Raw genomic sequence first — 71,426 nt, forward strand, 5'->3', positions numbered from 1 at the left:
GAGAAATATTTATGTTTGCAAAAAAACCACATGAATGTTCATAGCAGCTTTATTTGTTATAACCATAAAATGGAGACAATCCAGATGTCCTTAAATGAAGAATAGTTAAACAAGCTGTATATCCATATCATGGAATACTACTCATCAACATATAGAAATTAACTACCGAGGGGCGCCTGGGTGGCTCAGCTGTTGAGCGTCTGCCTTTGGCTCAGGTCATGATCCCAGGGTCCTGGGATGGAGTCCCACATCGGGCTCCCTGATCGGCGGGAAGCCTGCTTCTCCCTCTCCCACTCCCACTGCTTATGTTCCCTCTCCCGCTGTGTCTCTCTCTGTCAAATAAATAAATAAAATCTTAAAAAAAGAAACTATCAATATATGCAACATGGATCTAAAGAGCATTAGGCCGAATGAGAAAAAACAATCTCCAAAGGGAATATACTATAGGATTCCATTTATACAGCATTCTTGAAAGGATGAAATTATACAATGGGGGAACAGATGAGTGCTTGCCTAGGATTAAGGAGGGAGTGAGGGTAAGAGGGGAGTGGCATGGCTGTAAAAAAGCAAGATGAAGGATGGGACTGTTCTGTATCTTGACTCTATCCTGGTTTTGACATTGTACTGTAGCGTTGCAAGATGTTACCATTGGGGGAACCTCGGTATAGAGTAAACTTGGTCTCGGTATTATTTCAACTGCATGTGAATCAGCAATTATCAGGGGGAAAAAAAGTTTCAGAAAAATGATTTGTGAATTTTTACTTGCCCTTTTTATTTTCCTTTTGAATTAATTTGCATATCATAGATATGATACCTTTTATTATTATATTCTACATTCAGTCTCATTTTTTTTTTAAAAAAGGTTCCTTTAAAGCTGGGCATCTTTGTTTCATTTAGAGGAATACAAATATATAAAAATATAAACACAGAGTGATTTCCCCTGATTGTTTTGACCTACCTTTTCAGCTCAATGTTCCTCTATCTTTACTCATATTTTTAACTTTTTTGTCATCTATTTTAGTATTTGCAAAATCATAAAATGAGGAAGGGGCAAAGTTGGTTTCATACAAAGTGCCTGTCGGGATATATTAAAAGCAACGTGTTTGGGAATGGTGGCAGAAACCTCTCACTAGAGAGCTTGGAATCTCTGCGTTGACCTTGAACTCCGACAGTCAACAGCGCTGGTGGTCCTGAGCTACGGTCAGGGCCCGCCCACACCGGCGTGGTGTCCCTGAGAGCCCTGCCTCTGCGCTCCAGCTGGATGCTGCGGGATCCACCGCCTTCGTGCTTTAATAGCGGCCCCACGCGGCAGCGGAGGGAACTGCAGGTGTCCAGCGGCAAACTTGGCCACTGGGCTGAGCACGGGCGCAGCAGGTCAGAGTCACACTCAGTCCCGATTCTGCCCTGGGAAGTGGGTGGGCAGGGGGCTGGGTGACCGGCCACTCCTGCTCGCATGCGCTGGACCACCCTCTGGAGTGCTCACAACAAAGGCACTTGGAGAGAGGAGGGCAATGAAGAGTTCATGGGATTTGTGAAGGCTCAATTCTGGTAATTAATGCCAAACAGTTTTCCAAAACGGGTGTGTTGCTATCCATCATCCCCATCTCCATCATCTTTTTAATTTTTTTCGTTTTGGTGGTGTGAAAGGGCATCCCATCTTGGGTTATTTTGCCCCTTTAGGATTTGTTTTACTCCTATTCTTCCCCATCTCACTAAGAGGAACCATCAACCCACCCACACCCTCAAGCCAAAACCTCCAGTCACCCTAAATTCCTCTCTCCCCTGCCGTCACACGAGCAGGTCCTGTTGGTTCCACTTCCAACCACATCTTTTTCACTTCCTCTCCACCACTACCTTCATGGTCCAAACTACTCTCTCTCTCAAAGCTCCCATAGATCTCCCTCCATCCCTGCTAATCTACATCCCCACTCAAGTGCACAAGCAGAGACAATGACCTTCCTGAAACATAAATCAAATTCTGGCATTCCCTGTTGAAAAGCTGGCTCCTCCCTACCTCTGCAACATCCTCTGTTTAATAGATTTCAGCCATATGGGCCTTGGTGTCATCTCTGACCATGTCAAGACTTTTTGCATACACTAGGGAAGACTCTCCCTCAGGATGACTGCCTCATTCTCATCCTTCAGGTCTCAGTTCAAAAGTCTCCTCTCCGTGGAGAGGCCTTATCTAAATTAGGACCCCACACCGAATTCCTCAGTCACTTACTCTTTCGTATCACCATGTTTTTCCCTTCATGACAACTCTGGAGGATAATGGGAGATTCTGGTATTTATTTATAGTTTGTCCATTCCACCGGAATATAAGTTCCGTAAAAGCAGAGATTGTGTTTATTTTGATCACACCTAAATTCTTAGCATCTCGCAGTGTGTCAGTTCAGAGAAGTCACTCAATAAATCTTTTTGAATTAATACACAGATAAAACCATTACTTTTATTTAAAAAAAGTGTAAATGTGGCTACTACTGCATGAAAACACATCAGGAGGTATGAGAATGACACAAGAGGGATTCACTCATATCAAGCAACAGCATGGATTGCACTTGAAATCAGATGAATCCATTCCCTAGAATACAATAAGCATTCCTGTGAGCTCACTTGCTCTGGGAATGGGATACATCTACCAGAAATATGTTTAAAAAAAAAAACAAGAACAACAGGTGGTAGAACTGAAATAGGGACAATAAGGGAAATGGATAATGTTCACTAAGCATTGTTTATAAATCCATATCCTAATTCAAAGTATGTTACAAAAAGGGAAGTCTGAAGTCATGTTATTCTTATACCTCTCACAAAAACAATACTTCTAGAAAAGCTGAGGGCCTGGGAATTTTATAGAGTTTTTGCATGGGAGGCAGGAATTTTGCCTTTTGAACAAGAACAAAAATCTTAGGACACAGAGAAAGCATGCCTTTTAAAAACTGATTTCACAGTAATTACTCTATACATTTTGAGTAATCTTTATATTACTTTTAAGCATATCAAACTAATTCATTTATTTCCCTGTTAATAAAGAAAAGGTACATTCACAGAATTAGTGCACTTAAAAAGTAAACAGAGGAAACAGGAGATCGAGAGTCAATAACCTCTTCAATGGCAAATCTGATCACCTCAAAACACAAACTTTTGCTGATTTTCAACTGCTCTTCTCATACTTAATGTTGCAAATATGGCTGGTTTAGCAGGCCAGCTTTTCAGGACAGCCCAACACAGGACAATCCAAAAATGCATTGAGACTTGTATAGAGTCCATGGGGTTTTGTGTATAATATTAAGAACACCCTTTTAACTTTGATGTTCAAGGCCAGGAGCATCCTTCTCCCAATGCGTATGGATCCAGAATTCTTAAGGCTAGATTTCATCAGGTAAGAGGGCAGTCCGTTCCTCCTCTGTACCCAGGATATTTTGGAGTTTAGATCTGCATTGAAAGAAAAAAAAGAAGAGAACCTCAATATTTCCCATCTTAAAAAAAAACCTAGTACCCACATCTCTACCTTTCCCCCTAAATGCATCTACCAAGTAATGAGGCTTTGAGTGCCCAGAAATCTGCTGACTGGAAAAATAGATATAGAATGGTTATTTCTTTTCCATTCCCACAGGTTGATTTTTAAAGGGGAAAAAAGCTCAAGAGTTGACCATACCTTCTTCTCCGTGAGTGCTCCCACAGATAAAACAAGCCCATCGTTAGTCCCTTGAAAACAATTAAAGGGACTGGTTAATGCCAATTCTTCAGGTCACATTTTTCCACAAATGTAAGGACGATGAAAACAAAAGACTGATTACTCACACTTGTTAGAGCCCAAAGGCCTTGGACAGCAGCTGCCCATTCAAAACCAATTTTCTCATACAGAAATCCACCCAGTGTTGGTCCTATAAAAGCACTAACAATAAAAAGAAGAGTCTTAAATAATGTTAACAACAACAAAAAGAATTACTTCCTAAAGGCTGCACAATTCCTCGATCATAAATCTTCATTAAATTGGAACTGTAAGCACTAAAGACAAAAGCCAGTTCCTGGACAGAGCACTGGGTGTGAGAAAACAATTGTACTTGATAATGACGATGTTCGAATTTTTTAAACAGTTCTAAAATTATAACTGTTTCTGAAAAGTTGGTGCCTTACAGAAAAGTTTTAAAAAGGTGACACGCCCCCCAAAAGAATCTTTATATTATTCTCTCTATTCCTCTCAGTATTTGTATTTATTTATTTTTTTAAGATTTTATTTATTTATTTGTGAGAGAGAGAGAGAGAGAGCACAAGCAGGGGGAGCGGCAAGCAGAGGGAGAAGCAGGCTCCCCGCTGAGCAGGGAGCCCGATGTGGGGCTCGATCCCAGGACCCTGGGATCATGACCTGAGCCGAAGGTAGACGCTTAGCCAACTGAGCCACCCAGGCGTCCCTCAGTATTTGTATTTAAAATAATTTAATTTGGTACATATTTATTGGGATATACTACAATGACAGCACATGGTTACCCCCCAGGTATAGCAAAGAGTAAAAAATGAACAAATGAATGAAGAAATGAATACATTTTTAAAACTTGAGATACGCCCATTAAAGGAACTTAGAAAGATCACTTAAAAATGACAAAACATAGGGGACCATTTTGATGAGGTTTTAAAGCTGCTGGTATAACCACTGATCTTAGAGGCAGAGGGGGTGGGTTAGGACTCCAGCTCTGCTCCAAACAGATTAGGTGCCTTTCGGCAATTCATTGGACTTCTCGGTGTCAATTTCTTCACGGAAATGAAGACAGCATTTTCCATCTGGCGGGTGTGAATGAAATGGCTACTCACCCAACTGACCACATTGCACTGAAGAGACCTGACACGAGTCCCAAGGTGCTTAATCCCTCTTCAAAGCCATTTTCGCTGCAGACACACAAGAGTAGATGTTATGAAAAGGGAAACCTACATGAAAGCAAATAGTGTGTGACAGGTAAGTTAAAATAGACCGGAAATGATCTGAACAAAACCAACAGCCAGAACACTCCATTTCTAAGATGAAAAGCTAATCTAATTTGAAGGAATTTTCATAGTTATGTTGACTCTGTGGTTTTCTAAAAATAATTTTATTGCATACATAAAGCATGACATTGAGTCATGACCCATTTGCATGAAATCTCATAAAAAACACATAATTAACGAAAAAAATCTTAAAATGAGATGAACATGCAAGGAGAATAACGGGAAACTTTTAGAAAACCCAGAGGCAGCTCCTTATTGCTCGGAGAATTGTTGACTTGAGCCAGCAGAGCTCGTGCTATTCTCCCTGCTCCAGATCCCTTGGTGTTCTTCGTCATCATGCCTCCTAAACAAAAGACTGGTGGCCAAGTGACAAATACCTGCTGTGATACTGGGATTTATAATAAGAAATATATATTTCTTACTATATAACAGGAAGACCTCCTGTTTCTGGCATAGAGCCCCCAATACCTTTGCAATTTCCTGGGGAAAGCAATTTCAAGTGCCTTTGGTCATGTTAATGAGTTGAGTCTTAGGGGCTGGATGCCAGGAGAGCCAAGCATGTGATTAGAGGGTTAGAACCTTCAGTTCATTCCTGGAACCCCCCACCTCTGAGGAGGGGACAGGGGCTGAAGGTTGAATCCATGGCCAATGGTCACTGATTTAATCAACCGTGGGTATGTAATGAAGTGTCCCTAGTAAACCAAAAGGACAGGATGAGAGAGCTTCCAGGTTGGTGAAGCAGAACCCTTCCATATGCCAGTGTGCGGGGCCCCAAACCCCACAAGGACAGAAGCTCCTTTTATCAGGACTTCACCCTGTGGATCTTTTCATCTGCATGTTGATTTATATCCTTTAATCTCTTTTGTAATAAACCAGTAAATCCAATGAGTACACTGGTTTCCTGAGCTCTGTGAATCACTCTGGCAAATTAATTGAACTTAAGGACGTTGTCATGGGAACCTCTGATTTACAGGCCAGTCAGTCAAGTACACGTAACAACCTGGACTTGCAATGAGCACCTGCAGCACAGGGCAGTCTGTGGGACGGAGCCCTTCACCTGCGGGATGTGATGTTCTCTCCAGGTAGATAGTGTCAGAATTGAGTTGCGTTGTAGGACACCTAGCTGGTTCTGGAGAGTTGTTTGGTGGTGTAGGAACCACCCCCACTTCCTAAACCCCCCAACACACTGGAAATGGTACTAGAATCATTTTACCTGGTGATTGTATGCCCTTGTTGTGGACCTTCTCCACGAGAAGGAAACAATGCTGAGACCTTCCCATTGTGCTTTGGCTTTTCAAAAGTATATGTGTTCCTAGACATAAACCAAGCCAAGCCTCGATCCACAACTCATTTTACCTATCGCTGTATTAATATTACCATATATTGTCCTCTATACTATAGTATTATTGCATATACTATCTATATCACAATATTGTGTGACATAAAATCATGAAGATTTGGTCTTGTGAAAAAAACTCCAACATCCTACAAAACTGAGAAATTCAAGAAAGTGTGTGATGCTCCCTGCTATTCACAACACAGCTCCTCAAGCACAGAAGTAACTTACTACGCACAACTGAGGATCTCCGGGATAGTTGGGATTATACTCATTCCTGCAGAGATACCGTTCAGGACTAATATTAGCACCAGCAGCCAGAGCTGACTGCAAAAGAGTTTTGGAGAAAGAAACAAATCAAAACAACATTAGCATGTTGACAGACACAAAACCTCACATTAAGGAGGGCAGGCTGAATCCCAGAGATCTTGTTTCACAGATTACATGACTAGTCTGCCTCATTCCCATCTGATCCCACTTCATTCAGTGATAGCACCCTTACATTTTGGTGGGGGGGGTGGGGGAAATCAATTCATCATGATATCTCAATTTCTTTGGTCACACATGTTGCCTGGAGTCAACATAAGAGGTTATCACCATACAAAATCTTTTCAAAACTGGCTAAATGTTAATGTTGCTACTTCAGTCACTTAGCTTTGAAGTTCAATTGACTGAAAAAAATGGTGTAGAAGGGAAGTGGTAAAGGAAGTGACAGGAAACTAATTTTGTTCCACTTCCTGCACTGTGCCATTTACTTAATATCCATTTCCCCATTAAATCCTTGCAGCAATATCCTGCCAAGTAAGCACTATGATCAGATAAGAAAACTGAGGCTCTTGAAAGCTAAATGATTTGCCGGAGTTCCCATATCTAGTAAGTGGCAAGGGCAGGATGCAAACCCAAATCTGAAGGACCCTGAGATCCTTGCTCTTCCATGTCACACTTTATCCCAGGATTACCTGAAAAGCTCTAAGCTCCCTTTATTTCAGCAAACAAATTACATTTAACAAGCTCCAATGAGCAGCTACTACATGCTAAGAATGAGACAGAAACAAAAGAAAATTTGATCCCAGTCTCAAGGATCAAGAAAGAACAGAAAAAACAAAAACATACTGTAAGAACTATCAGCTAAAAGTAGGTAGCAACAAATGCTATTTTTAAAATAAAGTACAAACAAGCGTGCAGTTGAAATGCAAAGGGAAAAGAAGCATTTTTCCTCATTTGAGATAGATTTTAGGCATTTCTATTTCTATTGGCTTGTACTACCGTTAGCTCCGAATAAGGTAAAATACTGCCAGTCTAACAAACAATTCACTATAGTCCTAAATCAAGGTAATTATTGAAGTAATAAGGTTCAAAATATGAAGCCATGCCCTCGTCCCACCAAAAATTTCTTTAATAATTCTTAACGCTATTCTGCCAAAAATGCAGAAAGAGGAAAAACATTACCTTTTAATGTGCAAGACTGGGATAGGTCCTAAGAGCATGTAGCATCCTGCCGTAATTATGTTTCCCCAAACCAGAAACCATTTCCTCAGATGCTGGTAAAGAGAAGGAGAGTCCAAAAAAACCCTGAGAGGTAAAGCTCCTCCATAAACAAAGCATATGCAAAAAAAATCATTGAAGAACACAAGCCAGGACATGAAAAAAATCCAAATACATTGAAGACAACAAAACTTTACATTTAAGAGAAAATAGGTAGATGGTAAACAGAAAAGCAAAGACAATATACCCCGAGCTACGGAGTTTCTAAGGACAGGGATTCCTTGGGAAGGGAGTGTATTATAGATTTTGCACACGATGAACAATTCCAAAAATAACAATTTAAAAAGCAGGCACCACAAGGAACTACCTGGTAGATGCAATCCACAGTCACATTATTTAAAAAGTACCCAATAAAATTATTCCTTTTAAACTACTTGAGTGCAGGCTGAAAATTCTTGGGGCAAAATATCTGCTCAGTTATAGAAGATGGTCTTAATATGTATCATATGATCTCACTAATATGAGGAATTCTTTTTTTTTTTTTTTAAGATTTTATTTATTTATTTGACAGAGAAAGACACAGCGAGAGAGGGAACACAAACGGGGAGTGGGAGAGGGAGAAGCAGACTCCCCGCCAAGCAGGGAGCCCGATGCGGGACTCAATCCCAGGACTCCAGGATCATGACCTGAGCCAAAGGCAGTCGCTTAACCAACTGAACCACCCAGGCGCCCAATATGAGGAATTCTTAATCTCAGGAAACAAACTGAGGGTCGCTGGAGTGGTGGGGGGTGGGAGAGATGGAGTGGCTGGGTGACAGACACTGGGGAGAGTATGTGCTATGGTGAGTGCTGTGAATTGTGTAAGACTGATGAATCACAGACCTGTACCTCTGAAACAAATAATACATTATATGTTAATAAAAAAAAAAAAGAGAGAGAGAAGATAGTAGGAAGGGAAAAATGAAGGGGGTGAAATCGGAGGGGGAGACGAACCATGAGAGACTATGGACTCTGAGAAACAAACTGAGGGTTCTAGAGGGGAGGGGGATGGGTTAGCCTGGTGATGGGTATTAAAGAGGGCACGTACTGCATGGAGCACTGGGTGTTATATGCAAACAATGAATCATGGAACACTACATCAAATGATGTAATGTATGGTGATTAACATAATAAAATAAAATTTAAAAAAAGAAGTGGGGATCAAAAAAAAAAAAAAAAAAAAAGACAGTCTTATAAAACCAAGCTCCAAATGCTGTTTAAGACACTTGCTTTTTGTCACCCAGATTACGAAGCAATCACCATGTAATTTAGGTCTTGATAAATACTTATGTAAGTTTAATGAAGAGGAGAAACGCAAAATAAATAAACCCACTAAAGCCACAGAAGCTGGAGATTTGGTGATCAGTACTGTATACCAATCATCTGGACTGAATGGTTTAGACCTAGGCAAAGGAGAATAGAAGGGATTTTCTATCAGGATGGCCACAGGATAGCCAATGTATATTTATGTAGCCAATCCTTTCATGCCCACAGAAAATCTAAATTATCTCCACTCAATGTGCCCAAGTCCTAACTACTTCTGGGACTCCGCCCTAATTTTTAAGGCCAATCCCAATGTTCTTTTGCATCAGGGGACTTTTTTCCTTTAGAAAATCCAATAGTTTGTCAACAGCTTCAGTACAGACTCCTTTTTCCCCAGAAGAAGCAATTAATAGTGAATTTTCTCAGAGTGATGGCAGGTTGGAAGACACTGGAACCTCTCCATCGACTCCAAAAATTGAATATAGAATTTAAATGTTCTTGGCCCCTCAAAAAAAAAAAATTAAAAGATGATATAGAGGTGATGGATGTGTTAATTAACTAGATGGAAGGCACTCTTGTATTTGGATCCCAAATCACCATGGTGTATGCTTTAAATATCTTACTATTTTATTTCTCAATTATATATTAATAAGCTGAATTTTTTTTTAAAAGATTGAATATCAATTCTAATTAGTGGACCTCTAGAGTTCCAGAAGTACAGTCGGAAAACCACTGGCCTAAATAAACAAAAGTGATTCTTAAATGTAGATTCAGTGTACGTACTGGTATTTTATCACTCAGTAGTCCAAACAATGGTGAAGAAATGGCATAGGATAGTGCCAAACCCAGGAATACCAGTCCCACATATCCAGTTGGTAAATTAAACTGTAAAAGAAATTTTATATTAGAGTTATGTCTTTAAGTCATTTTTAAAATAAACATAAATCTTTTCTAGCCACTTCTTCAGTTCTTGTCACCTTGAACTGCTACCACTCAGCATCCTTCCTAATTGTGATCTTACTTTTGTAAACGGATTCCTTTTTCTCTATGAGGGGAAGAAAAACCTAACCAGAGGTCAAAAGTCCTAGATGTCTTGCTTTGTAGCATTTGATTTTGAACATATAATTTTGCTTCTATGACTCATAGCATTTTTTACATGTAAACCAGCGTTTCATAAACGTTAGTGTGCATTAGAATTACTCGGAGAGCTTCAAAGACGTTCTTAGTTGGAAACAAGGTGCTAACGTGCCTTGGTTCAAGGGATGAAAAAAAAAAAGAGGTTCTTAGACTTCAGCCCTAAGATTTCTGATTCAGAAGGTATGGGATGGGACCAGAGAATTTGCATTTTTTTTTTTTTTTTTTTTTTTTGAGTAGGCTCCATGCCCAGCATGGAGCCCAACATGGGGCTTGAACTCACGACCCTGAGATCAAGACCTTAGCTGAGATCAAGAGTGGGACACCTAACCTACTGAGTCACCCAAGCACCCCAAGAATATGCATTTCTAATAAGCAACCAGGTGATGCTGACTGCTCATAGACTGAAATGCACTGGTGTAAAAAACACTGAGGATGATATCTATCCTAACCATTTCAAAGGGATGTTAATATCTAATTAAAGAATTAGATGGTAGGATACATTACAAAAGGCTTTTAAAACAGTAAGCTACCACACAACTTTGACATTGTAACTATTACCACCTTTCTTTGGTTAACTAAGTTGTTCTCATTTTCCTTAATTTCCTTAACTAATTCTTTTAAGTAAGCCCATGAAATTTATATATCAGTCCATATGTGTTTTAAAATTTTTTATGACAAACTAGTCCTTTAAAGATACTAGTAGGGAGAAAAAAAGTCAGAGGTGTCTTCTTCTGATTTTATAACTGGGGGAGACAGGGTGGAACCCTCCTACCCTAAAAGGCTAGGTGACAAATGACGGGACAGTAAGCTGCCAATTCAAACAACTGGTGAGAAGTCAGAAGAATGGCAACAGGTTTTTGATAGAAAAACAGGAAAATACAAAGCTACATCTCTAAGTGTATTTAGAAAATGTATTTAGAAAATAATATTTGTAAAGATTTCTGATAAAATAGTTATGAGCAACTTGCATTTACCAAAGATTGGTTATGATATTTTTTCCTTGGTTAGGCAGAAATTCTTCAGAGGATAGAAAAATGACATTGTTGATGATGGGAAGGGCATGTGTCATCATAAACACAAAATATGTTTCTTGTTACCTCATGGATGCTCACGCAAGATATTATATTATTTTCTAAATGTTGGGCCAGGCACTAAAATCACAGTCTCCACAGTCTCCACAAATCTTTTTGGGTATCTCACACACCCAAAACCGTCTCTAGTGATTTCGAGGAGCCGTGTTTCTGGTAACTGTGCTTTTTGAATTCCCATACCTCACATACAGTGTGGGCTGCAGTTAGAGTTCTGCCTTTATAAACACATATTAATTCTTTCAGCATAATTAACTATCAGACTTAGTAATGCACTTTATCACATTATTAATCTTTTTTTCAGAAATATCTAAGAGCAAATTTCTACAACAACCAACTTTTAAATTCAACATTTATTTTCCAGCACTCAAAAAAAAAAAAAAAATTGAGAGAGACTCTTGATTCCTTTCTACCATCCCAGATTAATATATTCCATAGCCATTTCGTCGTATGTAATAGCCTAAAAAGTAAGTGAACCCAGAGGGGATCTGTTAGAGAAGAACATTAAATGAGCTACTGAGTACCCCAAATGTCTCACTGGAATTCAAACAAGTAGAGGAAAGTGTCCTTGTCGAGCAGCCAGACCTGTGATGACTCAAGCAAGACCTTGAAAAGGAGACAAGTATTCAGGCCACTTAGTGAAAAGCTTCTTTCGTTTACCCTGAATCAGACCCCTAGTCAAAGGGATGTCACAGAGGGAAGGTACAGGCTACACTGGGGTGCAATTCTCACCCTGTCTCCCTCTCACAGTTATCCAGAGCTCTTTCCACAAGCAGGACCCAAGAGCAAGCAATCATACCTACCTTCTACAGTGCAGAGCTCTTTGACAATCAGGTTACCTACCTTCTCCAGAACAAAGAGAGACAGAGTAGGATCAAGGAAGCCAAAACATGAGCTGAGCGAGTTGATGACGAAGGCTATGAGAGCGACCTTGGGTAAAGTGATGAGTTTCCAGAATGAGTGTTCGCCTGGATCAGAGTCTTTGGGTAAAAATTTAAAAAAGAAAAAAAACAAAACAAAACAGAGTAATTAAAATTTTGAACTATTTTGAAAAGTAAAATTGGTAAGGCCATCTTTATTTGGTAATCAAAATAACTGCACCTCTGAGTTTGCCTAAAATTGCCTATTATCTATATTTGCATATAAATTATTCAAACCTAGAAGCCCGATTGAGTTTTCTTAAAAACAATTTCTCAAATTCATAAAGAATCAAGTGGAAGCAGAGTGTGAGGAGAAGAGAGGTCTTAGGTTACAGGTTATAAACGAGAAGCAAGTGAGGCCTTTCCCAGATGGGACAGAGAATATGTAAATTTAGATTTGGTGCATGGGAAAAGCCAGAAGCTTTATCGAGGAACAATGTGTGTATAGTGAGAAGGAATCTAAGTTCATCAAAGAGCACAAAACAAATTTTTTTTTTTTTCTGATGGCAAAGAAAACACCAGATTGAGAGGGGTGCTACTGAATCATGCGTAAACTACACTGGCATTCAAGGTCAACTGCGCGGACCTCACTTCTAGCATTCCCCTTGCAGGAACCCAGCTTCTTCACTGTTCCCAGCAATAGGAATGGTTGTTTCCAAGCCTCGAGTCACATGCCATGACTCCTTTCTTTTCCTCCTGCTATTTTTTCAAATTCTATCCACTCTGTAAGGTCTGGCTGTGGCCCACAAATTTTACCTTCCTCTGTTTCCTACCTCACTTCTGGTCTCTACCATACCTTTCAGCACCTAAACTACATTTCATTTTACATTGTTGACTATTGTTGGGTGATTTTCCTATCTTCCCGTTAATTTACTGAGCAAAATCTTTGCTGAGTCAGATACCATGCAAAACGCTAGGCAGACAAAGGCAAAGAAGACAGACCCAGGCCCTGTCCTCACAAAGAAGTTACAGGAAGGAATGGAGAGAGCTAGGAGGGAAACTTTCAGAGCATATGAGAGGACTGCCTTAACCAACCAAACAAACAAACAAAATCAGGGAAAGCCATATAAAGAAGGCTTCCCTAAAGTAGTGATATCTAAGTTGATGCCCAAAGCATGAGCTTAAGATGAGCAAGCAAAGAAAGAGGAAAGAATAAGCCAGGCACATTATTCCAGGAATGGTACCTTCCAAGACTCAGAAGTCAGGAAAACTATTCTGTGTTTGAGGAAATGAAAGGAGAGAAGCAAAGCTGGAGGATGGAGATTGGCGTAGGGGTCACCAGCAACGTGGAAAGAGATCATACTGCAGAAGCATGTTTATGCAAGACTCTGTAAAACATGCTTAGAAGCCTGAGAAGTCCCTAGGGAATCCAAACAAGGGGGTAGGAATCAGATCTGTGGTTTAAAAAGACCTCTCTGTGGCCTTGGGGAGAATGAAGACAAGGGGACCAGTCAGGACTTGCTCCAGTGCTGGACCAGAGATGATACTGGCCAGGTGTGGACATGGAAGTTCTTCGAGGGCGAGGATCAGCACTTGTAGATTCTCATTTCTCCAAAAACACTTGTCATGGTTCATTACTTAATTCTTGGTGAATAAGGATCCAGTATGGAGCAAAATACAAAAAAAAAGTACAAAGAATGGTTCAAGAATTTTGAGTGTTACATTTAGACTTGGTCAGGATCCAAGGGATAAAGTTAAACCATGATGTTAGTTTCTTATTTATCAGCCAAATAGTCAATGGTGAACCAAATGTGAGCACAGTCCAGGATGCTCAACTACAGGAGGTGTGCAGTTAGACTTAGAAAGAGGACAAACACCACCATATGGCTTGGTGCAAAAGGGCCAGCAGGGAGAAACTTCATTTGGTGTGGATTTTGAATGGTTTATTAAAGATGTTCATTAGTCACCTTTGAGATATAAATTATAGAAGATCAATTTTAATCGGTTATATTTATTTGCATATAAAAGGCATTATGGATTTAGGGTATAAGATAAACTATTATGGCGGAAATGGTCACCTTCTCTAAATCCAAAGTGGGAAAAATGAGAAATCACAATGAGAATACCTAAGAACGCCCAAAGCAGCAAACACATACATGAGTTTAATTAAACTGTGGAAGAAACTCAAGTAATGAAAACCCCTTAGGATGAGATATCTGCTGCAAGAGACACATGGCTGAATCACCTGGGGAGCTTTTCTAAGCTACTCGGGTACTGTCTCTGCTCCCCACAATTCTGCCCTATTCTTTTAGGGGGATGGGACCCCTGGTTGACAATGCTGCCACAGGAAGCTATTGTTAGAGGTGGGGAAGCAGGGAGGGAAGTGGGGTACCCCTTAGGTGTGAGGGGGCAGGAAAAATGCTGACCACCGCGGCATTTAGTTGGATGATTGAGAAGGTTCAGAAAGACTTCCCAGAAGAGGTAACACCAAGTAAGTTTTGAAGGATGAGAAGGGGTCAGAGCAGATGGGAAGGGGAGAGATTTCAGATCATGTGATTCCTCTACTAAAATCTCACAACAGTTCCTCATGGCTTTCAAGACAAAGTTCCCATTTCACAGATTTAGGGATTTTTAATAAGAGGACTGGCACATCACATCGTGACCATTTTAGAAATACTTCATTAGAGCAGTACAGAAGAGGGGACTTGGTGAGCAGATACAAAGGATGAGAGAGAGGGAGAGACTAAAGTTGACTCTTAAAACCCCAAAGCTAGAACCACGCTGTCTTATGAGTCTAGAAGGAGGTAAAGGAGTGGGGTAGAACTTGTAGGACACAAAATTCTGCCAATCTCATCAAAATAAAAGAAAATTTCATTTTCTAGCTTCTATCCATAAGCTCTCCAAAAACATTAATTTTAGTAAGTACTCCTTCACAGGAACACCTAAATCTGTATTTACAGTCTTACATTATCAATCTCAGAGTTTTTTTAATGCCAGTTTTTTCCATTCAATCTAAATAGAAGATCCTTCCATAGATGAACAGCAACTCTGCCAAACCATTTTGTTCATGAAAATATAGCTAACTGGGCCTTGTTAAGTTCAATGAAAATGCTGGGAGGTTTTAATTGAGGAGTAACAGAAATGAGGAGAAATAAGTGCCAAGTAACTAGGCTGGTGGCAGTCAGGAGGGGCTGCAAAAGATACCATATGGTGGGGGGAGGAAGGAGATAAGGAGAGCAGGCCAAGACTCTAGAGGTAAAGATGAGGGGGCAGTCCAGGGCCTCATCACAGAAGTTCTAAATACCCTGTCCTACCATGAATTAATAAGCAAAGTCTTTTTTCCCTACACAGTGTGGTAAAGCGTTGACAGAACTCTTTTCCCCACTGCATGAGACTCTGACCTGGTGTCAGTTTCTTGATTATCAGCCCAGTGTTCATCTGTGAACCAAGCAACCAGGATGCTCGACCACAGAAACCACTCTTATAAGCAGAAAGACTGACAGCACCACCTTGCGTTTCAGGGGGGTAGTGCTTCTCTAGAAACTTTCTCTAGCTCTCTCCTCTCCAGCCTTCAAGTTAACTCTCCAGCTCTGTTCCCTTCATCACCTGATAAGGGTCAAATGCCAACGATGTTACTAGGCAATCTCGCTGGTAATAAAAATAACCTTTTTGTGGTAAATGTCATCTGTAGAGAAGGAACTAGAAATGAAACACCATGCTTGGTGTCTCCCTGAGTGTGCTGACTCGGGCGTGTCCCTCATGGCGACCCTAGCAGCTATGTCCGTGCAGCTGTTACAGGATAGGTTGACTCTTATGTGGCATGAAGGTTTGAAGCCAGGGTGACCACCATTACTGCCCGATGCTGCTCTGTGTTCTCCCACTGGCAGCTGGGAGGACCACTGGGGAGAAGGTCTGAGCCCGCCCTCTTGCCTGCAGGCCTTCCAAGAAGGCAGTGCCATTTCTGGCCTTTGATAACTTGTCATTCTGAATATTGAATTAAGTCCAAGAAGACCTCTGATGGGCACTTCACAGGGGGATGTTTTATGATGAGAAATTAAATATTTGTTAGTTCTAAAGGTTAGAAAGAATTTGCAATATATAGAAATTCATATAACTGCCTACAGCAACATTTCTGAAAAGAGAATCAGTTCTTTCAGGGTGTTCCATAAATCTATTACCGATTATATAAAATAAAGTATTTGTTAAATTGGTCTCCTATAAAGGCATAAAAATTCTTAAATTTCAGATTCTTAAAATGAGTAATAAATGTGGTCTTACCATAATTAGGTAAAATGTACACGTTGAGTGGTACCATCAGCAGAACTATGCATCCCAGAAAAATAAAAGGCACCTCATAGCCAAAGGATTGATACAAGAAGCCACCTAAAGGAGGCCCTAACACTAGTCCCAGTCCAGAAAAAATCTCAAGACTTCCCTAAAAATGGGGGAGGGGGGGAAAGAAAATTGAGTCATTATAGTTTGTTTGAAGAATTAACAAATAAAGATTTAATGGACACTATCTGAAAAAATTCTATCCACTTCACAATTTATACACACAAACCCACACAAACCCAAGATGAGCCAAAAACTTAAACATACATATTGAAATCATAGAAATACTAGAAAAATAAAATATGGCAGGGTTTTTTTTTTTAAAGATTTTATTTATTTATTTGACAGAGAGAGACACAGCGAGAGAGGTGGAACACAAGCAGGGGGAGTGGGAGAGGGAGAAGCAGGCCTCCCGCAGAGCAGGGAGCCCGATGCGGGGCTCGATCCCAGGACCCTGGGATCACGACCTGAGCTGAAGGCAGACGCCCAACGACTGAGCCACCCAGGCACCCGACAGGCTTTTTTTTTTTTTTTTTTTTTGGTAATACTTATGGTGGGGAAGTTTTTCTAATTGCAACATAAAACTCACAAGACACAGAAGAAAAAAATTCATAAATCTGATTACATGAAAATATGAAAAACAATGAATGGGTTAAGTACATCAAAAGACAAATGAAGAACAGGGAAAAAATACTGACAAAGGACTAATTTCCCCAATTATATCAAGAGAGCTAATACTAATCAATGGGGGGGAAAAATGAACAACCCAATAGGAAAATGAGCAAATGCTCTAAGTAGACTATTGACACATAAAACAAAATCCAAATAGCTCTTAGTATATGCCTAAGAGCTATTTGGATTTTGTTTTATGTGTCGCATGTAAAACAAAACTCATCCTCACTTTCAAAAGAAGCGAACGGTTAAACCGCAAGATACAAGTTTTAACCAATCAGCCATCAAACGCTCTGCTGCCAAGAAAGTGAGGAAAGCAACCCACACATACAGTGCCAGTGAATGAACACAGGAGGGCGATTTGGCAAATGTATCAATATTACAAACGCACACACTCTCTGACGCAGAATGCCATTCTGGAAATTTAATTTGTGGGCACAGCCGTAAAGATGTGATGTGGTATCTACACAAGCTTAGGTGTTGCAGCACTGCTCACAGCAGCAAAAGATGTAGACAATCTAAATATTCATCAACACTTTGAGTAAACTATGGCTGTACGTTACCTCCATGTAATGGAGAACTATAAAGTGCCACTAAAGGGAAAGAAAGAGTAAGAAACTCTTCGTATGTAGGCGAGAAAGAACTCCCAAGATGATTTCACTGTTAGTATAAGAGCAAGGCTCTGACGAGTGTAGAGTATGCTACCACCAGTGTAAAGGGAGCAAAGGGGGAAGGAATCATGTCCTGTGTGTGAGCATGTTCACACCTGTTCATACATACATGGACTCACTCTAGAAGGAAACTATAATCTCTGTGGCCTCCTGCGAGAACGATGCTGGACTGCGTGCCTGGACAACAGGTGTGCCCATGAAGGTGAGAAAAAGTAATATATAAAATACACTCACTACATTCTATATTTCCTTTGGCAACTTTTGAATTTTGTACCGTATAAAATTCTTTTTGGTTAAAATTAAAATCAACAAAACAGTGCTATGGAAGATATTGTACTACTAAAAACTCGTATAGAAATTGTGCCATTTTAAACCAATCTAGTCTTTAGGGGTGCTAAGCAGAGACTGTGGCCGGCAACCTAGCATCCTCAGACCTCACAGAGGACACAAAAGTAGTCCATTGGTAACTTTCAATTTCATAAAGAATATAGGAATTCTGCATTTAGTCACAAGGAAACCATCCAGATCAACTACCATGTTAGGTGTGTCAGCTTTTGGCTGCAATTTTTATACAGAAATGGGGTATGGCAACATGAATCTCCCCTATCGATCAGAAAATCGAAGGGACTATTGCCATCATCACAGGAATTTCTTGGGCAGCACCTTCCAGAGTGTTCCACAGAACAGCAGTTCTTGAAGAGTCAAAAAGTGGTTCCATAGTCAAATTGAGTTGTGGAAAATTAAATAAAATATCTTTACTACAGGATTTCTCAGAGCCTTAATACAGTCACGTGAAAGTTGGAGGACCGCAGGTACACTCCAAACATTTTACCCACAAAACCTTGTTTCACAGAGCATGTCAATGGCCTCGTGTTCTTCTGAACCATTTCTGAGAAATGTATTTCTGGGAAATGTAAATAGCACACCTGTTACGGTGGCCACCACTGCATGCCACACGGCCCCAGAACCTCAAATGAGCCTGAGCAGCCAGCTAGCTAACTACAGATACAGATATTTAACAGAAAGTGGGAAGAAATAATTACCTACACAGCAAAAATACTAATGGCCAAAACTACAGTATTAATATGGATAATTAAGGGCATTCTTGGCACTAAGCTGATGAGGTCCTAAAGTCTAAAGGACAATTATTCCTTCTGAGGGCTGCATTTGGTCTGATATGCAAACCACAGGTCCTTCAGGAGTGCATGGGTCCAGAGGAGAGAGCCATAAGAGAGCCTGCTTGGGGTCTGAGAGAGTAGCCAAGAGCTGAGACAGAAATCTGGTATGTCACTAATATTAGATGTCCAGGCAATATATGGGAATGCATGTCAATCAAGTTCTGCATTTGGGGGAAAGTAAGAGAGCACGCAAGGACTTCAAGCTCTCTCAGATTCCTACCATGAATGTGGGAAAAGTAGAGGAAGGATTCGAGCATGAATCAAGTGTCTGGCCACCAGGGAATTGTCCACTGTTGCTCAGTCACAGTCTGGGTACAGAGAGACAACAAAATACTACTGGGGAGCTCGTTTTGTTCGGTTTTGTTTTTAATGGTAAAAAGAATATTTAGTGTGAACCACACTTACCTGTCAAACTGCTCACTGAGGGAATCCTAAGCCTAGGAAGAGACCTAAATAAGACTAATGGTACATTTGCTGACAGCCTGCTGCTGGAAGTAGTAATTGGGGTAAAAGGTAACCAAAACACCGAAAATAGGAAAAAGCAGATCTCAAAGAAAGTGTCAACTTGGAAAGGGCAAATATTTTAGCCTACATGAAGAGGAACATAGGAAACATGTACGAAATACATACCAACACCGTAGCCACATTATTTGGAAAAGCCTTTACAAGAATGGAAAAAGAAGCAGTTATTGCCGCCGCAAAGCTGACTGCATCTGCCACTCTCACTAGAAAACACATAGCAATAAATATTGGTCCTTCTGGAACTTGATCCAATACACTAAAAAAGAACAAGACAATTCACAGATGCCAGGCTGGTTTCTATTGTATCTCGACTCACTGAAAATAGTATCTCACCCACAGCTCTCACAATAAATCTCTTTAGAATATGATTTTTTTTTTTTCAGTTGCTTTGTTATACTTTCAGTAGAAGGGAATTATCTCTTTTTTGGGTGACAGTCTGAGTCATAGTGACAGTTTCATTGCCCTTTTGTGCTGACATAACTGGGCCTCTACATGATAATCCTAAATCGGCTTTCTGAAGTATGTAGAATCACTCCAACAAGAACATACACAAAAAAAAGACTCCTTGGTCTCAGGTACCCCTCAGTGGTAGAACTCAAATCTTTAAGGGGGAAAAAAAAAAAAAAAGAATAAAGAAAATAGAAGGCCATCCCTCCTCCCCTGCAAAAAAAGAAAAAGTGAAAAAACAAAAAACAAACAAAAAAAACCACTTAGTTGGATATGAAGGCTTCCTGACCTTACTTCATCATAATCTTACCATACTCTTTCCATTCCTCTATGTTCCCCAAGAAGTTGTGCAGGCTCTTCCATATGATTTGCCACTTTGTTGTTGGTGCAAGGACTCTAAGCTTATGAACTTCTACAGCTATTTTGCCTCTGGCACTTATTTTCCCTTTTCCGGGGAAACAGCACTGGGGGGAACCATTCCGAAGGGAGCACATGACTCAAACCCGGCCAATAAGAGAGCCCACCTCCCCCCCCCCACTGCCCGTGTTGCAGGGATGGGTCACCAACAAAGATCAGGCCAATGGCTCCGTTCTGTGAATCTACTGGAAGCTCAGGAAAAGTGGGAAGCTGCTGGGGAATTCTTCCTATGGGAGCTGCTGGGGAACTCTTGCTACCACAAGGGGACAGCCTGTCCAAGAACACAAGAAGAGGAAAGCAAAACCAGGAGCTTGAGAAAGATTTCCGATGACGTTATTTTAACATCTGTCTCCTGAGGTGCTTCAGCTGATTCTTTAATGCAGGTTGCGCTTGAGCCACAATATATCCGTGACTCAGAAAAGTGAGTTAAGTTTCTGTCACTCACACTAGTAGGAGCCCTGATGAACAGATTCAGAAGCCACTTAACGGTAAGTCCTTAGAAGACCCTTTCCTTCATTTGCCCTATCCTCTAAACACCCAGTTCCCTTCACCAATAGCTACATGCTGGGCCCTCAACAGGCAATCAATGGTACTGACTGATTTAAAGAATCCATTAACATTTTAAACTGAAGATAAATGATGAAATCTGTTCAAGCTCCCAAACATATCAGAACATGACTTACCCAAAGAGAATTGTAACTCCTCCTGAGACAAACATTCCTGCTACAAACATAAATTTTGCTCCAATTTGTACAAGCTATAATAAATGTCAGAGAAGAGTGGTAAATTGATGACTGTTACAAGTCCACATCCACATAAACAAATCCACTGCATCAGAAAATATAAGGTTTAGGAAATATACATATACAATTAATATAAGATTATAATAATTCTTTAGTGGAATGACAACATACATTGCTTGCAAACATGGAATAAGTGAAAAATCAATCAACCCATTATGGTAAATGAAATAAGTCAGTCAGAGAAAGACCAATACCATATGATCTCATTCATTTGTGGAATTTAAGAAACAAAACAAACGAGCAAAGGAGAAGAAAGACACAGAGACCCAAACCAAGAAACAGATTCTTAACTATAGAGCACAAACTGATGGGTTACCAGAAGGGAGGTGGGGGGGATGGGGGGAATAGGTGATGGGGATTAAGGAGGGCACTTGTGATGAGCACCAGGTGTTTCATGGAAGTGTTGAATCACTATATTGTGCACCTGAAACTAATATTACACTGATGTTAACTAACTGGAATTCAAATAAAAACTTTAAAAAAAAAATCAATCAATCCTAAGAATGGAACCATCAACACCATAATTCATAAAATATAATGGTGGCTATTTCTGTATCAATGGAAATTCTAGACTTACAAATTAGAATAACTCATTACACAATATATAAAAATTAAAATGTTCATATGAACTTTAATACTTACATATTTTCCGAATACCAAAGATGCCAGCAAGTCAAACAAAGCGTAACATCCAAAGATCATACCCGTAACTGTATTGCTGACTCCTTTCTTTTTAGCCTTTAAAGAAACAGAAAAGGAAACAAAGTTTGAAAGACAAATTCTCATGCATGTGGAAAGATGGAGCTATTAGATCAGAGCATTGTTTTCTTGTAACCTTTATCTGCATAGCAATTTCAAAGATTATCATTTTAAGATTTTTATTTATTTATTTGACAGAGAGAGAGATAGCGAGAGCAGGAGCACAAGCAGGGGGAGTGGGAGAGGGAGAAGCAGGCTTCCTGCCGAGCAGGGAGCCCGACACGGGACTCGATCCCAGGACCCTGGGATCATGACCCGAGACGAAGGCAGACGCCTAACAACTGAGCCACCCAGGCGCCCCAAAGATTATCATTTTAAAATAAGCAGGATGGGGAAGGAAGGGAAACTAGAGTAAAACCTAGTCTCTGACATGAAAACTGTTCTCTCACCATACCCATAAGGAATTGTTGACTTTATAACCTTGAGAAAGAAAAACAAAGCTGGAGGCAACGTATTTCATGATTTCAAAAATAAATTACAGGGGTGCCTGAGTGGCTCAGTCGGGTAAGCATCTGACTCTTGATTTTAGCTCAGGTCATGATCTCAGGGTCATGAGATCAAGCCCCGCAGTGGGGCTCCGTGCTGGCCATAGAGTCTGCTCAAGATTCTCTCTCTCCCTCTCCCTCCCTCTGCCCCGCCCCCTGCCCCCACTTTCACACATGCATGCACACTCTATTAATTAATTAATTAATAACAAAGCTGAAGTAATTAAAACAGCATGGTACTGGCATAAAGACAAACATGTGGAACAGATTAGAGAGCCTAGAATTAAACCCACACACATATGGTCAACTGATCTTCTACAAGGGTTTCAAGGACACAAGGAAGAAAGGATAGTCTCTTCAACAAATGGCACTGGGAAAACTAGACGTCCACAAAAAAAAAGAATGAATCGGACCCCTGTCTTACACCCACTCACAAAATGAACTCAAAATGACTTAAATATAAGACCTGAAACTGTCAAACTCCTCAAAGGGGGGTGCTTCTTGACGTTGGTCTTGGCAATGATTTCTTGGATTTGACACCAAAAGCTCAGGCAATAAAACCAAAAGTAGACAGATGGGATGAGAACTCGGCGATCAATAAGCCAAGGAGAGAGGCCTGAACAGACCCCTCCCTTACAGTCCTCAGAAGGAACCAACCTTGCCAACACCTTGGTCCCAGACTTCCAGCATCCAGAACTGTTAGACAATGAATTTGTTGTTTAAGCAACCCAGTTTGTGGTACTTCGTTATGGCAGTGCTAGCAAACTCAGTGGGCACCTCAACAGGAAGGTATCATCAAAGGAGTCAATAAAGATATGGAAAGAACATTCACTGGTCAAGTCCCATTATCCATGCATGTCCTTTGCTTAGTCGATCTGATAAGTATTTAATCCTAGTGTCTGGCATTATTTATACAATGGCTTTGCAACTAACATTTATTGGACTCTCACTATGAGCCAGGATCTCTATTAAGTGCTGTTTTACATGCTTTCTAACAACTGTTAAATAAGGTATGAATTTTTAGCTGGCCCCATTTTATAGATGAGGAGGCAGACGTGCAAAAATTACACGGTCATGGCAGCCATGATAGTTTCCATCTTGAGCAGGTTCCCACATTCGCTGTGGAGCTGGGATGGTGACTTCAGATATCCCGGAACTACATTCCATGGCAGCAGCTAAATATCACTTTTGGAATGTGAAGGCTGCTTCACATTAGAAAAGCACAAATAGCTATTAAAAGCAATTTCTAGTTCACATGTTGTCCTGTGACAAAGAAGGAGGGTGCCAGAAAAAGGATGAGTAGAAATAGGAATCTTGCACAAGAATTTAAGGGCCTTGTTTCTCCTTTGTCTAATTAGCTCTAGCTAATAGGAAGGATACATGCAGGAGGAAAGGTAAGTTTTCCCAGGGCATTTGGCAACCACTAGGCTTTATTTTAATAAGAAATGAAAAGGAAGAGCCCACTCTTTGTATCTAGATCTTTTAAAGTTAGAATGCTCTCTCCCTGCCTCTGTCTTCTTTCCTTCAGCCTTCCCTCCTGTAAACAAAAAAACTAAATCAAAAACTTAAAAGTACAGCATAGGGAATATCAATACTTCAGTAACTTTGAATGGTGACACATGGAAACTACATTCATTGTGGTGAGCACTGCATAATGTATAGAACTGTCTAATTGCTATGTTGTAGACATGAAACTAATATAACAATGTACGTCAACTCTATGTCAACTTTTTTTAAAAAGATTGGAAAAATTATTAACAAAATAATAAAAAATCAGGGCTCCTGGGTGGCTCAGTCGGTTAAGCGTCTGCCTTCAGCTCAGGTCATGATCTCAGGGTCCTGGGATCGAGCCCCACCTCAGGCTCCCTGTTCAGCGGGGAGCCTGCTTCTCCCTCTCCCTCTGCCCCTCCCTCACCTCGTGCGATCTCTCTCTCACTCTGCTCTCTCTCTCCATCAAATAAATAAATAAAATCTTTAAAAAAATAAATTAAAAAAATAAAAAACCACACATCTGTACTCTGGTTTTCCTTTGTATTCCACTAAGAGGAAGCTAATATTAGTTGCTCTGAGTTCCAACTAAGCCAGGAAATGCTCTGCTAACTTGTTCCAGTTACTCTAGTTCTTCTCTTAATTCCAGAGGCTCTACCCATCATTTTATTTCCTGAAACCCAAAATTGATCAGGCTACTCTGTCTTGTTCAAACATCCCGGATGACTTCTCGCTGACATCTTTGGCATGCAGGAAAGGACCCTTGCCTTCCAGCTCCCCCTGCCTCCACTGATCTGCTGCCTCCACTTGGACCTCCCTCCAGCCCAGGCCCAAGCCACATCAAGTTGTCTGCTTTCCCCAAGAACATGCTATTTACTTTGGTAATCCCATGACTATCTCAACCTATTTCTTTCCTACAACACCTTCGCCTCTGTTGTTCACCTTGAGAACTACATTTCTCAAGACTCACCTTGGATCTATCCCATGAAGTCCCTTTGAGTACTACCCCTTTGTTTCCCTCTCTCTCTCCTTCCCTCACTACCCTCACACAGGACAAAATTAACCATTCCTTTCTCTAGAGTCTCCTAACAATTTGAATAGCCTTTTGGTAAAGGGTGTCCAAATACTCTGCAACTTACGTTTTTTTCACTCCCAATGGATTGACAAGAGAGGGACATTTTCCTGATCTCTTTTCTGCCCTAACACATCCAATGCCTGCATACCCTAGAGCGGGAGGCCATTAACCCTCCCACTCCCATTCAGTAAAGAGAAGTAAATTAGGCCGGTCACTGAACTCCTGAGTCTTGTCTTCGTTGGCAACATGATCGGATTCTAACTATTCTGCCTATCCGTTATGGAGTAGCTGCAGAGACCAAATGGGATAAACATGTGGGAAAGCACACGGAAAACTAAAAAGCACTGTATGGGTACAGAGTCACATTGTTCCTTCAGCAGAAAAGCCATTTCCATCCTCCTTGGTAACGCACAGAATGAAGGACTCCATGTTATCAAGGCAGTGAGAGGACTGAGAGTGCAGTAAGAGCTGAGGCTTTGGCAAAGAGTGCAAAGCCAGTACCAGTCCTTTCAGGCTACATCCCACCCACCTCCAGATTTCAGGTGGATTTTCGAGGAGTTAATTCCCTTCGAGTCTGTGTCAGGGCGCCAGGGTGGCTCAGTTGGTTAAGCGTCTGCCTTCAGCGGGAAGGCTGTTTCTCCCTCTGCCCTACTCTCTCTCTCTCTCAAATGAATAAATAAAACCTTAAAAAAAAAAATTCCCTTTGAGTCTGTGTCATGACCTATAAAGCCACATAAAAGGCAATGATTGGAAGGAACTAGCAAATATTAATCAGAATTCCTCCTTGGCACAAACCATCACTACTAGATCCCATAAGAAATTCAAGTCGAAAAAGGGGGATTTAGTGGGACCATGTCTTTCTAATTCCAAAATCTTAATAAGCTAAAAACTCCAGGAGACAAACTTCCGGTCTTAGCATAGACCTTTTGCAATAATGCTAAAATCTCGATTACTCAGAGCACCCCCTTTGTTTCAGTTGCAGAAACCAAACAAAGATTGATCAAACTACATGGTAAGCAAAGTAATCCTCAGAAGATCAATTATATTTAGGTGAGTTATCTCCCAAGAGGATTTTCTTTCTGACTGGATTTTTTTCTCTGGTATCAAATAATCCATCAGAAGTCTTACTGTTTACTAAAGTTATATGCATCATCTTTACTAAATGCAGATTTTTACATTTTACACACCATAAAATGAAATAATTCAAAGTGCTTCTTAAAAAATTAAAATTCATAAAAATATAAAAATGTCTCACCTCCTTGGGGAAAAAGGGTCCAAGGATAGAATAGCACATCATAGAACCCAAGTTAATGGAAGCTGCTGATATCAGTACAAAGAGCTGTTCTTTTGAAAGCTGTCTGGGTGTCTCTCTTGCATTTCCTGGAGGGTCATCACCTTAAATGCAAACATGCTACAATTACAGGCATATAATTGGGATTACTGATCAAAGTTTGCCGCTTTTGTGCACGCTGAAGATAATATTTGCAGAGCTAAGAGCTATTTTGAATATAGCACATTTGACCAAATGTAATTGAAAACATATCATTTTCAGGACAGAATTTATCAAACCATCTGATCTGTCTTGCCTTCACTATTTCTTCCACCTTAATAAATTCCTTCAAGAAGGAGGAGGCAACAAGGAGATCTCCAAAGGGTACTGCTCTCTAAAGTATAATGTAATTTCTCCAGTTACTAGCTTCATATATATGCTACATGGACTCAAAATGTTCTAAGCACGTCAAGTTAGCTGTTCATTAAGCATTCTAGGGTAGTATTGAAGTTAAGTGTAAGCAGGAGAAACAAGCTAAAGCATTTAATTGGCGAATGAATACTTACAATGGAATGCTGCTGGAAAGACAAGTCCCACAAATCCACACATATGTTACATAATAACTGGCCTTTTGCATTGACTATTTCAATACTTATTTTCAGGGCTAAGTGTTCATTTAATTTAAAGGCAACAGGTCAATTACTCAGTTTCAAATATTCAGCAAATTTATCATTTTTAAATTCAATGGCTTGGAGAAAAAGAAATTCAAGTAAGAAAACTACTTGGTTTGCTCTACTTTTCAGAGGTTGCTATTGCAGTCCAGGAAAAAAATAATCTGTGCAAGATGAGGAAGTCTCAAGAATCTCTGTAAAACTTCTGGAATAGATGAGGAAGGGAACTGAAAGTTAAAGGAGGGAGCAACAGTAGGTGCTCGAAATGTAATGTTCACCTTTGTCTAATGGCATCTTATTTGAATGCGTTCCCAAACACACGGTATTTATAAAAGCAGCGCTACAGAGGAGAAAAGTCTTCAGAGACTTCGCTCACCCCGGCCCTGAACTTTAACCCGCTCCGGAGAGAGAGAAACTCTAACCCGAAGCCCCCCGCCAGGCCCCAGCCTTTTCGAACCTCTCCCAAACCAACCAAGCTAAAACCAATTCAATCGTCGATAAAGGGGACAGAACCCACGCCACCAAGGGGTGCCCGTCCGCGCCGCTCTCGGTTACCTCCGCGGAGGCGTGGGCCCTCCTGGTCCCCCCGCGCGTCCATGCGCGCGATGCGCGGTGCGCGGGGTCTGGCGCCGCGGCTCCGGGGTCCAAGCCCGCGGGCGCCCTCGGACTCGACCTCGCAGGAGCCACGAGCTGGCGGCGCGTGCTCAGCCTGACCCTGGCATTGTCGAGTCCCCTCGGGCAGCGGTGACCCTGGAGCTGCCCGCAGCGTGGGAGGACACCTAGGCGCTCCGGGAGGCGGGGCGGGGGCGGGGGCGGGGGCAGGGCGGGGGGGGGGGGGGAGGGGCGCCCTTTTTTTTTTTTTAAAGACACAGGGTACTACCATACTTCACGCCCTTGGATAAGCTGTACTTTTCATTCTGTATGGGGTGGGGTGGGCGGAGAACTACCTACATTCCTCCTAGCCTAAAATGAGTAAAATGTATTTCCACCAAAGGTAAGAAAGGAAGCTGATATAGGCAGAGAAAAGATAGGCTACCACCTTACTGTCACAATCACAACTTGCGCGTGCGCGCGCGCACACACACACACACACACACACACACAGGCTTCACTTATCTTCAGCCTTACTTACTATTTGGGAACAGTTAACGTTTGAGGCCTGGGAAATTCTTGATTTGGGGCCAACACAAAATTTAAAAGACTATTGAGTTACCACCTTGTTTCAGTCATTGTGAATTTAGAGATGAATGAGCCTCCATCCAGCCTCAAGTAGCATACCTCCACCTAGCAGGTAAAACAGACACCTATGTTAATAATTTATTGTGATGCAATGAGTTCTGTAATAGAAACATATTGGAAGAACTACTTACTTTGGCTAAGTGAGGCCAGAATGGCTTCCTGAGGAAGAGATGTTACCTTGGGTCTTGAAGTTTATGCAGAAATTCCTTGGGTAGGTAAGAAGAGTCTTCAGAGCCATTCAAAATAGAAGGATTAGCTGTAGCCCGGCTTCTTTCAAGTGGCTTTCCAGAATCTTATTTTCTAACCCCCACTAGCTTCTCCAATCACAATGTACTCTACAGTCCCTCTCCAATCTAACATCAAACCATAAAGGGGAAATTTTTTTGAATTATTTCTTTGATGATTACATTTCCTTTTTTGTTCTCTCTTTCTGGACTGCTCCTTATGCAGATATTGGGTCATCTAGAGTGGCCCTCTTATTATTCTTTTTCTCTTCTACTTTTCATCTCTTACTGTTCTTGGTCCATCTTATAGGAATTTCCCCCTACTTTATCTTCCAGTCCTTCAGCTGAATTTTTCATTTCTATTGTCATTTATTTCTCTCTATCCCCATTTTCATCCCCTGCATCAGCAATCATTCCTGCATGTTTTTTAAATTTTATTTTTAAGTAATCTCTACACCCAAGGTGGAGCTCAAACTTACAACCCCAAGATTAAGAGTTGCATGCTCTACCCAATGAGCCAGCCAGACACCCCATTCTTGCATGTTTAATACAAATCTTTTTGTTTGTATATATCTTCATAAAATGTATACTCTTATTTTGCACCCAACTATTTTTCATTTATATAAAGTGTATTGTGGTATATATTCATATTCCTAACTTCCTTTCCACTTCTATCTGCTACCTCCTATCTTCCCTTCACATGATCAATGTGACAGGGGAATATATTATCATATTAGTTTTCTGGGATTGCTGTAACAAATTTCCACAAACTTGGTGCCTTAAAACAACAGACTTGAAGGCCAGAAGTTCAACACCAATTTCACTGAGCCAAAGTCCCCAAATGATCACCTCTTCTCAAGATCTTTAACTTAATCTGCATGGACCCTTCTTTCAAATAAGGTGACAAGTTCCAGAGATTGGGATGTGAACATATCTTTGGGAGCCATTATTAGCCTACCACAAGTAACCATTCATTGAAGTTTTATATACTCATCATAGACATATGGACACATATGGAAACTATGGAAACATTTCTTTTTTTTTAAGTGGAATATTTTGTTTAAATGCTACTTCCTCAGAGAAGTTCATTCTTGGAGGATCTTTTTATTGGATATAGAAATATGGGGAGAGAGTTGTTATCTTTCAGCCTCTTCAGGACATGGTTCTACTGTTTTTGGTCGCTATAATTCTTCAAGACAAATCAGTATAATTTTGAATGTTATGTCCTGGCTGCTTTTTGGAATTTTCTTGTTTTCTTTGAGTTTCAATAATTCACTTATATCTGTCTAGGTATGTGTGTAGTTTTTTTCAAATTTTTATTTAAATTCTAGTTAGTTAACATACAGTGTAATACTGGTTTCAGTAGTAGAATTTAGTGATTCATCACTTACATGTTATACCCAGTGCTCATTACAAGTGCCCTCCTTAATACGCATCACCCATTTAGCCCATCCCTGCCCACCTCCCCTCCATCAACTCTCAGTTTGTTCTCTCTAGTGAAGAGTCTTTTATGGTTTGCTTCCCTCTTTTTTTCCCTTCCCCTATGTTCATCTGTTTTGTTTCTTAAATTGCACATATGAGTGAAATCATGTTATTTGTCTTTCTCTGACTGACTTATTTCTCTTAGTATAATACCCTCTAGTTCCACCCACATCACTGCAAATGGCAAGATTTCATTCTTTTTATGGCTAATATTCCATTCTGTGTGGGGTGCCTGGGTGGCTCAGTCGTTAAGCATCTGCCTTTGGCTCAGGTCATGATCCCAGGGTCCTGGGATCGAGCCCCGCATTGGGCTCCCTGCTTGGCGGGAGGCCTGCTTCTCCTTCTACCACTCCCCCTGCTTGTGTTCCCTCTCTCACTGTCTCTCTGTCAAATAAATAAAATAAAAATCTTTAATAAGAAAAAATATTCCATTCTGTGTGTGTGTGTATACACACACACACACACACACACACACCTTCTTTATCCATTCATAAGTTAGTGGACCTTTGGGCTCTTTCCATAGTTTGGCTATTGTTGATAATGCTGCTATAAACATCAGAGTGTGTGTGCCCCTTCGAATCAGTATTTTTGTATCCTTTGGGTAAATACCTAGTAGTGCAATTGCTGGGTTGGTAGGGTAGTTCTATTTTTAGCTTTTTGAGGAAGCTCCATACCCTTTTCCAGAGTGGCTGCACCAGCTTGCATTCCCACCAACAGTGTGAGAGGGTTCCCCTTTCTCCACATCCTCACCAACATCTGTTGTTTCCTGTGTTGTTAATTTTAGCCATCCTGACAGGTGTGAGGTGGTAATCTCATCATGGTTTTGATTTGCATTTCCCTGATGATGAGTGATGTTGAGCATCTTTTTATGTGTCTGTTAGCCATCTGGATGTCTTCTTTGGAAAAATGTCTGTTCATGTCTTCTGCCCATTTCTTAACTGGATTCTTTGTTTTTTGGGTGTTGAGTTTGGTAAGTTCTTTATAGATTTTGGATACTACCTCTTTATCAGATATGTCATTTGCAAATATCTTCTCCTATTCCATAGGTTGTTTTTTAGTTTTGTTGATTGTTTTCTTCACTGTGCAGAAGCTTTTTATCTTGATGAAGTCCCAATAGTTCACTTTTGCTTTTGTTTCCCTTGCCTCCGGAGACATGTCTAGCAAGAAGTTGCTGCTGCCAAGGTCAAAGAGGTTGCTAGCTGTGTTCTTCTTTGGGATTTTGATGGTTTCCTGTCTCACATTTAGGTCTTTTATCCATTTTGAGTTTATATTTGTGTGTGATGTAAGAAAGTGGTCTAGTTTCACTCTTCTGCATGTAGCTGTCCAGTTTTCCCAAAACTATTTGTTGAAGACACTGTCTTTTTTCCATTGGATATTCTTTTTTGGTTTGTCAAAGATTAGTTGACCATATAGTTGTGAGTCCATTTCTGGGTTTTCTATTCTATTACACTGATCTATGTGTCTATTTTTGCACCAGTATCATACTGTCTTGATGACTACAGCTTTGTATTATAGTTTGAAGTCCAGGATTGTGATGCCTCCAGCTTTGCTTTTCTTTTTCAAGATTGCTTTGGCTTTTGTGGTTCCATACAAATATTAGGATTGTTTATTCTAGCTGTTTGAAAAAATGCTGGTGATATTTTGATAGGGATTGCATTAAATGTATAGATCACTTTGGGTAGTATGGACATTTTAACAATATTTGTTCTTCTAATCCATGAGTATGGAATGTTCTTCCATTTCTTTGTGTCTTCTTCAATTTCTTTCATAAGTGTTCTATAGTTTTCAGAGTACAGAACTTTTACTAATTTGGTTAGGCTTATTCCTAGGTATCTTATGGTTTTGGGGGTAATTGTAAATGAGATCAATTCCTTGATTTCTCTTTCTGCTGCTTCATTATTGGTGTATAGAAATGCAACAGATTTCTGTGCATTGGTTTTATATCCTGCAACTTTGCTAAATTTGTGTATCAATTCTAGTAATTTTTTGGTAGAGTCTTTTGGGTTTTCTACATAGACTATCATGTCATCTGCAAATAGTGAAAGTTTGACTTCTTCTTTTTTGATATGGATGTTGTTTATTTCTTTTTGTTGTCTGATTGCTGAGGTTAGGACTTCCAGTACTATGTTAAATAACAATGGTGAGAGAGAACATGTCTGTCTTGTTCTTGACTGTTGAGGAAAAGCTCTCAGTTTTTCCCCATTGAGGATAATATTAGCTGTGGGTCTTTCATATATGCCCCACATATATGTCTCTACTTTGTTGAGTGTTTTTATCAAGAATGGATGCTGTATTTTATCAATTGCTTTTCCTGCATCTATTCAGAGGATCATATGTCTTATCCTTTCTTTTATTAATGTGGTGTATCACATTGATTCATTTGCAAATATTGAACCAGCCCCGCAGCCCAGGAATAAATCCCACTTGATCATAATGAATAATTCTTTTAATGTACTGTTGGATTTGATTTGCTAGTATCTTGTTGAGGATTTTTTTTTTTTTTTTTTTTTTTCATCCATGTTCATCAGGGATATTGGCCTGTAATTCATTTTAGTGGGATCCTTGTGTGGTTTTGGAATCAAGGTAATGCTGGCCTCATAGAATGAGTTTGGAAGTTTTCCTTCCATTTCTATTTTTTGGAACAGTTTGAGAAGAATAAGTATTAATTCTTCTTTAAATGTCTGGTAGAATTCCTCTGGGAAGCCATCTGGCCCTGGACTTTTTTTGTTGGGAGATATTTGATTACTGATCCAATTTCTTTGGTTATAGGTCTGTTCAAATTTTCTATTTCTTCCTGTTTCAGTTTTGATAGTTTGTAGGTTTCTAGGAATTTGTCCATTTCTTCCAGATTGCCCAGTTTGTTGACATATACTTTTTCATAATATACTCTTATTATAATTGTTCATATTCCTGTGGTGTTGGTTGTAATCTCTTTCATTTGTGATTTTATTTATTTGGGTCCTTTCTCTTTTCTTTTTGATAAATCTGGCTAGGGGGTTATCAATTTTATTAATTCTTTTAGAGAACCAGCTCTTAGTTTCATTGATCTGTTCTACTGTTTGTTTGTTTGTTTGTTTGTTTCTATATCATTTATTTTTGCTCTAATTTTTATTATTTCCCTTCCTCTGCTGGCTTTAGGCTTTATTTGCTGTTCTTTTACTTGCTCCTTTAGGTGTAAGGTTAGGTTGTATATTTGAGACTTTTCTTGCTTTTTGAGGTAGGCCTGTATTGCTATATACTTCCCTCTTAAGACTGCTTTGCTGCATCCCAGAGGTTTTGGACTTTTATGTTTTCATTTTCATTTGCTTCCATGTATTTCTTTATTTCTTCTTTAATTTCCTGGTTAACCCATTCATTCTTTAGTAGGATGTTCTTTAATCTCCATGTATTAGTGGGTTCCCAAATTTTCTCTTGTGGTTGACTTCAAGTTTCATAGCATGTGGTGTGAAAATATGCTTTGTATGATCTCAGTCTTTTTGTAGTTGTTGAGGCCTGATTTGTGAGCCAGTATGTGATCTATTCTGGAGAATGCTCCTTATGCACTCAAAAAGAATGTGTATTCTGTTGCTTTAGGATGAAATGTTCTAAATGTGTCTGTTAAGTCCATCTGGTTCAGTGTGTCAATCAAAGCAATTGTTTCCTTGTTGGTTTTTTGCTTAGATGATCTGTCCATTGCTATAAGGGGTGTTAAAATCCCCTACTATTACTGTATTATTACCAATGAGTTCCCTTATGTTTGTTATTAATTAATTTATATATTTGGATGCTCCCAAATTGGGGCATAAATATTTACAATTGTTAGATCTTCTTGTTGGATTGACCCCTTTATTATGATATAGTGCCCTTCTTCATCTCTTGTTATAGTCTTTGGTTTAAAATCTAGTTTGTCTGATATAAGTATGGTTATTCCAGCTTTCTTTTCACACCCATTAGCATGATAGATGTTTCCCTATCCCCTCACTTTCAATCTGCAGGTGTCTTTAGGTCTAAAATGAGTCTCTTACAGGCAGCATATAGATGGGTCTTGATTTTGTGTGTATGTGTGTGTGTGTGTGTTTAATCCATTCTGATACCCTATGTCTTTTGCCTGGAGAATTTAGTCCATTTACATTCATAGTGATTATTGATAGATATGAATTTAGCACCATTGTATTACCTGTAAATTCATTGTTTCTGGAGATTTTCTCTACTCCTTTCTAGTCTTTGTTGCTTTTGGTCTTTCTTTCCCACTCACAGTCCCCTTTAATATTTCTTGCAGGGCTGGTTTTGTGGTCACAAACTCCTTTAGTTTTTGTGTGTCTGGGAAACTCTTTATCTCTCCTTCATTTAGGGACTGAGCATGGTGTGGACCCGCGCTGGTCCTCTGGCGGATGGTCTTGCCCCACTGTGGTTTGTCCCAGAATAGCAGTCGCAGGACTGCACAAGGGCTTGGAGTTTATGCTAAAGCACAGCAAAAAGCTGGCATCCAGGTTAGTTACCCTCAGGCGCTGCTTCTTGTATGCTAATGAATGCGGCAGTTCAGTGGAGCCCTCCCACTCTTTCGTTCCCTGAGAGGCAGGGCCACCTCTCCCAAATGTACTTCAAGAAGGGGAACTGTCTCTCCCAGGAGGACCCAGGGGATCCTCAGAGGATGCTTCCACTCTCTGATCTCTGTCCTCCATCTCCTTCACAGGAGCATTGCTGTGCCCACCAGGCTTTACCCTGGTGATGATGCAGACTTCTAAAACCAGACTTTCGGGGCACCTGGGTAGCTCGGTCATTAAGCATCTGCCTTCGGCTCAGGTCAGGATCCCAGGGTCCTGGGATTGAGCCCTGCATTGGGCTCCCTGTTCTGCGGGAGGCCTGCTTCTCCCTCTTCACACCCCCTGCTTGTGTTCCCTCTCTCGCTGTGTCTCTCTCTGTCAGATAAATAAATAAAATCTTAAAAAAAATAAATAAATAAAACCAGACTTTCAGCTACGCTGCTTGTAAAAACTTGCTATAATTAGCCCTTCTCATTTTCTCAGTCAGTGGTTTTGGTCAAGTGCTTTTCTTATGCAATCCCCCACATGCTGCTCTCTCTCTCTCTCCTCTCTGTGATCAGGGCTCCCTCCTCTCCATAACATCCACAATTCTTTTCTCCCCTTAATCACATCACAGCCCCTCCTACCTTCCATGGTGTGGCCTCTTTTCTCCCTCTAGTTGTGCAGGTAGTTCTCTCTGTCCTCAGATTGATTTCCTGGGTGTCCAGAATGATTTGAGAATTATCTAGCTATGTTCAAGGGAAGAGGCAAGCATAAGGTCCTCCTACTCCTCCATCATCTTAACTCCTCCTTCTCTATTTGTATTTATACTTCTTGGGGTGCACTGTAAATGTATGTGTTTCATGAAATTTTGGAAGATTTGGACATGACTTTTTCAAATATTTTTTCCCTATCTCATTCTTTGTCTTCTTTTGGCACTCCAATTGCAAAAATGTTAGAAATATGCATTTAATTATACATATGTTAGATTTTTTTGATTTTGTCCCACAGATCATTGCAGCTCTATTCACTTTTTTTCAGTTCAATAGTTTTTCTCTCTGTTCTTCACACTGGATAATTCCAGACTGTTTAAAATTCACTGAGTCCTTCTTTTGTCATCTTCAGCCTACTGCTAGCCCTTCCAATAAATTTCTCACATTTTATTTTTTAATTCTCAGATTTCTATTTGATCTTCTTTTATAGTTTATGCTTTTTCCTATTTGTCCATTCATTATGAGAATTAGTTTTTTTACATTCTTGAGCACATTTTAATAGGTGCTTTAAAATTCTGCTAATTTTAACATTTTGATTATTTTGGATTCAGTTTCCACATTGCCTTTTCTCTTGTGTAAGAGTCATGTTTTCCTGTTTCTTAGTATATGTAATAATTTTATATCATATCAAGGGCACCATGAGTAATACATGGCACGGACTCTGAATTCTGTTGTTTTCTTTCAAATAATATTGATTTTTAAAAAAAATGTTATCAAGATTTAACTTGCCTTGACTTAGACTTTATATGTTTCCCCAGTAGGAAGCAGCTGAAATTGCTGTGCATTTGTTTCACCTTGGCTACATTGCTAAGAATCTGCCCCACATATGTGTAGTTTAAAAGCCAGCCATTTAGACAGAGTTAATACATAGAATAGTGGTTTTCCTTTTTCAGAGCCTCTCCTTTCTGGGATTTTCCCCGAACCTCCATTTCTAGTAGATGTGGTTGCTCTAAACTCTGCTCTCTGATTTTCTAAGAAGTAAAACAAAATTTTGACAATTAGTTGCCCCATGTGGCACTGACTGGGGTCTGCCCTTATACTAAAAGCCATAAAAATGGGAGGTTAGCCACTGCCATTCTTTTTTCCAAGTGTTGACCACCATCCTCACCCTCCCTCCCCCAGTTCTGTCTACTTTTGGTTACTGTTCAGTGTCTTTAGGTAATTGTTTGAAATTTTTTAAGCTTACATTTGTTATCTGCAAGATGTTTAGTCTTGCAGAAGCTCCTAGGAGTTGTGTTGTATTTTATTATGTGCTGGATTGGGTGAAAAATCTCCATATAGTCAGGCAGTTTGAGAAGCACTGCCTTACGAGACTTTCCATAGCTCCTATAACCAAGATCCCTAGAACCATCCTGTTTCTACTATTTCTCAAACTTGATTACTCAGCAAACCCTTTAATTCTCTGAGCCATCTAATAGCTTATCGGTAGATTCATTTTTTTTTTAATGTTGGCCATAGGTCATTCAGTTGTATGCAAAGAACTATAATTGATACAGTATTATCCAAATCTTCTACAATGAACATGCTTTCTTATTCTAATATAAGAAAGCAACAACCGTCATTTACAAATAAAGAGATCATCTATAGCTTGTATACACAGGAGAGTTGGCATCAGCTATAACTGAGTGTCATGTGCTGAAGTCTTATGATATCAAAAAATGAATAGAGCAGACTGCATAAGTGTTCAGCATTTACTAGAAGTTAAAATTATTGTTGCAAAATGATAGTATAGAATGTCCAAACCAAGAGTCTTTAAGAGCATCTCATTCAATTCCCCACTACATTTTGCAGATGAGGCACTTGAAGAGACTAGGAGCATTTTGACCAAGGCTACAGAGTCAGAAAATGATAGAGGGAAGGAGTCGACATAAAGAATTCTTGAATCATCAGTCTGCCCTTTAACTTCATTGTTTGGGGTTAGAACTGGTTAGGTGACTAGGACTTTTTTCTCTCTTTAATGTAGCTCTAGTTCTAAGGACAAGAGTCGTCCTAGTTTTATTCCAGTGGTTCTCTAATAAAAACTGCAGCCATCGAACACATTTTAGAGCATCAGGACCCATTATTCAAAAGAAATGTTACACAGATAACAGCAGATCTAGTCTAAAGAAAGCAGCATTGGGATCTGGAGGTCTACACACTCAGGTCCTCCTTGTATCCCAAGTGAATACATTTAATGTGAATTTAGAGTTTGCTCTATTGGCTACTACTCTTTTTCATTTATAAATTACCCTTGTTGCTGGTTTATAATTAGTTTATTCACATATCTTAAGCGTTATCTCTAATTATCTTCCTCAGTATGTTTAGTTCCCACTAATTCTGAATCTGTGCTGTAGCAAGAAGCAACAGCACCCAAAGAGCTCTGGGGAGCATCTGGTAGCAATAACAACAAGGACAGAGCAAACATTCTTAGTAAGACCTATGAAAAGTTTGGGGCACTTGGGTGGCTCAGTCAGTTAAGCGGCTGCTTTCGGCTCAGGTCATGATCTCAGGGTCCTGGGATTGAGCCCTGCGTCTGGCTCCTTGCTCAGCAGGGAGCCTGCTTCTCCCTCTGCCTTCTGCTCCCCCTGCTTGTGCTCTCTCTCTCTGTGTCAAATAAATAAATAAAATCTTTATAAAAAAAGACTTACGAAAAGTTAGATGAGAATCACACAAACCTGCAAAATATGTAAGCTGTTAACATAGGCTTCATACTCAGCTTTTTAATCATCTAGCCCCATTCTCTCCTATAACCATTTCACCTCTAATAAACTAGGTTTTCCAGTTGCAGGCCTTACATATTAACTTTACAAGCTATGACCAGGTGTCTTTATTAATTTATTCCATTCTTATTCATCTCGTTTCTTATTTTCTTTTTCATTCTCTTCCCTCTTACCAACTTTTCTTTCTCCTTTGATTCTTCCCTTGATATAATAGGATTCTATCTTCTTTGGCCTAAACCTCTCTTCAGCTACAACTAATTTTCTGTAGTATGTTTAAAACCACATGCTACCTAAGCCAAGACTAGGCCTATATGATCCTGAGCTGCAGCAGGATAATATTTCCTGAGTTTTCTCCTATTTCTTAGCTCCCATTTCCACCCATTGGGTTTATTTTCTATCCCCCAAAGTAGGGACATTTAAAAAGTTTTCAAATTAAATGTGGTTTTCTGGGATGCCCAAAACCTCCCACTAATTCACAAGAGATGTTAATTTATCTCGCTCTAGTTCTGTAGTTATCTATAGTTTTCAACATGGCTTTCTTTTAGGTATGCCATCTACCCAATTGCTTCTTTAAACTTATTTAATTTGATGTGTTCATTCAGTACACATTAGTTTGGTTATTCCAATATGCAAGTCACTGTACTAAGTGCTGGGTGGTTTAGGGCAAGAGAAAGTAATACTTAAGAACCTTTCCATATATTTTCTTTCTTTTTTTTAAAGATTTATTTATTTGACAGAGAGAGAGAGAGAGAGCACAAGCAGGGGGAGCGGCAAAGGGAGAGGGAGAAGCAGCCTCCCCACTGAGCAAGGAGCCCAACAAGGGGGACCCTGGGATCATGACCTGAGCCGGAGGCAGATGCTTAATGACTGAGCCACCCAGGCGCCCCTCCATATATTTTTATATGAAGTTCTCTATAAGATAAATAACTACGTCCACAGGCACAGTGGTAAACACTTTAAACAACCATCCCATTTAATCTTCACAAAATTTTATAGTATTACCAGGATTTTGCTGGCTCAGAAAAGTAATTTGCCCAAGGCCACAGAGTGAGCTGAAATTTGAACTCAGCTCAGCTGGTCCCCATCACTCCAAGATATAAAATCTTTAATGGGCCCTGACCCAGCTTCTCTTCCCAGCTCTGATCTTCCAAGTTAGTTTACGGTAGTTTAACTCAAAGATCTTTTCTATCACTTAATCTGTCCTATATCTCTTCTTCTAACATCTGTTATAGGGTGAATTGTGTTTCCCTGAAATACATGTGTTCAAGTCCACCAACACCAGATATCAAGACCCTATTTGGAGGGTTTTAAACGTAATTAGTTAAGATGAGGTCATAACAGAGTAGGGTGGGCCCTTAATACAAGGTAACTAGTATCCTTGGGGCACCTGCGGCGCTCAGTTGGTTAAGCATCTGCCTTCTGCTCTGGTCATGATCTCAGATCCCCTCAGCAGCCTCCCTGTTCAGCCAGCAGTCTGCTTCTCCCTCTTCCTCTGCCCCCCCTCCCCCATTGTGCTCTCTCTCACTCGCGCTCTCTCTCTCTCTCAAATAAGTTAATAAATAAAATCTTTAAAAAAAAGGTAACTAGTATCCCTATTAAAAAAAATTGGACAAAGACAGGGAGAATATCATGTGAAGATGGAATTATGCTGCCACAGCCAAGGAACACCAAGATTTCTGGCAAACCTCCAGAATTTAGGAGTCAGGAATGAGCAGATTCCCCCTCACAGCCTTAGAAGGAACCAGCCATGCAGACACCATGATTTCAGACTACTGGCCTTCAGAACTGTGAGATAATAACTTTCTATTGTTTAAGTCACCCAGGTTTTGATACTTTGTTGTGGCAACTGTAGCAAACTAATAAAATATCTACTAAGATCAGGAATGCAAATTTCTACTGTTCTCTTTTTCTGCCCAACACTGCAATATTCCCTTTCTCCATCTATCCAGCTTTTTAGCACAATGAAGTAGAACCAGTTGCATTGTTCCCAACTTCAGATGTGAAGAGTTATTGAATTCTGTGATCATCCACATTTGGGCAATCATTCAAATGGATGAGGGGTTGGAAGCATGAGCTTTTGAAGTCCATTGGGCTCAAATACCAGTGTCTGCATTTACTAGCTGTGTGAGCTTGAGCAACTCTCTAAGCTTATTTCCTTCCTTTGTTAAAGGAGGCTAATACCACCACTACCATGTAGGGTCTCAAGGACAATCAAGGGAGAAAACATAATAATTTAGCACATTAGTTGGCACATAGAAAGTGCTAAGCAAAATCACTTACTATTATTTTTTTGTTCCTAAAACAAACTTTAGAATTTACCTTTCATGGGTATTTCAGATGCTTATTTGTGTACTTTTTATAAGTATTATAATCTGCTGGTATAAGAGTGACTCTGGCCTTTAGTCTCTGTAGTATTGTCTTCCACCTTTGGCAATATCTAAATTTGAGAGGAGGTAACCTTAAGCAAGTGAACTAAGAAAATTTATATTAAAGAATCCTTGAATCACCACTGTGTCCTTTAAGTTCATTCCTAGGATTAAAAACAGCTATATACTAGAACTGCAAAAAAAAAAAAAAAAAAAAAAAAAAATTGGTCTGATTCTAAGGAAAGAGGGTTACAACTGATAGAAAAGGTATTCATAAGGTGAAATATTAAGGCATAGGCCCATGATAGTTGAATCTACATAAGACTACCAGCTGCTAGAAGACAGAAATCAACAACACAAGCTAAAAGGTACTTAATTGTTTTCTCTCTGTATAAATACATTGTTTGCAAATTATTATCCCCTTTTATGTTTCTTGAGTTTTTACCAAATTCTCTGCCTTCTCTCTAAGATTTGTTTTGGGAGGGCACGGAGAAATCGGATATGAAATCTAATGCTTAGCACATTAAATTTTATTAACTTTAGATAATTAGAAATTGCTGAAACTACCACATTCTCTTTTGAAAATACAAGGGTGGTGTGATAACTTCCAAGAAAGCAAAGGAGGCATCTGTGCCTTTGCCTCACTCTCTCCTTCTCTTAGAATACCCTCTCTTTTTCTCTCATGCTCCCTCTTTGGAACCCTTTCATTTGTTGTTGTTTTCCCATTTCAAATGTTGCCACAGACTCAAATTCACCTTTATCTTTCCACATCATCCCCACTCTCAAACCCCCATGCCACTTTGTACCTTCCCTGTGGCGTTTAGGTATTCTAATCTTTGGTTCGAATCTTAATCCTACTACAATCTGTGAGAGCGGCAGAAATAAATCTCATTCTTATAAACTCCGTAGTTTTTTTTTTTAAGCAAATGTTCAATAGGTAATTAAATCAACAAATAAGTGAGCAGCCTTTTAGGATGAATTACGAATAGAAACAGCTCAACACTTTAAAAACGAAAATCTGTAAGCATTCAAAAAGGTAAAAATGATCTATATAAATTTACTAAAATTCCAGTATATCTCTGTTGTTCTGGTTAGTTCTGCCCCGCACTCATGTTACTCATTTCTGTTTTCTCACAGCACTCGTCTCACTTTATCCACGGTACCGGCACTTATCAAAAGCCTAATTGCTGACTGGCTTGGAGACTTGTCAGGAGAGGAAGTTAAAAAAAAAAGAGAGACTGTGCTGAGAATACGCGGCCGTATTTCATATATTTGCGTTTTGAAATGGGCGTAGGAGAATGGCCAGTAAATGCAAAATTCAAAAGGCTGCTTCTGGTAGTAAGAGTTCCTAGGGTCCTCAGATTCCACGTCTAACTCCGCCAGTCCTGCATGGCCAAATTAATTCCGGATTTCTCAAAGACCACGTTCTCATCACTATTATTCCGGACCCAGTTCCTGTGTCTGGCACATTGAAGGCGTTTTTAATGCACCTATTGAATCCCGATTTGCACGGGATTACGAATTTAGGAGACAATCTAGCGTTAAAAAAAAAAGAAAAAATTTCATTTAGAACCAACTACATTTAGAAACCGTAACGAACCACCTAAGGTTCCACTCTACTAACACATCGCCGGTAAAGTGGAATTTACCATGTGCTTAGTATTGAAAACGTGCTGGCTTTCGTTTCACAACAAACGTGGATCACCCACAAAACGACACATTCGCAGACATTTAGAGAGACTTAGAAGCGAAGGGAGAGCGTGCCATGCAGGAAGGCCCAATTAGTGAGGTCGACAAAAAATTACAAGGTAGTGTGACAAAAGTTAAAACTGACTTAGCGAGGAAATGAAGGGCCAGAGAGCTAACAAGACAGCGCAAACGCGCTTGGCCCCTCTCGCGCTCCGTAGAACGAGCTTTCTGGGCCTCCGTAGACCACGCCTCCGGCGGGGAAGGGTGGTGTGAGGCTGCCCGCGTTGGTGCCTGTTGCGCGTGTCAATAACCAGCAGTGCAGAGTCAGAAGACTAGGAATACTCTTGTCTCAGAACCGCCTCTATCCGGAAACAGAAATTCTTGAGGCCCGGCACCACCAGAGCCACCTCTTTCATGAAAAGGAGTGCACATGCGCACAGGGGTCCTGGGAAGCCCTTAAATACCGTCATGCGGACGCGTACGACCTCTTTCCCTGCCGCCGCCGAGTGGTGCGGAGGCGGAAGGTCGCGGTGAGTTGAACGAGGTTGGGGTCGTAGTTGTGGTGCGTTTGTCGCTTTTGGCGGGGATTGGTTCTTGGCTGAGCTCTTTTAGCCGACTGGTTTCTCTTTGTTTTTGTGTTACAGTGCAGTCAAGATTCGGCTACACTCGTAATCCACCGCCATGGCCGAGGAAGGGTGAGCCGAGGGTGGGGGTCTGGTGCGGGGAGGGCGTGGACAGTGAGCGGGCGGTGCGGGGTCAGAGTAGGCCGCGGCGCCTTAACGGACGGCACCTGGTGTATCTCCTATGATTATTGAGTCCAGGGTCTTAAGTGTTGTGTGGGGAATTTACTGGTGGTTTTCACTTGATTTGCTGCATTTCAGCATTGCTGCTGGAGGTGTAATGGACGTTAATACTGCTTTACAAGAGGTGCTGAAGACCGCCCTCATCCACGATGGCCTAGCACGTGGAATTCGCGAAGCTGCCAAAGCCTTAGACAAGTACGTGTATCAGTCTCAATACTGTGGGTTGTTGGAACCGGAACAAAACTGCAACCAAGAAAGCGTGAAGTTCATGGTGTTAGCACAAAAGTTCTGAATGGCATCCGTCCTACAGGAAACCTAGGAAAAGGTATCAGAACTCAGATCTATGTAGCCCACGAAGTTGGTGGGTTTCTGTTTGGAATGGGAATGAGTATTTGATTTTTTTAACTACAGTGTTTGAATGATGACTTAAATTGTCGGATACCCCTTCACTCTTTTTATGAGTGAAACATAACAGTCTGACAAACCTGTACGTTGTGGGGCTAATTTCGTTTAAAGGACAGATAAGAACCCTCATTTGGCAGTTTACAAAAATCGAGCCATCATATTAAACTAGGGAATTTCAAGCTAATGTTGCAGAAGCACCTGGACTTTCAAATGAGAAAGTAGTAGCTGTAGAAATAAAAAATATGGAGCATTTGTAAATACATCTGTTTAGTTCTTGGGCTGGCTGTATGGGCAAAGTAACTGCACGTGTTAACTATTTAAGCTGAATTTTAGTGCACTTTAAGAATTTGTTAGACAGTAAATTTAAGTTCATTTAACTCATTTTGGTGTAGACTAGCCACTTGAATCCACCGAGAGTAGCGCTCTTGTTGGAAATCCTTCAGGTCCTGACGTGTCCCCTGCACTATTTGTGCAATAGCAGTGCTGCACATACTAATTTCTGGGTAACAACTCTTGATAGTGGTAGTTTGTGTTTCACACGATAGCTTCTAAACGTGTTTTAAGTGGCTTGCAAGAAAGCATGATACTGCTTTGCCCACAAATTGGTAACTAATTCTATATAAATTCAGTATTTTGGGGAGTTACTGGAGGCTTGATTTTGTCGATGAGTGGATCTGTGCTCTTTAACAGGTTCCTCAAACTGAAGCAATGTATTCTCCAGTGGGGTGTTGCTTGTGTTTTGCCAGTGATTGCAAAGATAAATCCCTTGTAAAAGTTCCGAGAGTAGTAGATTCAGACCTGAGTTTTAGCTTATACTGGATTTTGCGTTTCAGGCGCCAGGCCCATCTTTGTGTGCTTGCATCCAACTGTGATGAGCCTATGTATGTCAAGTTGGTGGAGGCCCTTTGTGCTGAACACCAAATCAACCTAATCAAGGTAAGTTACCTATTTATCTGAATTAAGAGATGCTTTAGCTGAATGAAAATTGAGCCAGTTAGGGTTATGTCTTGATTAATGTGGTTTTATCTGATCAGTAAATTTTGTAAAGATCAGTAAATTTTGCTTTCTGGTGGTGTGAAAAACATCACGTAGACTTGTATTCTTGGACTGTAAAGCTAGTAACAGAAATGTTCTATTCCTGCAGAACTAATTGCTAATTTTGGTGTTGGTATAGAACAGAGGTGAGGTAGAGTGCTTTTAGGTGATCTTGGGGCTGTACATGATGACAACTGGCTCCCTCTACTGAATTGCCATGAGGAAACTGCCATGTCACCCTATCTGATTACAGCTACCTTTTCGGTCTGATTTATTGTCAGTAGCATTAATGTTTGCTAATGTGGTGATTTTTGTTTCTTTTTTTCTTAATTCATCTCAATAGGTTGATGACAACAAGAAACTAGGGGAATGGGTAGGCCTCTGTAAAATTGACCGAGAGGGAAAACCCCGTAAAGTGGTTGGTTGCAGTTGTGTGGTGGTTAAGGTAAGTCAGTATTTATTTCTGGGATGAAAGTTGTGTTGGGAGCTGCATAATTCTGTGCAGAATTCTGATTTTTCAGAAAGTTGGGAATGTCCTAAGAAATGTGTGATTTTCAACATTTGAAAATCTCCTTTTCTGCCTTTGAGTAGAGGAGAATAGGCTGTAATTAAGCCAGCCAATTAATCTGCTTACTTGAATGTGTTTCTGCAGAAATTGAGAAAACGCTGGCAATAGGAATGCCATGTTACGAGCCTTAAAGACCTTGAAGTCCTTAAGGTCCCTGAAAATGGCTATAAGAAATTTTAATGATGGAAACACTTTCATAAGACAATTTTGTAAAGCTTCAATATAACTAGTGCTAACAACTTGGTAGAGTTTGTAAATGTTAATTTAAAATCTTTTTAAATTATTTTTTAGGACTATGGCAAAGAGTCTCAGGCGAAGGATGTCATCGAGGAATACTTCAAGTGCAAGAAATGAACAAATAAACTTGGTTCTTGTTCCACACCTGTTTTTTTTTTTTTTTTTTTAATTTGGAGCAATAGAATAAGGTCCCTGTTAGCAACAGAGAAAAGATAATCGTTGTAGAATTAGCAAAATAACTGGAAACCTATTTGTCTCCTCCTGGTTTCTAAATGAAAGCCTACTCTAATGGGTCAGTGACTAAAGTGTTAGCAACTGAAAACAGGATGACCTAAGTAAGGATAGCCTTATAGTGATTGACAGCCAGCATTTCTTACGTGTGCTATTGGTCACAATGAAGACTAGACAGCCCTAGGACCTGGAGAAATGGGCCAAGGCTAGTCATGGTGTGGGTGTTAACTTTGTAATCCTGCAGCTTGATGGCAGGTTGAAAAAGCTGAACAAGTTGATCAAAGAAAAGTACAAAGGTGGTCAGGTTTGCATTTAGGCTGTGGGACACACAGGATACCCAGAAGTGCATATGGATGTACCCATTGGAAAAGGTCAGCGTGTCCGTGGCTTTTGTTAACCCTTGGTGTTACTTAAGTGTTAAGTGCGGAAGCAGGATATGCTTCAGTATACTCAAGTCTCAATCTCCATAGGGAGAGTCAGTGATGACCCATGTATTTCAGGCCTGGGCCAAATTGGTGCAAGCATGAATTAGGATTAATGGAAATGTTACAGTCCAAATCCTCGCTAAATTGCTGGAGCTAGGGGATACTTTGAATTTCTCTACCTAGTTTCCTAGTACTGCTGTATAGTTATGGGGGCACATGAAGCTAAATGGGAGCCAGATCTGGTTTTGAATGCTCACTTGTATTTTTTTTTTTGTATGTTGGGAATTTATAGGTTTAAGCCTTTTCTAAAGCTTGCCTTTAGGTAATGTAGCAACCTTTTAGATAATGTAGCAACCTCTAGTATCACTACAGGCTGCTCTTGTACCTACTGTGGAGTGAATGGCCTCAAAAGCCCTAAAGCTAATGTAGTTCATAAAGCCTTAAGGATAGTGTCCTTAGATAGTGTACCCTGGGGTCCATCTGCTACCATTAAATGTAAACCCAAGCTATCTGGCATTTCTAAGGAAAGGACTTCTATTTGCTTTGAAATCTGGTTTATATCAACATCTATGAAGCAAACAGTTGAGTCCTAGTGTATGTGGCACTGTTTGAGCTGTTGATGCAGTAGCCAAGACCCTCTCTTCTAACATTGTCTTAGGTTTGACAGTTTGGGAATTCTGTAGCTCGTGCTAGGGAGGATGGCGGAGTACAACACTGCATTTCCATTTTTTCACTCAGGCTTCTTTTGAGATTAGTGTTTTGGGAAAACCGAAGCCGAACTGAATATTAACCTTCCACCTTGACTTAAATAGCATTGGTTATTTTTTGGTATTTTCATATCCACTGACCCCTCAGGTGGAAAGCCTACTCATTGCTGTGGCTGGTCCTCAAAATACTAAAGATGGTTTCTATCCTCATTTGCTTTTGTTATTTTGGCTTTTGTCCTCTTAAATGTCAGTGTGGTCACCAAGACCTTTATGGTCAAATTCAATAACTTCACAGCCTTTTTCTCTTGCCCTCTTGCATTTCCTAGAGTAACTTCTGTCCATACTTGAACACTATGCCACACTTCCTCTTTGGTCCCTTATCCCTTTGCACTAGAACTACAGTTCTGCTGTGGCCCTATTTACTTCGGTGCAGCCTTCCTGGGACCTTTCCTGTAGCTTCTGCCCTGGATTCCTTTTTTCTAAATCTGAGTTCTGTTTTAGTTTTGGTCCATTCTAGACAAATGTTGTGCACTAGGGAGCACCCTGTGAACACTCACTTGTACCTCAACTTTTGTGTACCTTAAACTGAACTTGATCATAAAATGTGGTCCGTCAGAAGTAAGTAGTTACTGAGTATCTAGTGTATCAGGCTTTGCACCAAGCATTTACCAGTTTTCAAGGCGGAGACGTCAGGCGTCCTCTGCTCCTGCCTCTTTATGTTGTGTAGCCATCACAGACTTCGTTGACTGCAGTAGCTGTTCAACTAACTTTAACGCTGTTGAGTGACTGCTCACTTTGACTTAGCATCCACGCTGCTTTCATGGTAGCTCTCTGAGCTCATTCTGCCTGAACTGCAATTTTCTCTGGCAGTCTACTTATCTTTCAAAACCCAGTTCGAATGGTAACTTCAACCTTAAGATTGTGATTGGTCTGTATAGCTTATGTGGGATTCACAAGGCAGCTCATCCATGCTAAAGTGCTAAGGCCGAAGCAGGTGTCCTTTTTTACTGGGAAAATGATAGTTTTGTGAAACCAGTTGCTCTGTGCACTCATTGAGGACTTCCCTCATGGACCCAAACATACCTGAGCCAAATACTATACTGTTTTCTTGCTCCTATGGTCAGTGAGACTTGGGCATTCCTGTTCACTTTGGCTGTAAGAAGCCTCCAAGCCAAATACTCTATTTTCTTTGTCCTTAACTCTATTATTACTTTGTAAATTTTTGCTTGGTCCTGGTTTTATTAAAATTTGTTACATGTGTTTTTGGTAAGCCACTTTAAATGCTTTTTTTAAAAAAAAAAACCCAGGACATCCATAGTGGAATAATGACGGGTGTATTAAGTTGGTGTCTGTTAAAAACAGGAATTCGTTCATTTTTAACTGGGTTATAGAGGCAACGGAACCATTGTGTAGGCAGAGTTTTAGATGGTTCAAGGGATATGTTCAAATAAGCTTTTAATGCCTCTTGATGTACTCCTGAGACCCACAGAGAAGGAAGGTGAGGATATTTAGCCAAGGAAGGGAAATAGGATCACAGCTTTCATCACTCCATGCGGATGATAGGACGGGCTGAGAGGGCAAAGGCGTTGTCTTCCCAGTCCTCAGAAAGCTCAATTCACAAGCAAGAACTTTCAGGCAGTTAAGTTCCGGCAAGAGCAATGGAGGCATCATGGCCTGGCTGAGGAGGTGTCCAAGATGGTGGCTGCCAGGCTCTCTCAGAGAACCTATTGGGTGAAGTGTGACTCCTTGCTGGTTGCCAGGTGCTGGGGGCAGAGGGGTGATGGAGGTCAAAGTTGAAGATAATCTTCCAGAGAGTGGTCAGGCATTTGGGACTTGGGCTACATATTAATGCATCAGAGTGTCCAGAAGGATGCAGATTGATGTTCATTCCCCAGGGGGAAAAGTTTTGTGTCCTTTTAAAAAAACAGGCTTATGCTTCAAATAGCACAAGCACACCTAAATTCAAACTGTATCACCAGCAAGGTGTTTCAGTCAACTGTTTAAACCCTGCACTACCTAACCACAGTCTGCTGATTGAGGTTGCATTACAATCTGGCTTTTGCTTGGAAAGGCTTAGAAATGAGGGAGGAAGGTGATCCTGAGGATTCTTTACACAAAAGGGGCAATTTTCTCAGCTTTTTCCTGGTTTGCATGAAGCATTCCTTAAGAGTATCCCTCTGCTTTTGTTCTTTGACTCCATAGTCACCATCATCACTGCATTCCTAAATTGGTTTCCGCAGCAAATTAGGTTTGGACAGGGAAAGTGCCGAAGAGGAGAGAGAGAAGTACTTCTATAGGTAGAAAATCTCTTTCAAGTCTCTTTATGAACTAAACTGGGTTGTGAAATATGTGAAGGTGGAGACAGTGGTGATCATCCCATGGCCCTGCCAATCCAAGAGGTTCTGTTAACTACTCAGTTTTTGATGATAAAGGAAAAAAATTGTACAGCATCAATTCAGAATGCCCTTAGTTAAGAGCACACATTTATTGACGGATTGCAAGGGAAAGCATGATTATAGCTATTAATATATCACAGGGCTATGAGAATATACTTTTTTTAGCATTAAAGTAGGAGAATGATTAAAATGTACAATTACATAATGGGATATTATGGTGCCTAAAAAACGGACAATATGAAGGACATTTGTTCATATACTTTTAAAGCAATATTCAAAATGTACAATAGGACCATATTTTGTAAAAAAAATATAAGGATATACATCAAGGTTTTAGTGGTTTCTGAAAAGGTGGGTTTTTTGGTTTACCTTTTGCTTATTTTTTCTTCAACCTGTATTGCTTTTGTAGTAAGAAAACATTTAAAGAAACGAGATAATGGTATAGGGCTCTCTTTGGGTTAATATTAAGTACTACTAATATAAAAATTAAAAAAAATAATGTTTTGTGAACAAGTGCATTTATTTACTTGCCTACTAAAATAGCAGTTGGTTGGGGTGCCTGGGTGGCTCAGTTAAGCGTCTGCCTTCAGCTCAGGTCATGATCCCAGGGTCCTGGGATCGAGCCCCACATCGGGCCCCTGCTCGGTGGGAAGCCTGCTTCTCCCTCTCCCACTCCTCCTGCTTGTGTTCCCTCTCTTGCTCTCTCTGTCAAAAAATAAATAATCTTAAAAAAAATAGCAGTTGGTTAAAACACAAGTTTAAAAAGGCTGAACTCCGGGCACCTGGGTGGCTCAGTTGTTGAGCCTTTGCCTTCAGCTCAGGTCATGATCCCAGGCTCCTGGGATTGAGCCCCTCATGGGCTCCCTGCTTGGCGGGAAGCCTACTTCTCCCTCTCCCGCTCCCCCTGCTTGTGTGCTTGTGTTCCTGCTCTCGCTAGCTCTCTAATAAATAAAATCTTAAAAAGAAAAAAAAAAAAAAAGGCTGAACTCAGATTTAACCAGCAGAGGGCAGTAAGAAGCTGGTACCTGGTGAGGGACCTATCCCAAAACAAGCACTAATACAGTTCTCCCTCCCACAGCACATACACTAAAATTGGAGCAATGCAGAAAAGATGAGCGTGGCCGCTGCGCAAGAATGCCATGCAGATTCGTGAAGCAGCACTAACTACAGCAGGCTCCCCGTAGGAAAAGCTTCTCCTCCCACCAGGAAGTAAGATTAATGGGCTTTAGTTTACTACTTCTAGCTGCATTTTTTTTTTCCCCCTGATATTGCCGAATCCAGGATCCCAAGCTGGTGAGGTGGTTTCATTATGTGCCAGGAGGCTGTCAGTAGAGGTGACTGTGGTTATTCTATATACAACTAAGACATTGAAACTCTGCAACACATTCCTAGAGAAAAAGGTTTGGGTCCATAATTGTATGCTTCTGTTAGACTCCTTCTCTTCCTCCACACTGAGATTTGTCTAGAGCTACCTGAAGGCCAGAAGATTTCAGAGCAGGCCAATTTTGGGGAATGGGCATAATTTGGAGTGTATCAAGGTAACATGTATTTTGGAGATTACAGTCCACACTGTAACTCCGTGGAAGCATTGACTTTGTTCCATGCAGTGTTTTCCAGTGCCTTGTATAGTGCTTGGTGTGGTAGGCACTCAAGAGATTTTCTGTTGGATAAACAGAGTTGACCTGCCTATCTATCCGGTAAGTTAGCTAGTTATTTTGTGGGTTTTCTTCTCAGGCTTAAACTCCCCAGCTTCTTTTGACACTTCAATCTCTCATGTTCCTTTTTTTTCTGGCAACAACAGTGAATCTCTCAAGCTGGGCCTCTTTTAGACTAGAATGGTGCCAAGCTCAGCCTCCCTTCACTCCAGCTCCACTCTAGGGAGTAGGGCAGAGAAATGTATCCTATCACAATATGGGGTACAGAGCTCTAAGAGTCTGAAAAATCATTTTAAAAGCCACTTTGAGACCTGGGAACAGTAAAAAGCACGTGAATTCAGTGAAACTATTTTTACATTGCAATAATTTCTTTTTGAAGCCTATTTATTAAGACACATGCCAACAGCACAGTATTGTACAAGTGATGTGAATTAAACCTTACACAAATGTAGTATTTGTCTTTTTATTTTTCCTTCTCTCAACTGCCCCCAACTAAAATTTACAAATGGATATAAAAATCCTGTTTGTACCTGGTTGGCTTGTTAGCGAAATACTGAGTGAAAGGCCTGTGATATTTCACAGTGCTGCCACCAGATTAAAAGGAACAAAATGCACATAAAGAAATAAATATGATATTCATAAGGGGAAAATAAAATATTAACATACAAAAGGCTACAAATTAAAAGCCCTGTCTTCGCTTTTGGATTTGATGCTCGAATATACTTGGTGAGTTCCAGGGGTCAGCAGATGTTTTGCTAAGTGGGTGCATGTTGTGTCTTGCTGGGGGTGCTTACCCACTTGTGGTTTATAAAATGATGCAGTTATGCTGTTATTTCAGGAGGGACCACATGTATAATTTTAAAGAAGAAATAACCTTTTCTACCCCCACCCACAAGCTGCATTTTGGAAGGCAGCTATGCTCACTATACTCCCAACCACGCCACCAGCTGCATTTTGATACCCAGTTCAAAATTTTGTATTCTAAATTTCTTTCATGTAAAGAATCTAGAAACTTTACTCTAAAGCATGGAAATGATAACATGCATAATGTGAACCATGCAGAAGCAGAATTGGGAGTCCTGTATGGAGAGGAATCAATGTATAGTAAATCTTTCAGATTTTTAAGTAATTGTGATCAAGGCATAAAGATCCTCCTTGTTAGGACCTTGATTGTGGCCTACTGTTGTCATGGGAGGCCAGCTCATTCAAAGCATTCCAGGGAGTGTGGCAGCCATCTGCAGCACTGGGTAGAATGCAGGACAGATGTAGATGTGGCTAATGGTCAGTGGCAGCCTGCAACTATCGTGTTGGGTGGCAGTAAAAATCAAACAGGTAAGAAATGAGTTGGTCTTCTAGTAAAACCACTGAGTGCATTTCTCCTGTCATGACTTGAGAACAATGGGCAACGGTTCCTTTAATGAAGCAGAAACTTGTCTGACCAATGAGTCCCAGGACTTTCTAGTCATGACAATTTGGAAGTAAGTGTTCAGTTCATTTGTGGCAAATAAAGGTGACGTTTTAAAAGCAAGCTTTTATTTCTGGGGCCTGGGGGTTAGAGAAGAAGAGGAAGGAGGGGGAGGAATGGAGGAAAAGATATAGAAAATGGGAGAGGGAGTTGTGGGGACAAAGGGCAGACTGCCCCAACATGGGACACTTTGGCATGAAGACTATTTTTGAGTTAAAGGCAATCAAAACCTAGTAGATTCAGGAAAAGTTCTTAACTTCCTCCACAATTGTCTAAAAAGAATGTATTCATTTTTTAAAAAAAATTTTATTCATTTTAGAGAGAGAGGGGGAGAAAGAGCAAGCATGAGCAGGGATGGGTAGAGTGGGAGGGAGATGGAGAAAGAACCTGAAGCAGACTCTGCACTGAGCATGAGCCCCATGCAGGTTTTGATCCCACGACTGCAAGATCATGACCTGAGCTAAAACCAAGAGTCTGATGGGCAACCAACTGAGCCACCCTGGTGCCCCTAAAAAGAATCTAGATGGAAGACTTGTTCCAGAAAGAGAGCTATCACCACAGATAACTACATTATAATGGGAACTAGGTGTAGTAGACAGGGGGGAGCCTAGCAAGACCTGTTTGATCAGGGTCCTTGGTGTCCCATTGTTTGAGTTGCCCAACAAACATTTGTTTACCAAACATTCACTCTTTTTCATTTTCTTGTGAATTGCATCCCATCCCTTTGAAGTCCCAGACCCCTACACCCTTCTCTTTAAGTTCAGAATGACATATATACCTCATTTTGCCTGTCTTTGGAATTTCCATGTCTGTGTGGATTCCCTGTACATATGAAATGAAAATTTATTTTCTCTTGTTAACCTGATTTTGTTTAATTTGATTCTTAGTCCAGCTGAAAGGACCTTGAAGGGCAGAGGAAATTCTTCCTCCTAGACAGAGGGAATAAGGAGGTAGGGAGACAGACAAGAAGAAGAAGGAGGAGGGGGAAGAAAAGGAGAAGAAGAAAGGGAAGGAGAAGAAGAAGAAAGAGGAGGAGGGGGAAGGAGAAGGAGGAGAGGAAGAAGGAGGAGAGGAAGGAGGGAGAGGAGGAAGGCAGAGGGGAGAAAGGCAGGGAGGGAGGGAGAGGGAGAGAAGTGTATGTTTATGTATAATTTATATATAAATTAGTAGAAAGAATTTATTTACTCCACACATTATTTTCCTCAGTTAAAAATATGAATATCAACATTTGCCTTTGATTTTGGAAGGTCAGCTATCACTTAATGTTATAAATCATTAGTTGAAACTGCATATAAATGAGTTGCAGATCAGCTGACCAGTTCCACCTTTCTTGCGTTGGCTAGAACTCCGGTAGTTGTTTTCCCTGGTGATCACAGTCTCAACTGCAGTGGTGTTTTATTGAAATGAAAGTGCTCATAATCATTGCCAGTCCCCAGACTTGTGCTTGTGTGCTAAAAATTTTTCTCTGAGCAGCAAAATAAAAAGTTATATCCTACGTATATAGGTTAACTCTATCTTCCTCGTAAGGCATTGAAATTTGGAGATTAACAGCCAGTTTGGATGAAAGAAGCAAACTCTTATTCAAGTAAAAAATATATTTAATAACATTTATATTGCTTTAACTAAACTGGAACACAAATAACCAAGCAAAATCCTCCCAACATACAAATAACATGGAATCAAAACAAAATTGAGTGTGTGGGTATGTAAACTGTGCCTTTTAGCCTTCTAATTCTGAATCTTTGATTATTGCCTTGATACCTTGATAATGAGAGTCAAACAACTGTGCAAAGAAATAACAGACCTTTATTTTATTCTATCATTTTGTCATTGTAGGAAATCCCCAAATTGCTTCATGTCTGATTTGAGTCCTTTGAAGAGGGTCTACCAGGAAGGGGCTCTTACATAATTCTAGGCTCTATCTTAGACTTAATCATTTAGTGAACATTTTTTTTTTTCTATTATACCTATCATGATCACCTCCTAAAGTTACCTTATTGCTAAATGATACAAATTTAGGGAATTTTATATTCTACACAATGATGCAAGTGATATTCTTTAATACTGTCATCTAAAGTAATCATAGCAATTGTGGTAAATTATTTTCTGACAGTCAGTAGTTACCTTGCCTCTGGTTGTGTTATGTCTTTGAAGTAGCTGTGGGCTGACCAAAATGTGACCTTGCTACTTTCTCCCTATATTTCTGGAGAAGTTGCTCTCTCTTGCACAGAAAGAATTGGGTCTGGAGTTCAGGCCTGAAGCGACAAAATTTTCCCCACTGTAGACTCTATGTGCAGTTAGAATCCAAATTTTTAAGATGGAAGGACCTGAGAAATGGTCTTGTTTGATTCCCTCATTTTCCAGCTGAGAAGACAGAGTCCCAAATCCCAGAACATGCCCCAAGAAGCCTTTGGCTGTGTGAATAAACCGAGAGATTATAGGATTTGTCAGTTTGTTGAAGATTAAAATATTCTGTACTTAATATATGTAGAAGGATTGTATTTGTAAATTGATGTGTGTAAGTGAAAAATATCAGTGATGAGAACCACAAACATACTATGAGTCCGTAAACACTTTTTAGAGCCTGAAAAAAAGTTAATGATGGCAATTTAGTTGGCTCCCACAAGAGGAATGTACAGATGTGGAAGAGTGTTTATGCAAGACTAAAATGTACATGCATAAGCTTCCACAGGCCATCCTTTTGCAATGTTCAGCACTTGGAATTTGGCTATTCAGTATTTTCCTGATCTGCACTTGTTCCATATTATCCAGGCCAACAACATGATACAGAGTAGTGATGTCTCCTGAATTAGAGATCTACAACAGAGACCTTTGTGGGGCCCTCAGTACACAGGTGAACTAATAGGTTCAAAGATGTGTCTTTATTTTTTTTTTTAAGATTTTTTATTTGTCAGAGAGAGAGCACAAGCGGGGGGAGCAGCAGGCAGAGAGAGAAGCAGACTTCCCGCTGAGCAAGGAGCCCGACGCGGGGCTTGATCCCAAGACCCTGGGATCATGACCTGAGCCGAAGGCAGACGCTTAACCAGCTAAGCCACCCAGGTGTCCCGAAAGATGTGTCTTTAAAAAACAAAAAGGTGAAGAAGATAAGGGGAGCTACTTGTCCAGAAAACAGTGATTTGAAGAAAACCTGTCTCAAAGTGAATTCTGAGGATGTGTTTTACAAAAGGTTACAGCTAGTGGCTTTGCCTTTCCATTAAACATAACAAACAAACAAACCTGGAAAAAAAAATATATTAGTCTTAATTTGCAGAAGCAGTTATAAATAACTTTAAAGGAGGAGCATTGCCATCTATAATTGATTGGTAGGAGAATTGGACTTCTATTCTTATTTTTTTTTTTAAAGATTGTACTTATTTATTTGAGAGAGAGAGAGAGAAAGAGAACATGAGCAATGGGGAGGGGTAGAGGGAGAAGCAGACTCCCCGCTGAGCAGGGAGCTTGATGCAGGACTCGATCCCAGGACCCTGGGACCATGACCTGAGCCGAAGGCAGACACTTAACTGACTGAGCCACCCAGGTGTCTTGGACTTTTCCTTTTAAAAATGGTCCTGGATTAGGTGTCCATTTTTCTGATATACTGTTGGCAGAATGTTGCTAATGTTTGTAGAGAAGAGCCTACCTCCTAATAATCTAAATTATGAATGAGACTTGGATTCTTATCCTAGCCCAGAATGCAGTTCCTATCCACACAAATCTGGGGAGACAATTGCATTAACACATCAGTGTTAATGGTTTATGGCAATAACAAGAGCAAAAGAAAAAAAATAGGTTTAGAAAATATGGAACTCCCTCCTGGGTATGTTTTCAGATTCTAAAAATTAGTGATGAAAAGAAAATTTGTGGGACGTCTGGGTGTTTCAGTCGATTAAGCATCAGCCTTCGGCTCAGGTCATGATCCCAGGGTCCTGGGATCTAGTCCCACATCAAACTCCTTGCTCAGTAGGGAGCCTGCTTCTCCCTCTGCCTGCCGCTCCCCTTGCTTGTGCTCTCTCTCTCTCTTTCTGACAAATAAATAAATAAAATATTTTTTAAAAATTAAAGAAAAAAGATAAGAAAATTTGAAAAGTTTATTTACTTACCTGTCTCTGTAGTTTGGTAAAATTCCAAGATAAAACTGTAATTTTTGTCAACGTTAACTTGTCTTCCACCTACTGTCTTCTGTGTCACTGCTTCTAAGTTTGGAATCATTGAGAGAAATTAATTTCCTGAGAACACTCTAGCTAATAATAAAATTCAACATACATGGTTGTTATTTTTAATATTTTAAAATGCTTTATTCATGTTTACATTGAAAAAATAGAGAATCGAAATTTAGGTCATGTGGAAGTGATATTTAGAAAAATCAGAACTACCGATTTAATGTTTAGATAAAAACTCCCCAACTTCTCTACAGTAACTTCTATCTAAAACATATTACATTTAAAGCAAGATTATTATGCCACTTGGAATGAAAGCGGTTTTCATCTGCTGGCTGAGGAAATCTATGAAAGAGCCAGCCTTCTCCAGTTGGTCGGTTTTGTCCTTTGCATGCCTTTGCTAGCCTTTGGAAGGTGATTTCATTACATTCTGCATAGTGAACAGGAGATGGCAGCATGACTTCAGATGTTTGAGAAGAGGCTTCTACTAATCCCTTCTGAAAAGAGAAGGTTGGGGGCTGATGGAGAGTAGAGTTATAGCAGCAGGTGCTACAGTGTGTCTATCAAGCAGGATACATAGGAAACAAATGTGAAATAAAACTGTTTAATGCCTCTGAATGCTGCAGATTTTTACGCATATTTTCCAGGGTAATAGTCCCTTCCTTTGTAAAAATGAAATGGGTCAGATGTTGAGATTTTTATGGGATTTAGAAAGCTGTACAAGCCTAACAAAGAACTTGGCTCTACAGCTGTGGGATTTTTAATCTCTGTTTTTTTGTTTTGTTTCTTTTTTTTTTATGGAGAAGTAATTTTCTAAGAACACTAAACACTTATCTTCCTTATTTCTTCTCAAATTTCTAAATAGACTTTAATAATAATGGACAAGGAAGCTGAATCTCAGATCCATAAAAATACATAAATGCACCAGAACTGTCTGTTTGTGACAATGTCAGTGTAGGAAAGAAGCTATTAGATGGGTAAACCCATGGGCCTCCAGGTCTCAAGACCTCAGCTTCTTTTCAGTATTCGGTTTGGTACCTCTCTTGGAGGAGGCAACTTCAAGAAATACAAACATGTAATGTGCAACCTGGATATGTTTTACTGACATACTTAAAATGGTATGTATTTGTAAATAAATTTACATACGTTCTCTGTGTAACGAACTTGGAATATTCTTTCTTAGCTTCCCCGCAGGAATTTTAAGCAGCTGTTGGAAGAGTACCTGGAGAATCAAAATTTATTGGCTTTATGAAAAAAGAGGAGAAAATGAAGGCCAGTAGAAAAGGGTTTTTGCTACCTATGGTAGGTCTTTGGTTAAGAAAGAAAAGATTCAATGGATCGTTTGAAATTGGAGAGTTGCATTCCAGCCTTAACCTTCATTTTAAAATTCTATATACTTAGGGGCACTTGGGTGGCTCTGTCAGTTGAGCACCTGACTCTTAATTTTGGCTCTGGTCATGATCTCAGGGTTGTGAGATTGAGCCCCTCGCTGGGTCCATGCCGAGCGGGGAGCCTGCTTGGGATTCTCTTTCTCCCTCTCCTTCTGCCCCTCCCCCTGCTAGTACTCTCTATTGCTCCCTCTCTAAAAAAAATAAAAAAATTCTATATACTTAGGAGTCTTATTTAGGAGATATTTTCCAAAAACTCTACCTTTAATATATGGATTTCTATTGCTCATTTTCACTAACCTATGAGCTTTAATCTCCTCATGTCTGCATAGAGTCTGCTTCAGGCAATGCTTGTTTTTTTTTGTTTTGTTTTTTTGTCTTTAGAAAGCAACCCTTCCACAATTGCATAAGTTGGGATTGTGTGTACTAAACAGAACATTTTATTAATATGCTAACTCTCTTTCCATTAAAGTCCGAAGTTAACAAGTATATAAACATAGCATTTATAGGTTGACTAGAGAGTCAAAGGTGAACTTGAAATTGAGTCTACCACTTGGCTTATCTCACTGACAGGGTTACTCTATCAGAAATAATGGCTTGAGTGTGAATAAATGAAAACCATAGATGTTTAATCATAACTCAGCAAGAGGTTTATCCTTGCCTCCATATGTAGCAGGAAGGGAATAGTTAACCTTAAAACATGTACCACTTTTCTTTTTCAGTGTCCGGTGTCTCCTCATTAAATAACTGTGAACAAAGATACTGCTAATTTCCATCCTTTTTGATGTACTAAGGACTTTAAAATGAGACTTGACAGAGGTTTTCTGTATGTTGGTAGGACCAACCACTGGGCATCAGACTGAATAGTATAAGTTGATATGGTGTTCATAACCAATTTGAAAATGAGAACTCAAGGGAACACAATGACCTCCAGTGTGTGTGTGTGTGTGTGTGTGTGTGTGTGTGTTCACGTACTAGTTACTGGCTTGGGTGTGAATCCTGGCTTTGCCTATTAGTCATTGTGAGACCCTAGAGAAGTCCTTTGGCTTATATAAACCCTAATTCTTTTTCTCTAAATGAGGAATACTAATAATGTCTTATAGCTTTTTTAAAATGAAAATTAACTGAGATAATATGTGTGAAGTGCTTAGCCCAGTGTTCAGAACATAAATGGTGGTGGTTAGTATTATGATGATACAGAATTATCACAGCAAATTTTATATATATATATATGCACACACACACACACAACACAATTAGATTACTTTTTTCTTTGCAAAGCCCTAGGCTATATAAAGATAGTTTTAAAATCTGTTAAAAACTTGGATATCCCTTAAGGAATAAGTTTATAACTTTTAGTTACACAGTGCTTGAGACAATATATTTGTGTAACCTTCTCAGAAAAGTTTTATAAATAGCTTTCGAAGGCCATGGACTTTATTAGGGTCCCAGTCCTAAGGGGTTCATAGAAGCTGGTCTAAAGATTATTTAGAAAGATTATAGAAAACTGTTATGCCCAATGGGAGTTTATGTCTCTTCAGATCCCTGCTCTTGACTTCAGCTCTCAACTCTGGCTTTGTGCCCCTGTAGACAGCATGCATGTTAAGAGTATTGTTTGTGGCTTTGTGGAGCCATTACTCTGAACAGCGTTTGTCAAACAGGACATTCATTTCTGCATACTACTTAACATACTGGATGTTTCACACAGTGCGTTACTCTTTATTGGTGTCAAACTTTTTTTTGTTACCTAGGGAACAAAACAAACTTAAATATTTCTAAAATCTAAGCCTCCTGCCTTGAAATCTCTTGATGTTGGGTCTTCTCTGTGTTCTTTCAAGGACAGTTTAGGTTTTTGAACAATGAGGTCAGATAATCTTGTCCCTTATCCTACCTTCTTCTCTCCATCTTCTCTTACCTGCTCTGAACCCTTATTTACACCACCCACACTAGCTTACACTTTCATACTTGGTTAAGACTTTCTTGAAGGTAGGAAGCATTCTTCTTATATGCTCTCCCCAATGCCTAATGTGATGTTTTGTTTAAAAGGTACTTGAAAGGGCGCCTAGGTGGCTCAGTCGTTAAGCGTCTGTCTTCGGCTCAGGTCATGATCCCGCGGTCCTGGGATTGAGCCCCGCATCGGGCTCCCTGCTCAGCGGGGGCCCTGCTTCTCCCTCTCCCACTCCCCCTGCTTGTGTTCCCTCTCTAGCTGTCTCTCTCTCTCTGTCAAATAAATAAATAAAATCTTCAAAAAAAAAATAAAAGGTACTTGAAAAATGAGCACATGAATATGAACTGTGGTCATATTTTGTGTATTGGGGGTATCACTGCCAAACATGACTAGGCTAAAATGGAGGCTCTTCATTCTAGAAAAGATGATAATTGAATCCCATGACAGGAGTCATGTGTGGTACAGACTGAACAAACCCACTCTTTTTTTTTTTTAATTATTTGTTTGTCAGACAGGGAGAGAGAGAGAGCACAAGCAGGGGGTGCGGCAGGCCGAGGGAGAAGCAGACACCCCACTGAGCAAGAAGCCTGATGTGGGGCTCAATCCCAGGACCCTGGGATCATGACCTGAGCCGAAGGCAGATGATTAACTGACTGAGCCACCCAGGCATCCCTAAACAAACACATTCTTTCCACCATTATAATTTAGGCTAATCTATGAAAGAGTTACATGAAATAGCTACTTTACATATTGAATAGATACCATGTTATTTCAAGTGTGATACGGGCTGAAAAGAGTGGGTTTGAATAAGTGTAGAGGCAATTGTAAAATAAAGAGTTAAAGGAAGCTGCATGTTGTGAGCAAATCTCTGAACTTTAGAACTAATGTGAGCTGTCGCCATCTTGGCATATTTCTGCCAAGATTGAGCAGTTCTTATTGAACTAGCAGGGTCCAGGCTTTGACAATATGACAGTTCTTACGCTCTCAAGAGCCATAAAGAATGGAATGGATCACAGTTACAATTTTATAATTATTATTTTTTAATTTTCTTTTTTTTTATTATGTTCAGTTAGCCAACATATTAGTTTTAGCCATCATTAGTTTTTGATGTAGTGTTCAACGATTCATTAGCTGTGTATAACACCCAGTGCTCATGTTCTGTCCTTGTCCCTGCACCCTTCATCATCCTCACATATCAAAACCCACCCCTGGTTATTACAATACTGTTAATACAATACTGGTTAATACAATATGAGTGAGCCTCGTCCATTCCTACACCCACATAGCTGAATACCATTGCAGAAAAGTGTGCAACCAAACCAACTGGGTTCATGTTGCAGACTGGCGGTTAGAAATTATGGTTGCAAGTGGACGTTCCTCTCTGATTATTTCTGTTTTCTCTCAGTGAGATAAAGAAGGAAGGTCACCAGCCAGAATCAAGGTGAGGGAGGCGGTGATGGAAATTTGAGGTGAGAGGAGACATCCAGGAGAGAGAGTGAATGGGCAAAGTATATGATCCCACATCCCCTCTAACTACTGTCCCCATTTCTTAATTCCCATTCAGAACAAAACTATCCAAAGGATTTTCTATCATCCCTGTTTTCAGTTCTCCTTCCAGTTCATCTCGAAACCACTCCAACCAGTATTTACTAAAAATTCCCCTGAAACCTCTCTTCTCAGGGTCACCAGGGAATTACATGTTAAATTTAATGTTCACTCCTCAGTCCTTTTCTTACTTTCTTTTTTTTTTTTTTTAAGATTTTATTTATTTGACAGAGAGAGGGCTCAAGCAGGGTGAGCTGCAGGCAGAATGAGAGGGAGAAGCAGGCTCCCCGCTGAGCAGGGAGCCTGATGTGGGGCTCCATCCCAGGACTCCGGGATCATGACCTGAGCCGAAGGCAGACGCTTAACCGACTGAGCCACCCAGGTGCCCCTCAGTCCTTGACTTCTGGGTAGCATCTGAGAGTGGATCTCTCCTTCCTCTGTGAACCGCTTCTTTTACTTGTCTTCTGTTTTTGGTTGCTTTATTGACTTCTCCTTCTTGGTCTACATTACCAATTCTTCATTCCATCTCTGACCTAAAAATTGGAGAACAGAGGTTTCATTCTGTGGATCTCTTCTCTATCCACACTTATTCTCTTGGTGGTCTCATCCATATTTTTGTGGAGGGCTTCACATTTATATCTTTTTAACAGACCTTTCCCCTGAACTCCAAATAGCTTATACCCAACTGTTCACTTGATATCTCTGCTCGGATATCTAACAGGCTTCTCTAACCAAGCTTCTCATCTTTCCTCAAAAAACTCCCTCCACTCCTGATTCCTCCCCATTGTAGTAAATCACAACTCTACCCTCTTAATTGCTCAGGCCAAAAACTTGGGAGTCATCTCTCTCTTATACTCCACATTCACTTCTGTCAGCCACTCCTGTTGTTTTTACCTTCAAGATGTAGTCAACATGAAGTGATCTCTTACCACCCTCATTGCTTCCATTCTGGGACATGTCAATATTATGTCCCACCTGGATAGCTACAGTCGCCTTCTAACCAGGGTCACTGTTTCCACCCTTGACCCCAACAGTCTATTCTCCCCAACAGCAGCCACAGTGAGCCTTTGAAAACTTAAATTAGATCATCTTACTCAGAGTAAAAGCCAGTCCTTAAAAGCATACAAGGCCCTACATTGTCTGACTCTGCTATCTCTATGATCTTTCTCCCCCCATCCCTTTTTTTCTCTCATTCCCTTCACTTTAGCCACAACAAGGAGAGGCGCCAGCAGGGTGGGAAGGGGGTAAGGGTGGTGTGTTCATACTGGGGCTCCATGTTGGTTCACCCCCGTCCTATAGGACCACAGGTTTGTTCCTACTCTCTCCAGGGGTAGTGACAGCTTTCTGCTCTTGCTAGTCCTAGGATCCTATCTTATTCCTTACTGTTTCTCCAAATGTGCTTATTTTTAAATAAATAATCTCTTTATTAAACTCTGCTCAAACAATCTGAGTATGCCATTTATTTCCCATGGGAACCTGGACTGATGTAAGGACACAGGACATTCTAACAATAATTTTAGGGAGCTAAAGAGGGCTGGGGAGATTACAGACTGTTCTGTGGAGTTTGCGCACAGCACAAAACATCTGAAGAGACTGAGGTTCGATGCAAAACACCCAGAGAGAACACTTACACTGACTGACACTAGACATTTGCAAATAGAGGATAAAGTAGACTGATATCAACTGGTCCAAGTCCATGCCCATCATCACAAAGACAGGAAAATGAATTAGGATACATTCTGAAGAAGTTTACAGACTGATGCTGCCCTTTCCTCAATATTAAGCTCCAACTAAGCAAAAGTTCACAGAAAGGTGATGATAATAGCTCACTTTTTCTATTCCCTTGACATCTACACCCTCTAGCCTGAATGTCTCCTTCATTGTTACATTTATTTAGCATGTCCTGTAATTCTTGCATGATACTGATTTGTAAAATAAGATTAACAAACAGGCCATCACCAGTTCACCTGTGTCAAAATAGCTCTAAAGGGAAAGACATCTGTGGAGGAAAAGAGAGAGGGCACGTAGTGGCCAGAGGAACCCCAAATAAACAGAAGGAAAAAAATAAACCTGAGACGATGCAGAATTTGGGAAACAATTTATATACCAATGCTACAGTGGTAGAGGGACTTTCAGGAGAAAATGTGATGTTCATCTGTCTCGGAGACAGCAGTGACTAGGCTCTCAGGGGATCAATAGGCACAATTTTTCCTATGTGTGTGCACTGATCTGTAGTTGTATTTGTCAGTATGAATTGAACATAAAGAACAGATTACTGTTTTTTTATTATTATCTTAGTACAGCACCTAACAGAGGGCTTTGTATATTGAAAATGCAATCATTAGTTAAATGACTAAATAAATGTTAACCTGCTGAGAAATGAGCACAAACCACCAGCATATTACTACATTAACACTTTTCTTCTTAGTGTAATGTTTGCTCATTGAACTGATTATTGTTTTGATTAGAATTTATTAATTGACTCTTGCCAATTAATAGTTATTAAACCTATCAAAGAAATAAATACACAGAATATCTGTTCACTTGGCTAAAAGTTAATTGCTGTGATTTCGAACACCTTTTGGATCTCTCCCTAAAGGAGTTACAGAAAAATCTATTAATTTTTAAATCATTAACATACAGCCATTGTGACATGTGTGTGTGAATATGGAAACTCAATGTTCATGTTGTCAAGTTACTGCTCATTTCTAGTTTAGATCCCGAGTTGCCTTTTTAAAATGCCACTTTTAACCTGGCAAAATTATAGTCAGTCTAACAGAGCAGTGAACACTCAATGCGCCTCCTGGATGAATGAGTAAAAGATGTGTCCCCAGATGGAGCATCACTCCCAACCTCTTAATGTATTTATGAATCTACATATTAAAGAATTCAAGTTTTTAAATGGAATTATTACAATTTTATCAATGCTCTATACCTGCCTCAAAAGCTAATTTTGTGCCATCCGAGTCATTAGGTAGGAGGAAAATGAGAAAATGTATTTCATATGTTAGATGTAAATACATTTAAAATTTTTTTTTTTTTTAAGATTTTTATTTATTTAACAGCGAGAGAGAGCACAAGTAGGCAGAGCGGCAGACAGAGGGAGAGGGAGAAGCAGGCTCTCCGCCGAGCAGGGAGCCCGATGTGGGGCTCGATCCCAGTACCCTGGGATCATGACCTGAGCCGAAGGCAGCCGCTTAACCGACTGAGCCACCCAGGCGCCCCAATACATTTAAATTTTGGTGCAACTTTAGGCTGAGATGAAACACTGGCTCCTGTAGAACTTTTTTACATACTGTATAATAAAAGTCTGTAACCTGATACGTCACACATCTCCATTAACCTCTGACATTGAATTTGTTCTATTCTGATTGTTTTTTCATTGATACAAGTGTTTGGTGAGGAATTAAGGAGCTTTCCTTCACAAATGTTTTGTTTGATTTACAGCATTTGGGGCTGTGATATTCCTGGTTAGAATACTTTACTGTTGAAATCCTTAAAAAAAAAAATTAGTTGAATTCCCAAAGGATAATGTGCATCAGTTCTATGTTAAGCTCTTTGTTCGACTTATTATTTCAGCTTCCAAAATGTGTTTTCACTAATATAATAGCGTGATAAATGCAAAAAGTGTGTGCACAGCTTAAAACATTTGGAAATGCTTCCACAAGTTGCTTTATACTGGGCAGTTTACTTTTTCTATAAAGGCATCTCTATTCCATACTCTACTGTCCCGCAGGTTTCTGAAATGTGAACATGGACTCTGTGGGAATTCTATTTTTGGGCTTAAGAAAAAAACTGAGTTGCATGGTAGACAGTTTTCACTCCTGTCTAGTTGAGCACTTTGTCCTTTCTTCCTTCTTTTGTACACGGACATCAGTTTCGCTTGTTTCTTTTTGAATATTTATGTGCCCTCCCTTGATTTACAGGACATAAAGCTTCCAAGAATCAGAGTTAGGTGTCATATTCGTCCTGTATTTTCTTTTCTTTCTTTCTTTTTTAAAAGATTATTTATTTGAGAGAAAGAAAGAGAGTAGGGGGAGGGGCAAAGGGAGAGGAGAGAGAGACTCTCAAGTCGACTCCCCGCTGAGCACGAGCCCACATGGGACTCGATTCCACAACCCTGAGATCATGACCTGAGCCAAAATCAAGAGTCAGAAGCTCAACCAGCTGAGCCACCCAAGTGCCCCCGTCCTGTATTTTTCATGCTGTTTCATTTTCTTTTTTTGACCTTCCTAATCACCTCTTTTCTTCAAGCACTCTAATTGTGAGCCATCAAAACAGAGTACCATCTTCAAGATGGCCCACATTACTAAGACAGTTTCCCCCTTTATGCTCTGTATCTGCTCTTCCCGATATGGCAGCCAGTAGCCATGTTTGGGTGTGGAACACTCGCACTGGGGTCAGTCCAAATGGAGTTGTGCTCTTGGTGTAGAACACACACTGGCCTTCACTTAGGAGAAATAAAAAGGATGTAAAACATCTTGTTAATTTTTTATATTGATTACATGTTGGAATGGTAATATCTGGGGCTTATTGATTTAAATAAAATGTTTTAAGTGTTTAAATCTTTTAAGAGATTTAAACGAATTATTTATTTTTTTTCTTTTTTGAATGAGGCTACTAGAAAATTCATTCTAAAATGTGACTACTGGGACACCTGGGTGGCTCAGTCTGTCATGATCCCGGGGTCCTGGGATCGGGCTTCCTGCTCAGCGGGGAGTCTGCTTCTCCCTCTGTCTTTGCCCCTCCCCCCACTCTTGCTCTCTCTCTCTCTCTCAAATGAATAAGTAAAATCTTTAAAAAAAAAATATGGCCACCAGAAAATGTGACTCACATTTGTGTCATGCATTATATATAGATTAGCCAGTACTGCTCAACATCGATTTTTCTCAAATGTGGTTGCCCATCAGAGCATCTAGGAAACTTAAAAAGTCCCCACAGTTTCTTGGGTCTTACCCCAGACTTAACTAAATCTGAATACTGGACATGGGTCTTAGGACTCTGTTCTCTTAAGACAACTCTCTTGATAATTTTGAGGCTGCCAGTTAGTAGAGCAGCATTCGAGAACTTCTATATGCCACACTTTTTGGTCCTGGGCCTCCTGTACTACAGGAAATGCTCTTTTATGTGACTGGCTGTGGTTGTGGGTAAATCACAAAAGCAAGTCCTTACCTGCTTCTCTTGTCTATGTAGAACCCTCCAAGAAAGGGCTTAATGAGTTAGGGTATTTGCATAATGCTGTAGAAACTCTCTTATCTGATTCAGATGGGACCAGCAATGGTCATTTACTTTTCTTCTTAGACTTTTTTTTTAAAGAGTAGTTTTAGGTTCACAACAGAATTGAGAGGAAAATACAGAGATTTCCCCATACATGCCCTCCCCCCCCAACATGCATGCATAGCCTTCCTGTTAGCAGCATCCTCCCCTAGAGTGGGACCTTTGTTTCAACTGATGTACCTACCTATCACATGTGACACATCATCATAATCCAGGTGCACAGTTTACTTTAGGGTTCACTTTTGGTGTTGTATTTTTCACTTTTTAAAACATTTAAAGGGGAGGAGGAATGATCTGTTCATATATCAAACATTTTATTTGAACTGGAAAAATATATGCACAAACTCCAATATCAATCTTTTGATGTAGGGCCAGAGTGTTTTCTTGATATACCGGTCTGTGCATTAGAGCTGTCTAGTATCTTTTTTCCCCATAAACAAGATCTAAAATGCCTCCTTTGCAATTTTCACATCCATTTCTTTAAAATGTAGAATGATCTTAAATATACTTATGAGGCAATCTATGTGTGGTGCTATCTAGCTTATTGTGATTTTGTTCATAACCTTCTGTAGTGTTGTCACTTAATTTGGCAGACGTTATTTTTCCATCTGTCGTTCCAAAGCATTTAACTTCGTTTCCACAGAGATAACAACTCTGTGTTCTTGCTCTTACGTTTCATACGTTTACATACTATTTATTAAATACTAAATGCCAATAACAATTACAACTGTCACAATCGGGTTTGGGAATAAATCAGTTTGACTTATGTTAAGCATAAACCTCAACTGGCTGGAGCAGGCCTTCTCAGGCGTCATCTGCTGTTGACAACATTTAGAAGGCCACGGGCATCAGTCTATATGCTTAACAGAAGGAATGGGTAGCGTGGTGAATTAATCTGGTAAATCAGTTAATTGAAGGTCATTAAGAGAAGCTCTACTATGAAACATAATATAACAATAGTAATAGTAACTGATATTTATTGAACACTTACTATGTGCCAGCCATAGCCACTTTATGCATGGTACCTCTCATTTGATTCACAAACATCCTTTGAGGCAGGATTTATAATTAGCTTCATTTTACACGTGAGGAAATTGAAGCTTCCCAAGGTGATGTCAGTTAAGGTCACTCAACTTTAAGTTTGGAGATAAAGTTCAAACCCAAGTCAGTCCGATGGAAGAATCCGGGACCGACTTTTAGTTTCGAAAGCCTAACCTTGACAAGAGGGTTCATGCTGTCCTTTGCTGGAGACCTCACTTGGCCTGACATTGATCTATGGGACTGGGTCGAGGGCAGACACTCTGCAAAGCAAGCAATCACCATAACAAATAACTTACATGTGTGTCCTCGATTACAGGACAACTCTATAAACCTTTTTAGAACAGGGCGAAGCATCATGTAATTAATATATCTAATGTTTTAAACCAATGAATAGATCGGGTGTTTTGAAACAAACTTTGCTGAGAATACTATTTGAGCCAGAGCCCAGGCTTCAAGGAGATAAATTTCTGGACACGCTATCATGGAATCCTGAAACCAGGTATTTATCATGCTGTCTCCTCTGTGGCGCTTTTCCTTGGTGTGATGAATGCGGCTTCCTGAAAAGGCTGCTTTACACCAGCCTTGAGGCAGAGACCTTTTAGCTCAAAGAAAAATAAATTGGCTTCAGGAAAAAAAAAAAAAAATCACTGTCAACCTTTTAATCCTTCGTTTTCCATCTTCTTTTTCCTGACTCTGGTATCACGCATAGTTCAGTCTTCAGGGATCCATTGTTCATTTCTAAAAGAGCATAGAGTGACCCAGATGTGTACTTTGAGTGCCTTTTATATGCTTTGTCACACCCATATTTATATGTGATAATTAATCACCCAAGGATCAATCACCTAAAATACTGCCCCAGGCTACCTCTGACCCACCGTAATCTTCCTCCCTCAGGAAAGCGGGTGGGTCGCTTTGCCAACGTGGCATTTGGTCATAATGTATTTCTCCAAGAAGTTTTCTAGTGAGCTATTACTAGAAATTTACACCTATTTTCTTGTCTTTGCACGTGAATAATGGCATGTACTTACTTTGAAGTATAATTATGTCCAAAGAAGTCATTCTATTTATTTAGTGGTTCTAGATTTACCAAGGCTTTGCTTTCAAACCTGCCATAGTGGAACCATTTTTTGGAAATGATTATTTTGGTCCGAATGTAAAACAAAACAAAACAAAACTTATAGCTTCCCTTTTTTGATTAGTAAGAATAATCAAAATTATTCTGTGAAGTTTTCAATTCATAGAAACTTGCTGCCAGGGAAGTGAGCAACTTTGGTAGAGGCTGCAGCTCAACGGGACGTCGATTGGCCGTGTGGTGTGTCATTTGTAATTAGAGCTGTCTGGCTGCCAGGAAAGAAGTAACTGCCATTCATAGGTCCAAAGAGGACAGGAATACTGAAATTTCTTTGATTTGAGGCTGTCTCTGGGTGTCTGGGAAACAATATTAAATGTGTCATTTCACTTCAAAAAAGTTAGCTTTATTGTGAAATCGACTTCTTGATGAGAAGAGAGTCTTTTGGTTTGCATTTTGGGATTGGAAATCAAATTGAATATCATGAGTGGATGGGAGCCTTGGATATGCCTTTATAGGTGGACAAATTCAAATAATTTGCAGAGGCCACTGGCATGTGGATCATGGCTCACATGTGCCTTTTAAAATAAACACTGTTTCTGTAGTAGACGAGTGGTTCTCAAACTGTGCTCCCCAGGGCAGCAGCAGCAGTGGTGTCACCTTCATCTAAGGGAGGAAAATTCTCAATCCCCACCCCGATCTTAAAACAAAACCTCTGGGGGTGGGGCCCTGCGATCTGGGTTTAAACAATCCTTCCAGGTGATGCTGTACACTGATGTTTGAGGATCACTGCTGTACACAATTATTTTGGTTGGAAGGAAATTTTGGCACCATGTCTCCAAACTCATCACTTAATATACAAAGATTTGAGGCTCAGAGAAGTTCCGTGATTCAACTAGGGTATTAGTTTGTTCCAGGTTGCAAGGAACAAAGTCAAACAATGACCATTGGTCATGGGAAGTTATTATAGGGATTTGTAGGGTATCACCGATACTGGGTCTTAGAGTCTATTAGTACGTGGACTCAGGAGTCTCTCTTTCACTATTTCTGTTATTTCTAATACTTCTGACAAATGACTTCTTCTCTCCTTTTCCCTCATGGCTTCTACTTGCGTACAGCTTTTATTGCCTCCTTGCTTTTACTTAGTGCTTTTTCTCTCCATTAGCAGTTCTGTTTTGTCTTCTTTTTCAGTCTCTGCACCCACCCAGAGCTTGTATCACACTCTGTGTCTTAGTATATAAAGTCCCTAAGAGAGAGGATCTGGTGTAAAATATGGAGTTCTGCTGCTAGGGGCGACTCTAACGCCTACATCTCATGCACCCATTCACTCATCTCATTCACTCATTCACTCAACAGCAATGTATTGGGCCTTTAGGTCTTTTATTATTTTAGGCTTTAGGGACACAGTGAAGAAGATGAAATATTTAGATATCCATGGCTCTTAAATCCTAGTTGGGAGGATGGAGAGAAAATAGACAAGGAATACATACTTACAGGTCCACAGTCTCCTATCTGTGATTCTGAAATTCACAAAGCTCTTTGAACTGAAAGGTATTTTCTAACTCAGTTGGCAGCAAAACCTGACCTACTTGAACTTAACTGGCAGCAAAACCTGACCTGGAGAAAGGTGAAGCTATTTGTATCTTTGTTTATGGCTCTTCGCATGAATCCCATGCACGGTGTTGAAGAAATATTAATGTTTGATTACAGGGAGCTGTCACAGACCCTAATGGGAGTATGCCATAAAGTCTTTATAAAAATGTTTTTAAAAGTTGAATTGTGAAACACAACTAGTCCTAAGGGTTTTGGATAGTGTTGCAGACTTGTAATAAGGATTGCTAGGTCCTATGAGAAAAAACTCTCCAAGGTAAGAGGATAGAGAAAACGGAAAATGCTATATAAATCCTAAACATTGATGATTGCTCTGGTTCTTCTCAGCGTGCATCCAACTCTGTGAGCAGCCACTAACACACGGGGATGAGAAAATGTGATCACCAGGAGGAGATAGAAGGACTATTGCAAATAAATCATTCAGAAATCATGATTTATAAACTTCTCATCCACTCTCACCAAGCAATTCCTTAAATATATTAAATTATTAAATATTAAGTCAGTTATAAAATCTTATTAAAATTATGGCCTGATGTAGGAGGACATTAATGTTCTTAAGGCATGTAGAATCCAATGAGGTGGATTTAAATTATGCTCTTCTATAATTAGGACATAAATATATGTTTAGAAAATAATGACTAAATGGATTAATTAGTGACATGGTGAAGAGAGAAGGAAGAGCAAGGGAATCTGAAAGCTCTCCTTTGTGTGTATGTGTGTGTGGTTCGACCTACACAAATTTATGGCCTTTTTATACAAGAATGGCATATGGACATTCTCTGTGCAACCTTTGTGATAGCACGTCTTGTCAACTTCAAATTCTGTGCCACTGTGGATATTTAAATTTTTTCTTATGTTATGCTGCATGTAATTTAGTCTTCACCTGCTAGAAAATATTATTGCTAGGCTGTTATTGGCATGTTTGAAAAATATAAGTGGTGTCTGGCTCTGTGAGCTGACACTATTGCCTTATTATTTTATCTTAAGTGTATAATTTATAACAATACTTAGCATGCACTGAACTGTGTCATAAACCCAGAATAAACTAAATGAATATCAAAGACTGGATATGCATCTTGACATATGCTGGATTTACATTTTTAAGTGAATTCTGGCCTTTTGATCTCCAAAATTTTTGAATAAGAAGTTATGTTTGGCAAAGAATCATACATTGAGATCTACAAAATCAGTGCTGGGTGAAAAGTTAAGAGTCATTCCATCAGCCCTGTTGGCACATGATCACACGGTCTCTGTCTGCAGGCGCACAGTTATACTCAGCCACCTCTATTTCTTTTTACGGCTTCATTTTTGCTCTATGTGGAGTAAAATATTAGCAAGCGCGGATTGTGTTCTGTGAAATTATAGAGACTCGTCTCCTCTCCCAATCTTTGACATTTACTATCAAAGTCTCCTTGCGTCTTTTCTTTCCCAAGTTGTTACAACAGTCCATTTTGGCAAATTCCTTCATAGTTCAGGTTTCTAAACGAAATGGTCTCCAGCAGACACTGTCT

General features: G+C 40.0%; 2 protein-coding genes and 4 non-coding genes across 9 annotated transcripts; 5 read left to right on the forward strand and 1 right to left on the reverse strand.

Annotated features, from left to right (window-relative positions):
• Nucleotides 1-2,319: 2,319 nt before the first annotated feature.
• SLC18B1 (solute carrier family 18 member B1) lies at nt 2,320-28,636 on the reverse strand. Of its 4 annotated transcripts, XM_034990678.1 has the most exons (15): nt 28,349-28,636; nt 28,195-28,262; nt 26,293-26,432; nt 21,873-21,968; nt 21,111-21,184; nt 19,672-19,819; nt 16,467-16,623; nt 12,172-12,308; nt 9,887-9,988; nt 7,766-7,857; nt 6,548-6,643; nt 4,810-4,884; nt 3,802-3,895; nt 3,656-3,705; nt 2,320-3,432 (listed from the first exon to the last, which is right to left on the reverse strand). In XM_034990678.1, the coding sequence occupies exons 3-15, from the start codon at nt 26,332-26,334 to the stop codon at nt 3,366-3,368; spliced, it is 1,230 nt and encodes a 409-aa protein (XP_034846569.1). In that variant the 5' UTR covers nt 26,335-26,432; nt 28,195-28,262; nt 28,349-28,636; the 3' UTR covers nt 2,320-3,365. The 4 variants fall into 4 exon arrangements, with proteins under 4 accessions (XP_034846569.1, XP_034846567.1, XP_034846568.1 ...); XM_034990676.1 differs by lacking the exons at nt 28,195-28,262; nt 28,349-28,636 and adding an exon at nt 27,534-27,758; XM_034990677.1 differs by lacking the exons at nt 6,548-6,643; nt 28,195-28,262; nt 28,349-28,636 and adding an exon at nt 27,534-27,759.
• Nucleotides 28,637-42,422: 13,786 nt separating this feature from the next.
• Nucleotides 42,423-45,142, forward strand: RPS12 (ribosomal protein S12). The gene is made up of 6 exons (XM_034990680.1): nt 42,423-42,482; nt 42,597-42,647; nt 42,834-42,950; nt 43,994-44,096; nt 44,539-44,640; nt 45,055-45,142. Exons 2-6 carry the CDS (start codon nt 42,634-42,636, stop codon nt 45,115-45,117), a joined length of 399 nt encoding a protein of 132 aa, XP_034846571.1. The 5' UTR covers nt 42,423-42,482; nt 42,597-42,633; the 3' UTR covers nt 45,118-45,142.
• Nucleotides 43,168-43,240, forward strand: LOC118001711. The gene has a single exon (XR_004676815.1). It is a non-coding gene; the product is annotated as a small nucleolar RNA SNORD101 (small nucleolar RNA).
• LOC118001719 lies at nt 44,373-44,449 on the forward strand. Its single transcript, XR_004676823.1, has one exon. It is a non-coding gene; the product is annotated as a small nucleolar RNA SNORD100 (small nucleolar RNA).
• LOC118001717 lies at nt 44,806-44,935 on the forward strand. The gene has a single exon (XR_004676821.1). It is a non-coding gene; the product is annotated as a small nucleolar RNA SNORA33 (small nucleolar RNA).
• Nucleotides 45,143-49,821: 4,679 nt separating the features above from the next.
• On the forward strand, nt 49,822-49,928 carry LOC118001701. The gene has a single exon (XR_004676809.1). It is a non-coding gene; the product is annotated as a U6 spliceosomal RNA (small nuclear RNA).
• The last annotated feature ends 21,498 nt before the right edge of the window (nt 49,929-71,426 follow it).

This window comes from Mirounga leonina, unplaced genomic scaffold (assembly GCF_011800145.1).
Source record: "Mirounga leonina isolate KUSES-001 unplaced genomic scaffold, KU_Mleo_1.0 Mir_53, whole genome shotgun sequence".
NCBI lineage: Eukaryota > Metazoa > Chordata > Mammalia > Carnivora > Phocidae > Mirounga > Mirounga leonina.

Excerpts from the sequence above, each read along its gene's own strand:
- SLC18B1 (XM_034990676.1), bottom strand. The coding sequence starts at position 27,576 with ATGGACGCGCGGGGGGACCAGGAGGGCCCACGCCTCCGCGGAG. Across the intron at positions 19,820-21,110 it reads GGAGTTACAATTCTCTTTGG|TGTATTGGATCAAGTTCCAG; the intron begins GTAAGTCATGTT and ends GTTCTTTTTTAG. Across the intron at positions 12,309-16,466 it reads GTACATTTTACCTAATTATG|ACTCTGATCCAGGCGAACAC; the intron begins GTAAGACCACAT and ends TTTTACCCAAAG.
- RPS12 (XM_034990680.1), top strand. Across the intron at positions 42,951-43,993 it reads GCTGCCAAAGCCTTAGACAA|GCGCCAGGCCCATCTTTGTG; the intron begins GTACGTGTATCA and ends TTTGCGTTTCAG. Across the intron at positions 44,097-44,538 it reads ACCAAATCAACCTAATCAAG|GTTGATGACAACAAGAAACT; the intron begins GTAAGTTACCTA and ends TCATCTCAATAG.